The sequence below is a fragment of the Saccostrea echinata genome, unplaced genomic scaffold, assembly GCF_033153115.1.
Source record: "Saccostrea echinata isolate AGI-Se365-2 ecotype Australia unplaced genomic scaffold, CSIRO_AGI_Sech_v1 ptg000043l, whole genome shotgun sequence".
NCBI lineage: Eukaryota > Metazoa > Mollusca > Bivalvia > Ostreida > Ostreidae > Saccostrea > Saccostrea echinata.
Genome location: NW_026889792.1, coordinates 3,781,308 through 3,853,396, shown reverse-complemented (window position 1 = coordinate 3,853,396; position 72,089 = coordinate 3,781,308). Strand labels below are relative to the sequence as shown.

At 33.5% G+C, this 72,089-nt stretch overlaps 4 protein-coding genes and 1 long non-coding RNA gene across 6 annotated transcripts in view; 3 read left to right on the top strand and 2 right to left on the bottom strand.

The window, feature by feature from the left end:
* Positions 1–6,037: 6,037 nt before the first annotated feature.
* LOC133201378 (chondroitin sulfate synthase 1-like) lies at positions 6,038–14,544 on the bottom strand. Its single transcript, XM_061337196.1, has 2 exons — positions 13,553–14,544; positions 6,038–7,651 (listed from the first exon to the last, which is right to left on the bottom strand). Exons 1-2 carry the CDS (start codon positions 14,387–14,389, stop codon positions 6,119–6,121), a joined length of 2,370 nt encoding a protein of 789 aa, XP_061193180.1. The 5' UTR covers positions 14,390–14,544; the 3' UTR covers positions 6,038–6,118.
* Positions 14,545–17,217: 2,673 nt separating this feature from the next.
* On the top strand, positions 17,218–26,327 carry LOC133201377 (regulation of nuclear pre-mRNA domain-containing protein 2-like). The gene is made up of 9 exons (XM_061337195.1): positions 17,218–17,561; positions 18,795–18,924; positions 20,101–20,207; positions 20,611–20,750; positions 20,974–21,100; positions 22,003–22,178; positions 23,159–23,363; positions 24,208–24,306; positions 24,396–26,327. The coding sequence occupies exons 1-9, from the start codon at positions 17,399–17,401 to the stop codon at positions 26,240–26,242; spliced, it is 2,994 nt and encodes a 997-aa protein (XP_061193179.1). The 5' UTR covers positions 17,218–17,398; the 3' UTR covers positions 26,243–26,327.
* Positions 26,328–41,391: 15,064 nt separating this feature from the next.
* Positions 41,392–50,070, top strand: LOC133201296 (organic cation transporter protein-like). The gene is made up of 10 exons (XM_061337093.1): positions 41,392–41,527; positions 43,688–43,884; positions 44,061–44,291; positions 44,669–44,871; positions 45,312–45,620; positions 45,900–46,034; positions 47,861–47,946; positions 48,354–48,474; positions 48,625–48,697; positions 49,805–50,070. The coding sequence occupies exons 1-10, from the start codon at positions 41,392–41,394 to the stop codon at positions 49,991–49,993; spliced, it is 1,680 nt and encodes a 559-aa protein (XP_061193077.1). The 3' UTR covers positions 49,994–50,070.
* A 7,639-nt stretch (positions 50,071–57,709) lies between these two features.
* Positions 57,710–59,928, bottom strand: LOC133201258 (uncharacterized). The gene is made up of 3 exons (XR_009723066.1): positions 59,859–59,928; positions 57,984–58,079; positions 57,710–57,859 (listed from the first exon to the last, which is right to left on the bottom strand). It is a non-coding gene; the product is annotated as an uncharacterized LOC133201258 (long non-coding RNA).
* Positions 59,929–68,626: 8,698 nt separating this feature from the next.
* LOC133201294 (follistatin-A-like) overlaps positions 68,627–72,089 on the top strand; it is a 10,644-nt gene continuing 7,181 nt past the window's right edge. For both annotated transcript variants that reach the window (XM_061337091.1, XM_061337092.1), the window contains exon 1: positions 68,627–68,795. In XM_061337091.1, the coding sequence (XP_061193075.1) occupies positions 68,717–68,795 (79 nt within the window). In that variant the 5' untranslated portion in view covers positions 68,627–68,716. The remainder of the gene's footprint in view (positions 68,796–72,089) is intronic.

The window sequence follows — 72,089 nt, the reverse complement described above, 5'->3', positions numbered from 1 at the left end:
CCTATTCCTCCATGTAATATTATTTTAGACCAAGATAAAGTAATGAGATACATTACTTGCATGTACTTCCCCATGAAAGTAAATAAGTGAGTTATTTTCACTTCAATCATTGTCTAATTTGGACAATCCTGAGGAAATTTAAGTCATGACAATTAAGTACCCTATATGTTGAAAATGAACTAGATAATCACAATATGTATAAAATTTTCCTCATGTCCAAAGAACATTTTTCATTAATAATTTATTTTAGACAAAGAATTTACTACCACGTAAATAAAAGACTACATATACTGTAACTGTTTAGACTGTGAGTTTTAGTGAGGCCTGAAATTGGGTGCAGCAATTTAAGCCAGCAGATAATTCAAATGCTGTGAGTACAATAAAATTATGAATGTCTCTAGCTAACATACATACCCAGTATACATGCACATGTTTATAGTAACTCCCATAGTTTTTTTTTATATGATTTTTATCCAACATCTGTGTTTTCTATCATTTCAACATGCAAGATAATTATGTTGACATATGCAAGTCACCAATATTTTTAGAAAATCTGATGTAAACATGGGTAAATTTACTTTCTAATACCTGAGTATCTGATATCAAACAAGCAAGATAATTATGTTTACATGCAGCTTCTTTATGTCAACATGCAAGATAATTATATGTAGACATGCAACTTAAATATGTATCCATGTGAGATAATTATTGAAACATGCAACATACTTATGTTGACATGCAACTTTTATATGTCAACATGTGACTTATTTGTTAACATGCAAGATAATTATGATGACATGCAAATTAATTATCTAAGTCGCATGTTGACATTTATAAATAAGTTGCATGTTAACATAATTATCCAACACAATGACATAACGAAGTTGCATGTCAATATAATTATCTCACATGGTGACATAAATAAGTTTCACGTCAACATAATTATCTTGGATGTTGACAGAAATAGGTCACTCAAAATATTATCATGCAAACTGACATACCTAATTAACTCGCATGTTGACAAGAATAAGTCCCATGTCAACATAAATATTGTCTCATGTCAACATAAGTATGTTTCATGTTTACATAATTATCTTGCATGTTGACATATATACACTGTACAATCATATTGCTACATAATTATCTTACATGTTGACATTAATAAGTTGCATGTCAACATAATTATTTTGCATCTTGCATGCATGATGTACGTCAGATACTTGTGTTAGAAAGTAAATTTATATACCCATGTTTAAATCTGATTCTCTTAAAATATATCGGACTTGCATGCTCACATGATGATATTGCATCTTGATATAATTATCTTACATGTTGACATACTTTTCTCATATGCAGACATAAAATATCTTGCATTAAGGGGGCAGAAATATGCCATGCACCATTGTATAGAGACAATGCAAACCTATACATACATGCTATTTCACTCTAGCTGTTTTCAATTGTGTCAAAAGAGAGATAACTCTTGTCTGTTAAATTCACCCTTTTCCAATATGTAAATTTAGTGAATGAAAAGGGCAAAAATAAAATTGACAAAATTGAAAAAAATTGCCCTGTATACAATACATAAAAACAATTCTGCTTCTTGGGTATCACTACAAAGTATTGGATTTTTCTCTTCTTACATGTACTGGTCTACACTGTTAATCCTTATATAAATAAATTAACAAAACTCAACGATAAAATATAGCGACATATTTATTGCATCACATTTTGGAAAACACAGTTTTGATGTGATTGAATTGAACACATTAGCTCTTGAACCTGGTGATTTTTTTTTTTACAATATGATAAAGTGATTCCGAACAGAATCTGTAGCTAAACACTTGCAGAAAAAGTCCCCTTACTCTGGAAATTCTCAGGTTAAAAAAAGAGCAAAACACAATATTTTACTGGAAGCACATACATTCCAAAATACATTCATATCAAAATATGTGAAATGTATAAACAATGACAAGATGTAAAACTGGACATAAGGTGGATTTCATAATATACATTATGTATGTACACATACACTTTGTAATACTAGTTTTCAATTGACATTCATGAGAAAAAAATTCTTATTAAACTATAAAGAACAATACACTTATCATATATAATACACTTAGTCTAGTATAAATGCCCTCTAAGGTGGGTAAAGTAAATGCTACACTTGATCGAAACTTATAATAATGCAATATAAAAATAATAATGTACTGTAATGTAATATGATGCTCTGCTTCAAATTTTCCAAAAAAAAAAAAAAAAAAAAAAATCCATAGGTGCTGCCCATCTTATTTGGTAAATGAATTAAGGAATAACTGTTTAATTTTTTGGTTTCATGATGTGATCAAGCAATTGGCTTGCATGATAATTTGCATAAATGCCTATGGCGTTTATGCATAAATTATCACGCAAGCCAATTGCTTCATCACATCATGACACTAAAAAATCTGACAGTTATTCCTTATATTTTTTACATGCACTTGATTCTGTAAATTCACATGCTACAAGCCCCACCTACTTCTGTCTCTTTCTGTCCCGCCCAGCACATAACTATCAATGAACCAGTAGCTTTACGTAGAAATCAAGTATTTTTACCATTTGTAGTTATATCTTGGACAAAAAAAATTTAAAATGTAAATATTAAATGATAAGTCTATATATAAGTTTACCCCTCTTTACTATAAAAATCAATGTTGATTTTTAGTCTAGAGGGGTAGTCCTAAAAAGATATCTTTTTGTCATTTAAAAAAAATTAGATGGGCAGTATCTTTGATTAAAAAAATGTAAAGAATAATTGAGAGAATTTAATAAATAAAGAAACTGTTTTTTGACATTAAGAGAGTAGAGCAAGCCTTGATCCACATTCTTTAAGTATAAAAGTTTTGGGAATATATATCTGGCAACAGATGACCCTGCGAGATAAGTACACTATATGTAAATTTACAATGTTTGTAAATCAAAGTTGCTTTTTAAAATAGGTGGGGGAAGTTTGGCAGTTTTAATACAACATCACACAATCTAACAATGGTTTAATACTATTGTCAGGTACATCAAACGAAAAATGATCAGCGTTATAATGCATTTTACAGAACGTGAGACATTTTTATTTATTGGGCGCCTATATAGTGCAAGAACATGTTGAAACTTTATAATGCGAAAGGTAGAGCCAGATATTTTTAACATGAGGTTTATAACTGAGAAGTTACCTAAAACTTACATTCAAGTAACAAGCCCACAAGCCAGGACATTTGTAATTAAGTTTATCACAGAATTCAAAATTAATTAACCACTCCAAATTGACTTTCTCTACAGACTATATATATGGTCATATTTTTGGAAATTTTAACCACAATTGAAGTACAATGTATGTTATCAACAATTCAAGTTTGTTCATGATATATTTAGACACTGAATACCAGGTAATGTATTTATATACAATTATACATTTATATATCATATTTAAAATATGCAAAAATTTGTTTGTAAAATATACTTTCTGAGACAGAGATTTTGCAGATATAAACATAGAAATTGATCGATTCTTAAATTATCTCCTTCAATCTGGCCCCATTACCGTGACACAAAATTATTACATATATAGTGTATATGCATTAATAATTCTAAAGCCATGATTCAAAACTTTACAAAAATATATAACAATGCATAGATTTGGATATCATACAGTATCAACAATTTAGGCACTTCAAGAATGATATATATCTACAGATCAGGAGAGAAAGAGAAAGAAAAACAAATAAAAATGGATGGTAATTGAAATTCTGTAATCCCTATGAGTAGCAATTATGACTGAAGGAAAACAAAGAAGAAATATTTATCTACAAAAGATGTAAGCTATTACAGTGAAAACTAGCCAAGAAATTTTTGTTAAAATAACTGCAAAAATTGGACATGAGTCAGAGATATTGTAAGCTCTCTTCAGAGTGAAGACACATTGGAATAAACATTGAGCCCTCTACCAAAAACTGTGAAATTCATGGCCCCTGGGGTCAGAGGTTCCAGAGTTAGGGTAAACAAACTAATTGTTAATTATTAACTTACTGCACAAGCATGAGCAGACAATTTCTTTAGAAATAAAGAAGAATCAAACATCATTTTCCAATAAACGGTGATGATTAACTAGGTGTAAATGAGTAAAAACAACAATACTGAAATCAGGAGCTTTGATAAACACTCCAGTGACCAAGATGAGCCTGTGGCTGTTGACATTCATGATCGTTTACACAGGTTTTAAATTGTTGTGCGGGGTGGCATTTCTCAGGTCACCTATTCAGAATGGACAACATTAACTAGGACGCTAAGGAGACCCTTATAAATCACTTGGACAACACAGACACATTACTTGTTAGATATGATCTGAACAGACATTAACAATGAAATATATAGCTGAATTTCCCACGTAAAATTTTTTATATTTTTTGCATAAATGTACTTGTACAGTCATTAGAAAAAATCTCCCAATATCTTTTGGCTTTTATTGAAATAGTGGGTGTTTCATTAGTTTAAAGTAAGCATATTCCTTTTGAATGAAATGCAATCAAGCATTTACTTTGTACGTTAAACCCACTACACACCACATGTAGTTGATGCCAAATAAAAGTTCATTTAACAGAGCTCAGAATAATATCCATGGACATCAAAAGTGCATACTTATATGTTTATGACCCTGCTGCTGTGATTAAAAATTTACAAATGTTTACAGTGTATTCTTTATTTAAGGTCGTACGCAACATACACTACAATGTACCTTACCTATTGATATTTTTTCAAGATATTCTTTAATTAAAATCTTAGCACCATCAGATGTTTGTGGACAAAAAATCAGCATACATTACCACCAATGGTTTTCAATAGATATCAAAGGATGAAAGGCTTTGTGTTATATATTAAAATTACCAAACATATTTTTTTAGCTGATATTTCCTCACATTATGTTTTAGAAGAGGAGTATACAGCATCATTAGGCATTATCAAAGTCCCACAAATGTCCCTCAATTATTGGACATCTTCAAGTATACAGGAAAAATAAGAAAAAGTTCAAAACTATGTTTCATAAGTCCTTAATTTGTACAAAGGTAAATAGTGACTAGACATCTCCCAATCTGTGCCTCACCACTTGACTATGAGCTGAGATTCTGGTGATACTATTTTTTTTCCCTCTGTGTGTGGAGATAAGTTGTAGATTAGTAATAGTGCTCTCTAATCATGCTAATACTATCTGATAATCTACCAGTAAATGCACGACTGAGGCTCTGTCTTTGTGAATGTTTATTTTACATCCGTTATTTTCCTGATTCTTTCAGTGAATTTAGAAATATTCTCCCAGATTTGGCAAAAGAATAAAGATAGTAGACACCCCCAATCCCCTCTTCCCCCCCCCCCCCCCCTCGATATATGGACCTCTAGGGTCCCTTAAATATAAAAGATATGAGCCTAAGTACTAACTAAGTTACAAAATTCACACACAGATATTATTTCTTGATTCTGAATCATATATCTCCTATTAATTAAATCTCAAATGTAGTTCACACGTAACATTTTAAACAAGCAACCATTTCACTCAACTACACCAACAATTCTTGTGTCTTACACCCAAAGCTTAAGTTACAAGTTGAAAAAGTTCATAAATAAATTGACTGATATTTACAGCTCTAAGATTTGACTAGCTAATGTCCACGTTTTTACAATAAAGAAAAAAACACATATAGACTGACATAACCAAAACTAATTAAGCTTATCTTGCAAAACTCCAGATCTACTAGCCTAATCCAATTACACAGCAATCAGACTGTTCTGGGTCAAGTTTTAGGTACAATGTGGCATTTCTATTATCATAAAAAAAACACTATGTTCCCATAAACATAATTTATCAGCAAATCCTAATTCTGAGGAAAGATAAAATGGTTACCCTCTCTTATTTCTAGGTGACACAAATGAGGATGAAAATTGCATAAAAATATTGTTACATGTAACAGGCATTGTGCATGCATAAATTTGTGAAAATGAACTATTTTATATACAGAAACTACCTATCAAACACACAATTACATTGGACAAATGGCTTTAAGCAGGACTTACACACAGACAAAGTCCTGCATCATAATCCCGGATCTCTGTTCAAAATTTCAGGAGTCCGTCGAATTACTTCCGTCAATACATGCATAGAAGCGTAACTAGCAGACTTGGAACCTATACACATGGTCATCTGGGCGTCATTCAACCCTGAATCACAGTGCACTGAATGATAGAGGTGGACCATGTCCGGATCCACCCCACGAAATATTTGGATCTCACTGTCACTGAACTTTGTGTAAAGGTCTACATCCTCCTTCCCCCAGCCCTGAATACTGGTATCAAATCCTCCTACCATTTCTAAATCACTTTTATACATACTGGCTATCCCAAAGCCAAAGTTTCTCCAGTACCCGGTATCAGCTGAAAGGTTGAAGTTGTCTATGTGACATGGCTTTATCTTGTAAAAACTGCACAAAAATGAAGGGTCATATTGACTAAACACAATGGGGTAATACACTTGTGATCCCCGTTTTGTGTTCATGCGTATTCTATTTAATATATTGGAAGTAAATAAAATATCTACATCTATAAAGAATAACAAATCATTTTGATCACATTGAATTGCTCCAAGGTCCAACGCTTTGGCACGAGCAAAAGAGCCCTCTGCAAAAATCACCTCAATGTTTTCACCCCCGTATTTCTTTTGATATCGACCTATCAGATTGATGAGGGTGTCTGTATAACTGTCATTAAACAGGACAACATGAAGCTGTGTTTTGGCACCGGTTTTTAAACAGACTTCTTCATAGTTGGTCATGAAGCGCTTAAAAATATTAAGTCTCCCCATCAGAGGAAGAATAAAGTGTATGACTTCTTCAACTTTGTTGGAAATGAGTGAAAGACTAGACTGGTTTCCTGCCCCAAACTGTTTGAACAGGAATGGGGATTCTATTTCATCTGGAGGTGGGTAGTAATTCGATGTGAAGGGATCTTCAATGAAGTTAATCTCACCAAAAGCCTGCTGTAAATAAGCATGTCTTCTGACTGCTACAGTCACTTTGTTACCAGTGTGTTTTTTGTAGGTCAGTAATATATCTAGCACAAAGTCAGCCCCGTGAAGCGGGTTAACTCTGCGATAACCATACCACAGATCCTTATAATCGATTGTCCTGCCCTTTTGTCGGGCATTTCTATTCACGATCTGAATCACCTGACTAATGACGTCATCCAAAGCGACCTTGAGGGGAAAGGTCAACCCGTGACGTGGATTGAGATTTTTATGTGATACAATAGCTTTAGAAATAAAGTCCCAGGGTAATATGTCTTTTGTAGATTGAGGAATGGTCTTGCTAAGACTTGGAGGCAACCCTTGCTTGCCCATGGCAGTCTGAGCCCCCAGCATGCGGTCGATGTTGGAGATCTCACGCTGCAGAAGAAGGCCTTTTTGTTGGAGATCTTGGATGTGAAGTGACTTGAGGTAGTTGTATATTTTGTACTGTTGTTTGGGTTCTTTGACGGAATGCAATGTAACAGCTTTTTTCACTGCTTTATCTTTCAGGGTTGTTCTGAAGGAACCTTTCTCCTCTTTGTAGTTTTGGAAAAACAAGCGCTGCATCTGAAATGGATAAAACACAAAAATATATCACTTACACCATTAATTACTAAATCTTTAAACTTTTTCTTTTCCTTTGATACTATTTTGTTTAAACCTTATGTATTTGGTCTTAAAAGCCAGACAGAATCAACATTAAGCTGATAATAACTGTCCTAATTGTTCTACATCATATCCTTTGAACCATGACACAGATGCTAAGAATTTGGTACTACATGTACAGTGTATATATAACCACTAGACATGAGCTCTTTGAGACAATTAACATGAAGAAAAAGCCTATCTGTTAGTACAAACCCACGAAACAGTAAATCAAAATATTACATGTCCATGGCATAAGAAGATGTTAATCAAATGGAATTTAAGAGAGCAATACAAAGCATTGTAAGCCTATACATTTGTTTTTCTGGTCTTGACTTTGTTGACTCTAAAATGGAGAGTCTGTTACACAGTCTAACAGCCACCCCCCTTATAAAAATACTCCCGGTCAATACTCTCAATTTCATGTTCTTTATAAGCTATAAATGCCACCAAAGCATTTACAAATGTTTTCATTAAATAATTGTGTAGTGTTTTCAAACAAGTTTTTTTTTTTTTTAATTGTTATGAAGTTGCATGCTCAATTTAACCCCAAAGAATAAGAGATTTAGTTTATGTTTACAAAGCATTGTAAAAAGTCCTTCTAAATTATTTTTTTGAAAAATTCTTTCCATTAAAAATGCACAGTTCAAGAACATTCAATGTTGACAGCTAAAATTGATTAATACGTATACATGTGATTGTAATACATGTGTATTAGGAAGACAAATGAGGGCAACTGCAATTAAAATCAAATTGTTAAATTGACGATTTACTTTTCAGAGTTAAGAAACATTTTTTTAATATTTATTTTCTACATAATGCCATTATAATGGGGAGTCTGAGTATAAAATGCCTCAGTCTACATTTGTACATATAATGTACCAGCTCCAATGCAATAAAAGGAATTTTCCTTTTCAACAAAACACTCACAAGGAAAGTAATGTAATTCTTTATTAAGATTAATAATTACTGGACAGGTCTGCTTGTAACAAACAAAACCTAAATTCTGGGCTTCATTAAAAAAGTGTAACACTGATAGTAATATATCAGAATATTCCTCTTAACTTTTGAAGTTGAAAAGGAAATTACAACTGACATAATCTAAACTCTCTGGTTGCATATGTCTGGAAAATGTGAATATACGACATTGTATGGTTATAAACTGAGTAAATGTGTATGCTTAGAAATCTACTAATAAAAAACGTGATTTTATTCCATTGTGTGTACTTAATTCTTTTGCGCTGCACTCCATAAGCCAAGTACTCTGAAGTGAATAATAGTACATAACTGTGTTAAGTACTTCTGAGTGCAAGTGACTTGTATACCCTCAAAATAACTCTAGTGTAGTACACTCAAATAAATCGGAGTCTCCAAACAATTATTACTACTTAAATTATCTCCCATTTCTTTCAACAATTGCTCAATACCATGCATCTGCAATTTGCAAATTTTGACTTAAGGCAAATGTCAAAACAAATTTCCTCGGCATTCCCCGCTGCCTAATACTTGTGTGTAAGTGTTAACAGACTCCAACTCAGACATGATTCTGGTATTTCAGGTAATTGTTAATGAAGGGAACCTCCCTCCATCTAATGATAAATCCAGCCACTAAGACATTCCAAAATCAGCCTCTGGTCATTATCATGGAACCCCAACCTTTGAAGAAAATTCCACTGTTATAGTAACAATGCTGCTTGTTCTCTAAATCCTCTTATTAACACAAAAACAAGACCTAAATCAAACAGGATTTCCAGGCAGGGGTCTATTACACAACCTCCTCCATCCAGAATGTACCTTTTGTCACCTATACAGGTGTTAGAGACCTGCATAAGTCATGTTCTACTGTAATTTTAGCAACATGAGCCATCAATATAGCCCATGAGCTTACAATAATATAATTCTGACCAGTTTTACAGGTGCAACTGCGCATTTAACTACACTATGATCTTTTTTTTTTAAAAAAACCTCTGAGTAATACTGGAACATTACTCAGCAACTCTAAATACAACCCCCCAAAATTTCCCAAAATAGGAAAATCGAGTCTCTAAATAACGGTAGTGTGAGCTACATGGCCAGCAGACAGCCTTTGACATACAATTGTTTCTGTACTCTAGCATGGAGATCAAACACCTCAGAAGGGTCAATGTCTCACCCCCCAGCAATTGTGTGGAACAGATTGACTGGGGGTAATTAGGCAGCTGTTACCATCACCTGATATTCCCCCACAAAATCTCTCCCCCCCTTAGAGGTCAAATCAGGTTACAGACCTAAATGAACTCGCTACAAATCCATACACTAATCAATGAAAAAAACTTATATTTACTGTGGCCTATTGCACTCAAGCTGTTATACAAATATGAAAATGGTATTGGCTTTTGATTATCATATATTAATATATTTACAGAAAACATGAATACAATGCTAAATATTATTTCCCAACATAAAGCTTGAGTTCTTCAAAGTGGACACCTACTGGTACCAACAGAATGTGTAAAACTACAATAAAATTATTATGGTAAACCAAATCTGAGATCTCTCAGCCTGCACTTGATTTTTGGTACCATTTTCAATTTTCCAAATAAAAATAAATTAAAACTGCTATTTCTTCTTGATCAAAATTTTTGAAATAGCACAAAAATTACTGCTTATGACTTGATCATGGAGAGATATTTATGAACCATTAACAATAAAGTGTATTTTATCTGGATTAATGCAGTTTATCAGCCTTATCAATGACTAGCATCAAAGAATACAGTAACCTAGTGACCCACATCTCAATAACTTGACATTCATTGCCACTTTATAACACCAAAAATCTTCCACATCTCAAGTCGTAAATGTCATTCTCATTTATAATACATGTACCACAATATGGAAATCTCAACTTACGTTCTTTTCAAATTTTGTAAATGCTTTAAAAATTGAATTCATCCAGATTATCATATTGGAATTGAGTGTAAATTGTGATGAATAATAAACATAACCATATGTTTTATTTCCGCAGTACCATGTATGCAGTGGAATCTTCTATATAAACTTTGTATACATAGGTCTCACAGTTTTTAGATGGTGGTTGTCTGTCTATAAGTTTATAGGTACAATGACTGCCAGTTCACACAGATTAATTTTTGTCTGATTGACACCGCAAAGTCAGCAGAAATCCTCAGTGTGTCTGATACCAACTTAATTACGTCTGTCATACTGTCGCCTTCCTAATTCAGATATATAATTAAGTATACAGCTAATTACAGAATTTACAACCCTCTCTCCTTATCTAAAATTGAAGTGACATGTTCTTTTGTCTTGTCCTCTTCCTTAACCTGACTTCTGTTTCCTGTTCAAGTTTTCGAATTGTTTGACAAGAAAAATGAACGAAGAAGTGAAATTTGGGTTATCTCTTGGCCCATGAGTCACCTGAATCAATAAGATTATGTAATTTACAAATCTTCTTCAATGCCACCTAGGTTTATCTCAACTTCCATTCAATATACCCAAAACACCACAACCTCTTTAATCAAACTGTCACTTGGAATGATTAAAGGTACGTACAGCTTGCAAGGTACTTGCAACTGTGCAATGGATAGCAATGTTAGAGAAAACTTTTTTTCAAAACTTTTAAGCAAGGATAGGTTGCTTTATCACTAACACCTGGGCATTTTTAATGATAAGAAATTGAATATCAAAATTTATGAATGGGATCCATTTCTGAGTAAATATACTCATGAAACACTTTCATTGACAATGTTACAGACTGGCAATTGCGTGTTTCTAAAAAGATTTAACATCACATATATATCAAATATCAAAGGTGATGACACACAACATCACACTATGTATGGTGGGATAATTTTGAAAATTGTTTGTTGACCCGTCAAACTATAAGAGGGTTAAGTGGCTTCTAACCTTAATCTTTCTGCCCTATGTAATACAGCACTGCAGTTCACATGCAACAACTATTGCTTTGTGCAGAAGGATTCAGTTCATTTGATTAAGGTATAAACATGCAACAAAATTAATTATTAACAAAATGGTTGATAAATCTAGTATGGGTAATTCAGCAGAAAATATTCGAATCAATATCCATGCCTGTGTCTTTGGAACCCAAATCTCACCAAAAATATACTCGTTCAACAGATGGATTAAATTGTCTATGGTACTCCAGCAAGCACTGGGAATGTACTCTGGAGCCGTTGTCTGTTTACCCCAGATATCAGACAGACTCTAAACCATCCTAAAATTTCACAACTTACAGCATTGAGGTCAACAAAGGCTGACATTTTATGTCTGGGAATTAACTTAATTGGGATAAGTGCCAAGCAATTCCAACACATAATGTGTACAATATTTACAATCTTACCCATACAAGTATGTGTGAACGCAGATGTGTTGGCATGTACAAAAGTACTTGAAAGAATTGACCCCTTGGTTTATGAACTTTTACACAGTATTACATTGTGCGTACATGCAACCAGATCATCAGATGACTATTAACCCCGACATATACCGATTTAGAAATGAAATGACTCTATGATCCCAAAAGCTTTTTTTTTTTTTATCTTTGTGGGTAATGATTTAACGGGGAAGGAAAACCCATTAAAATCATCCAAGGGAGAACCAAGATGAACCCCCCAAGTTCATTCACTTCCTGAACATTTAGCCTGTCTGGGAATGAGGAATCCATGGTATTAATAGTTTTTGTACCACTGCCCTCCGGGAAATCGGGTCTTTTTACAGCAGCTTATATACCTGTCTGAAACCCACTGCTTTATCCCTATACCCTGTTTACCCCCACCGGACAATACACTGTAATCATACCCCACAGCAGACATAAATACTCATAATAATGCCTTCTATTTTGTCCTTTGTCACTTCATAGATGTCATGAACCCCAAACAATGGGTCCTATTCTTACAAAATCTAACCAGGTCTGAAATATGCAAAATACATAGCCATGTGTCTTTCATCATTGATTCTAAAAAAAAAATGCACACCCCCTGAAAGCTGATACACTTGGAATGTTGACTAAAAAGGTGGCCATGCTCTCATAATGACCATTATGATTTTAAGGGTCCTATTTTAATACTGAATAGTGAATGACTTACGAGTTCAATAAACCTATAGTTTAAAAAATTACAAAATCTATCAAGCATTTTCTATAATGAGATACATATATACCGTGTGTATATGCAACACAAAATTTGATTAAAATTTACTGATAATCACCAGTAAATAAAAATATCAAATTGTGCATAATACTGCCTGGCAATGCACTGTCATAGCTTCACAATTATTAAGCCCCAGCTTTTGACAAGCTGACAAGACAAAATGAAATATAAAAAAATTAAATTGCTATAATTAAAAGTAAAATCTGCTTCTGTGTAATACTTGACAGCAAGGACAAACTGTTGCACTGCTGTCATGATTCTGTTCTATTTTTAACATCCATGCATTTTATAGTATGTTTAAATATAATGTTTCATTCATAATAATAATTTTGGTGAAACATACATTACAGGTATAAACTTAGTTTATATATAGTAGATAATTGTACTGTTCTGTCTTATTCTCTTTGAAAAGCGACTGAATAAGAATGGCCTTGTAAATAAAATAAAGGCTATATCAATTTCACAGCCTTGTAAATAAATTACATGAAGGCTTTGCTAATTCAGCAAAATAAAATAGCTTTCAATAATAATATGAGTAAAACCATTCTCTTATTTTCTTATATTGTCATCTCATCTTTGTTAAAAGATCAAGCAGAATTTGTATGTACAATGTTAATACATGTGAACATGAAAAATCTATCTGAAATTCAGACTTTACCTCAAAGGCCCAGGTACAGGACACACCTGTATGGTCCCTGACACAGCGCCCCACTTCTACATCCTCATGGGTGGTCAGGAGATTCTGCAGACACTCCCCCACATGTGGGGCAAACATCCTCAGGGTCATATGGCTGAATACGACCCCAGGACCTCCCATACAAAAGTTCTCATTTTTGTTCAGGTACAGTTTCCCCAACTCTTCTTTCTTCCCAATTCCTGCTTGTCCAATGTACTGAGGTATTGAACTATTGATGGAGCGCAATAATTTTTCAATACGATCTCCTTTGATGAAAACATCATCATCCGCCCTCATAAACCACTCAAAGTTATTAATGTAATTGTCATGCATGTATTTTAACATGAGGAGGGATTTTCTCTGGGGTGGGTAGGAGTCGTCTACGCCATCAATGCTGATGACAGGGATTTTATGTGATGAAGATCCCTCACTGGAGAAAAACAATACCTTACAAACACCTTGACAGGTGCTTGTCCAGGTATCAAATGCAGCAACAGCACGACTGTCTAGGAACTTTTTTGCTGTTATGACACCAATTAATAAGAATCCTCTTTCATCTGGTTTAATGTACCTGTTGAGTTGGAATTCCATGGTTTCAGATACTGGCAGTGTCTTTTGAGGCAGTTGGTCAGTTACATGCAAGTGTTCAACAGCGATATTAACATGATAGTTGATGTGGATACAGCAACGGTCTTTCTGAGATCCGCATGGAAGTAAAGTATGACGACACCAAGAAGATAATAATACACCAAAACAAATTCCCAAAACCAAACCGGCTAACTTCTGAAATTTCCACCTACATCCATATCTTCTCGCCATCGTAAACCTCTGTGAACCATTGAATGTTTAATCCTGTGAGTCTTCAACTCGATGTGGCTTCACTACAGTTAACAAGGGGATTATAATTTCACAAAACATGTTACCCATGGGAGAGCTCGAAAACGTAAGCTTTGCATGCGCAAGTAAACAATGTTAACAACGTGCTCGTCTTGTGTATATTTTTTCTACGACTCTTTTTGCGCCTTTTCATCGCTCTGAGTGGACACTGTAACCTTTGGTCGATCCCGTGTCACCCCTGACCAGGTTACAGCGAGAGTGTACCACTTTTGAAACATTTCCTCGGACGATCAACGCTTCACTGACTTTACACACACTTATGAATGGGGAGCAAAATATTCCGGTCACCAGGTTAAGTAACGTAACTTCCGGTGAGCTATTTGACGTATAAGATACAGTCTTTGGGTACTCTTATGCCTCAAGTGAGGCACTGATTGAATAAAAAGTTTCAAAGGCAATAAGTGAGTCATAATTTCATTTTTCACTATATATTTCATTTCAAAAACCAATTGTTATTAAAAAAAAATTATTCCGAGGTCAATTTAGTCCAGTCAGAGACATATATGTCTCTGGTCCAATATTTCATGATTTTTCAATTTATCAGTTTATAATTTTCATGAGTTTTTCATTTATAATACATGTAATTATGCAGAATTGTTAAGATTTTCTTTTCTTTGGACTCAAAGGAAAATAACAATGATGACAGATATTATTAAATCATCAAGACTAAAATTTTTCTAAACTCAAAATACTATGATTTCTTGACAAATCAAGTTGTAATTTCACATCTGACGTGTGATATCACCGTAACACTTAACACACAGTTAATTCAACATATTTTTTTGTTGTACAGTATATTTCATTGAAAATGTCTCTTTTTTAAATCATTCTTGCAACATAACGGTTATTTATTTCTCATTTTGATGATTATATAACATCATAGCATGCAGATTTTTAATTTTTTTTTTAAAAATAATAATTTTAATATGTATGGACCGGGGTTTTTTTTTTAATAAAAAAAGTGTAACTTCAACGCCTGTAAAGGAGTTTTAAGTGTATTTTTGAAAAGCAAATATAAAAAAATAGGGGGATTTTTCCCAAACACGACTCTTGAAGATCCCATTTTATGGGGTGGGGGAACTTAATTTTTGCACAAGAAAACCTTACTTTAAAATACATGTACATTACTATGAGGGAATTTGACTATGCTGCGACAAAAGGGGATGACCACACAACCTTAATTTCAATGAACATATTTGTACTTAGTTAAAGGTTAAAATTATAGAATTATGCCCCCCTCACCTGTACTCCATTCCCACCAGGCCAAAACCAGTCACCTGTAACAATTTCAGAATTTTCGCTAAGTAGGAAGACATTTTACCTTTTATTTCAAATTATTATTTATAGGTACATGGATCAATTATAACAATCAAACTTTCCAGGTTTCTTTGAGACCCTGACTTCTGTTTCCCTTAAGGGATTAGGTTTGAAATTGAAAATTATTTTGCTGCGAGGAAGGGGGGGGGGGTTGAAAGTTGATGCACATACTCAGTATTTAACAACTTACTATATGAAGGGAATAAAATCAAAGCTGTCGGTTCTTGTAACTTGAAGGTCAGAGAATATAAAGGTGAAGTGCTCAAATCATTGCCATCAATAATATTTCTGTAAGCTTACATAGATATTGACCTTGACCAACTTTCAAGGTCAAAAGTCAAGATCATCTTTCTATTCGTTTAGAAGTTATATAAACTTTAACGAAGAATCCAACACACTTAAGATCCAACTAGCTCTGTTAGCTGCTGCGATTAATTGTCTTTTTCTTTTTATAGTCGGATAACTTAAAACATTTGGACCCCTCCATTTCCCTTTAATATACAAATATAGCCCTTTTACGAGGTCGATCCATAGACTTCACAGAAAAGCATATCGACTGAGCAGGAAATATATGCTTTTCTGTGAAGTCGATATACCTATGAATTGGCCGAATCAAAGGGTTACATTTGTAATATTATTTTCTTTGGAAAAGAAAGAGACAAACAAATTCATTATATATAGGAATTTGTACGTTTTAAAGACCTTTCATCATTTATAAACACATCTGTTTGATTTAAGTTATTTTTAGTAACTCAAGTCAATATCGTAAAATATAATTTTGCACGTGATAGCAAGCAGACCAAGATTTTTTGAATTACACAGTAAAAATAATATTATGTTTTATCTTATATGTTTATCGTTAAGCATGTTGCTGTCAAAAAACTTTAATTTTTTTAAATTTGTTAACCCCTCCTCCACTTTATCAATTAGCTATCAATGTCATTCTGTTTACTTTTATACATTAAGGTACATGTTTCGATAAATTCTTTCACATATGTTTTTTGGGAGGAAAAATATGAGCACCTGTCTCGAAATTCTTTTGAGGCATACTCTCAATCGAAAAAATAAGTTACATTCAAAAAGTAATATAAATAAAAGGATTTTGTTACCTTATGTTGATTCTGCCCGCAGCACTTTTTGGTGCTCTATGTATAGACAGCTCTTCGTCATCTTGATATGTTTCCACTAATCTTTTTCCGGTAAACCGTCCATAATCCTGTGTAAAATCGTATTTGAGTGGGAGAAATAAATCCCCTCAAATAGATTTGTATGATTTTCTTATTTATGGGTACTATATTTAAATGTATAATTATTTATTTTAAAACACAAATCATCAGTTTTTCATAATGATCGGGATCGAGATTTGATATAAACAATTTCATTTCGTCAATTAGTTAAATCCTAATTTCCAATATGGTTGAATACCACAGGTCCAGGAGCAAGTTACACTTTTGCTGCGTTTCTTGTGCCAGGAATCATTTTTGTTTAAAGCAATGTTGACAACTTAAATTTAGGATATTAATTTCAATAAGCTGCGATGCATTTTAATGGACATTGATGAATGACTTTTAAACTTCGCTTCTAGAGTTAGGTTTATTTATCAATCTGTAAAACATGGCGTCGCCGTCTCATAAAATGAGTGAAGAAAATTTAGAAAAGAAGATGCTAAACGTATCTAATACACAAGACAGTATTCAAAGCTTGTCGCTTTGGTTGATACACCACAAATCCCATCACAAACGTGTAGTGGATGTCTGGCTGAACACCTTTAAGAAAGGTAAGAAGTGAAACTGAAAGTATATGCACTCTGTTTCTTTAAAGAATGATAAAAAGGTTTTTAAGTCACAAGAATCAGTGTTCTGTGCAACATAGAAGTTTCTTGCTAAAATATTGCCATAGGGGTATGAATTTTAGTTAGAATAAGCTAAATGTGTCTTGGGACAAGCCCTCACCGCAGTTAGAATACGTCCCATATACTTGCAATGTAGCAAATCAGAGCGGATCCACTTGGAAATTATTTTGAAGAATACAAAAGGAGTTGCACTGGAAATACTACCAAATTAATCATAACAAACCTTTTTGAGATTATATAGGTTTTTCAATCTTAAAAAACAATCCATATAAATGCTAAAATTCAACTCATTTTCTCAACGTTTTCTCATTGCTTCAAATTTACAAACCATGTTGACAATTGGAACTCTCTGGATTATTCATAGAAAATGCACAGAGTTTGAGTTATCACCCACGTTAATTTTGCTACACTGCCAATACATGGAAGGAGTTCTATCGTTAAACTGGGTCTGTAGGACAATATCATTTTAACGATAGAACGTTCTATCAATATGAATTTCAAAGTCATTAAGTCATTTCAAGGAATTGAAATAATATTGTACAATGTATTTAAAATTTGATTAAACTTAAACATAAAATTTGATGCCTGTCAGACCACCTGCAACGTAACAAAAGTAAACAGGAGTAGATACGTCTTATTAATCTGTGTGCTAATATGTTTGATGGTGTAAAGAAGCAGAGTTGTATTAATTACTTAATACCATCAAATAAACATTTTCTCTTCAAACGGTAATGGAAAGTATTGACAATTTGCTCTGAGAACATTCACCCCAAAAGAAGTGTCAGTCTCAGTCTCACATGGAGAAATCTGCTGTTGAGTAGTATATATAGGAAACATAGTAAAAAAATCATAAATCATAAATTGTAGGTTATAATAAAAATCTCAAAAAATGAAATAATAAGAAATGTTGTTTACCATTATTTACAAACTTTTTAAAGTTAATGAGTATTGTCATGTGTCATTAAATTTCTGTACAGGAGTGTAAGAAAAGGCCCTCATATAAATTTTGTGGGACCATGTTCCCTTGAACTTTCTTCAAAACTTGCCTTGATGTTTTGACCACCATTATGGTTCATCAATGAACAGAATTCTGTCCAAAGTCCTCTATTCTTAAGTTTTACTTGGCTTTTTATAAATTCAAAATGTCATCTTTTCTAGTTCCATCCAAGCAGAAGCTGGTATTGTTCAACCTGTGTAATGATGTTTGTCAGAATGGGAAAAGAAAGAGGGCTGGTATCTACATAGAGAGCTTTAAGACAGTACTGACAGAAGCTATCGCATTCTCTCGGTAATTCAATTGTCAGAATCATTTCTATGATGTGTAGTGATACATGTACCAGTATATGTTTTAGTCATTCACATTTTCATGTTCCTGTAATCGAAGATATGGGGGCATATAGTTTGTCTGTCTGTCTGTTTGTCCGTTTATCTGTTTGTCTGCAAAAACTTGAACTTAGAACCAGAGTCAGAGCTAGGGCTTTCATATTTCAAGCATTAATTCCTTATCACTAGACCTTTCAATGGGTACCAACATGTTTTACCTCTTGACCTTGGAGTTTGACTTGCATTTGATAATTTTTAACCTTGGCCAGGTCATACGATTTTAACCTTGGCCAGGTCATACAGGGGCATCAGTGTTTTACAAACACACATTGGTGACTTCTATAGAACCACTAGACCAGTTTCAACCAAACTTACCATAAAACATCCTAGGGTGAAGGGAATTCAGATTTGTTAATATTGGACATTGAATACTTAAAATAGATGTACTATATACAGGGAAATTTTCGCCCCATTTTATTTTCACCCCTTTTGCCCTACACACGAGTGGGAAGATTTGAAATGGGGCAAATTTAAAAATTATGATTTGTTAAACAGAATTGTGACTGGGAGAATTAAATGGGGCAAAATTGTTTGCAAGTGTGAAAGGGTGAAAATAACACAGGTCGAAAATAACCCTGCATGTACACAGTATTTCAGTTATGAAATCTTTGTATTTAATTTATTAAGGCTGAATCTAAACCATTTTAAATATGATATTTTGCTTAAGGTCTGTCAACATGTTCCTCGAATATCTGTTTTTCATCTCTCTATAATATATTTAAGCATTGAATTATTTTTGTTTGAAAGATCTGATAGGTCTCATAACTTAAACAATGTCTGCTAACAAACTGAGTAACACATGTTTAATAACCTTTTCTTTCCTGGTCTGCCTGTCTTTTCTCCATCAGTCAGTGCATTTGTTTCTCATAAAATGTAACTTTGTCAATTTAATTCCATCTAGTTTCACATACAGTCTATGATACCTTCTCAATGTAATTCCATTTAGATTTAATTAGTACAAAAGTACATAATAGTCCACCATCATGTGTAAAGATGTGTATGAGTGAAGAAAATTGTTTAATATTTAGATACAAGTATATCAATATATAAACATATCTAATTGAATTTTTTATTGTTTTAGTGACAAGTCAATCCAGCCAAATATAGGCAGGATATTGAAAATATGGGGAGAAAGAAGTATCTTTCCAAAGGGTTACTTAGACGAGCTGACAGAAATGTTAATGAAAGGTACAAGTATTTCATGATAAATTTTTTTATCCAGTTACAATTTTTAAAAAGATTTAATCATTCTGTGGTACTGTAGATCACCAAATTTTAGCAACACTTAAATTTCACAAGAATTTATAAGCGAGACATAATTTTCAGGATCTCTGGTTATTGTTCTATATAATCTTTCGTACTACAAATATATGCAAGAATTAATTTTTTGTGAGCAGACGGTCTTGTGTAATAACACAAAAATAAAGTTCTTGCGAATAAAAAGTAATCTACAGTATTTATTTTATTTGATTCAGAAAATATGTATTTATAACATGGATAACATGGATAAGTAACATACAGTTTGGAAAATTTTTGAAGTCAGGAAATCTGTCTGTGCCTTGGGTTGTTTAATACTGATGATTTTTGACAGATTCTCCGGCCCCTACTCCAGTTGGAAATAATGCTGTCAGCCCAGCCACTCCAGCAGGATCCACCCCAGCTACTCCCACACAAGCATACAAACCAACAACAAAAATAAAAGATGAGGAAAAGATACTGGCAGAATTCAAGGTTTGAACCCCCCTCCCCCTCACTTTTCCCCATATATTGCAAAATAGATTAGTATACTTCCCTTTATATGGAATAAAATAGGAATATAGTATTCAATTTAGAATGCAATTTCTATTCAGATTGACATTGTTTTCTTGCAAATTTTGATACATTTTTAAGTCAAGAAGTATGTAAGTTGTATTATGTCATCAGAGAATGTTAATTATTGTTCCCTGTATTATAGCCCCAGATGCTGATTGATAAAATTAATAGCTATAAAAGGCTGGAGGGAGAAGTGGAACTCAAATTCAAACAGATCTCAAGTCTCAAGCTGGACGCCTCCAGTGTAGAAGCAGTGTCACAGCTCAAAGGTAGGCGGAGACATTTACCATGTGAAATATCAAAGGAAAACCAAATTTATTACCTCAAGTGTAGAAATATATTGAAAATTGAGTGTAAATGAAATTGATGTTCATTTGTTTTTTTATTGATAAGGGGATTTTGAAACGGTCTGTCTTAACAACTTCTAGAATGATAAAGGTTTGATAGTTATCATGTTTCCACTCTGGGATGTCCATGTTTTGCAAAAATATATTTACAAAGCTTATGAGAATTCCAAAATTATTGACAGTAATACGAATTAAAAGATAATAATAGTTCATCTTCAAAGGGTATTTTGTAGGATGTGCTAAAGGGGTGAAATGATTCATCACAATATTTTTCTCTTGGTTTGATACATGGTGCAACTTCATTTTCAGTTTGATTTATTTTACAGTTGGGATCATTTCAATCAGGTTTTGCATGGGTAAAAACACAATACTCAGCATAATCAATTTTTAAAAACAAATTTTTGAAGACTGATCTGATAGCTTGCAAAATAATCTTTAACAGTCAGTTCATTCAAATTAATTTCTTCTAGCCAAGTTGCACATAGATTAAGTGACTGGATTTAGTGGAACAAAACATAAAACAATGTTGAATGTTTCCTTCTATCAAAATGTATCGAAAATAACTGTACCGAGATGAAATTATATGTATTGTGAAGGAGGCGTATCATTTCACCTCTAATATGCTATCGCTGTTCAATGTAGAAGATTAGCATATAAAACTGAATTAAAAAAATCTTGCTCAACCCTAAATTATGGACTGGAGTGGTACATTATTTAAGACATGTTTATATGTATAAAGACATGTTGTTTACCTATAGAGTGTTGGAAGGATGTATATAATACACTCTTTGCATACATTGTACATTTCTTTTCTCTGTAAACAGATCGAGCCCACGGGAAACAGTTCAGTCAGCAGTTTGAGGACTCTTGTTCTAAGCTGGAGAATTACGTCTCGAGTGCTGAGCAGCAGATCCAGGAACAGAAGGTGATGATTGAGCTTCTAGAACAGAGTCAAGTGTTCTACGACGAGCAGTATCGGGAGGCTAGGATCGTGGCTAATGTGAGTCTCAGAATTATTTTGTCCTGCATCACCGAGTATTTTGCAGATATCATTTTGATAATTTTGCAAATGAAATCATTGCAAATGAAATCTTTTAAGCATAGTGTAACCCTAAAATTACTGCTGGAAGCATTCATAGATCCAAGGGGACACAAATCCTGTAAAATCCACAAACTGACAGGACAAGTTTTTTAAATTAATATAAATGTTAGAAAAGATTGGTGTGCCTGTTTTCCGTTTAAATATTGCATATGTAATGGTTTGGGCCGTGGATATCAGCCTGGGTAGCTCAGTCGGTAGAGCACCTGACTAGTGATGCAGGGGTCCTGGGTTTGATTCCCAGTTCAGCCATGCATTTTCTCCTTTCCTGTTACAGATTTGGTGCCATGACCAGGATTTGAACCTGTTACACATACAATTACTATGGAATCATTAGATTTCCTGGTGGCTCAATGTTTGTGGAATTTGGGTATCCTTACATCCTCCACAAATTAATATACTAGGGTTGCAAAATCATATTTCCTTTTGTGGATATGAGTGAATGCACAAAATTAAGTCCCAACAAAAATTAAAGAAATTTACGAAAATTGGTTCCCATGAAATTTGATGATTCCATGGTAATACAAGGGATAAAATCCTAGAACTTATGATCTACAGAAATGATCCTATCATACTTTCTTATTCAACTTTACTAGAAATTCAAATTAAAAATACTGTAAACCAACTTTTATTTGCGTGCGAGAAATATTCGCAGGTCTCGCTACCTACTTTAACTTGGGAATATTAATCGCTGCAAACGATTTATTTTGCTTTGTATTTATAGAGAATGTTTCCTCAGTTGCAAAAATTAATCGTCGTGGATTGATTTCAAACTGACGAATTGCGAATAAAAGATGACGCGAATAATAATTGGTTTACAGTACATATTTTCAATGCTGAGTCTCTTTTCATTCTACTGTAATTTATAAATTCTATTTTAGGCTTACAAGAACTTTGGAACCAGAATCAATAATCTTCGTAAAAAGTTGGAGGATTTGATGAAGTCTCTACCTAGCCCTGTCCCCTCCCCCTCATATGATGCCCCATCTCCAGGCAACACCCCTCCTCTGGAGGAGATTGACAACACAGAGGCTGTGGACATGGATCTAGATGATGATGATAACCCAGCAGCTAGCACTATTCTAGGTAAGTATGGTCACATATCAGATTATTTACAGATTTTAAAGACTTTTTTGAAATTGACAACATCTTCATGTCTAGAGAATTTCCTATCATCACGTAAGAGTTTTGAAAACACCGAGAGAAATTCTGGAGGAGAGTACGGTAAATGTATTTTATTTGGCATGTACGATATTTGGCAGAAATTGATTTTTTAACAAGTTAGCGTAGATTTGAGTTGGGCAGAAATTGATTTTTTAACAAGTTAGCGTAGATTTGAGTTAGCGCTTTCTGAATGTGCTTTATATGAATATATGTAAACAAGACATTTAGCGATGTACTTGATTTAGTGGAAGATGCTTTTCGCGAAAGGCACTAAATAGAATACACAGCCAAATGTAATACGTTTACAGTATCTGATGAAACTTATTAAAGAAGGCTTGAAGAGAAATGTATGATTTTTGAGTGATTTATAATATACTGGCATCTGGAGGTGGCTCTAAGATGTCTCAAGAACTGTAGTCTTTATCTATGGTAACCTCTGACTGTAGCCTGTTTTATCTTCCTGTTTTATTTTTAATTTTTTTCTATAAAAGTACTTATACTTTTAACATAAATATTGCATTGCATTTGACAAAAATAGAGACTTGAAAGAAGACCATTATAAAGGTTGCACAGTGTATTAAATTTACTGACATTATTTTCATTCTTCAGATATTGATATGTAAAGGTTGTTATACATTGATGATACCCTGCTTCAATTGAAATTTATTTCAGCATGTATCTGCATTGTATATGATGTTAGCTCTAAAGGGAAGTAACCACTGTAGGATGCACTATCAAGTTTTATACAGAACTTTTCTTTTTCCAGCTGCACAGCAGTCTGCCAGCATCAGTAACAATATGGGTTCATCTGAAACTGAGGTGTATGATCCTGAGGAACAGATGTCCTCCAAACCAAAATATGTTGGTAAGTTTATGTGAACACAGAATCTGGGTATTATTGTTGAGCTATAGTGATCGGGAAAAAATTTTAAATATTAATTTCTATCCTTCCAGCTGGACCGAATGCGCTAGAGTCACGAATAGCCACAATGATACCATCGCTCCCAACAGGCAGTGTCCAGCACACTCCAGCAGTCCAAACAGGCAGTATTCACCACAATGTGGATCCTCGATCTCAACTGCCACCATCTGCAGATAACCCTCCTGTCTACATCCCCCCAAAACCAACAGTCATCAAGGTGCTACAACAAGAGGGAGGTACCCCCACAAAAGATGAAGGCAGTTCAACCCCGGTCATGGATGAAAAGGAGGACTCACCCCCTAGATCACATCAGAATCCTATTGATTTTCTCACTCAGATTCTGTCAAAAACTCCTAAAGCCTCCACTCCAAGTTCTAATTTTCTTCAAAATCTTTCTCTGCTCACGAACACAGTGAAATCCCAGTTTCAACACAACAGAGATGTCGTTAAACAACCTCAGGCACCTCTTCAACCCCCTGCTTCTGAGACACCCAACTCTTGGGCAGAATGGAAGGCTCAAATGAAACCAGAGGAGGTGCCACAGGCAGCAGCTCCTGCTCTAGGAGTGCCACAGGCTAATCCACCACCTCATCTGGCACCACCAATGTTTTCACAAATGAATTCTATGTCATCAGCACCACAACCAATTTCTGCACCTGCCCCCACCATTGTTTCCCCTCCAATAATTTCTCCTCCTTTGGGTGTGGTTAGACCACCCCCTCTTCAGGTCCCTAGGCCTAATTTCATTCCTCAGCAAGCATCCAGCCCAGAGGCTTGGAACCCTCGACCCCCTATTCCCCCTCAGCCATTTCCTACACAGCCCAACTTTTCTGGGGGAGGATTTCAAGTGGGTCAGGGGGACAGGGTTTCTCCAACATGGAATCCACCAAGTGCTCCAAGTTCAGGCAGTACATCACCAGGATGGAACCCTCCATCTGGACCCCAGAATCATTCCGGCCAAGTTTGGAATCAGCCAGGAGCGGGACCTCCACCTGGAAGCAATTGGAACCCCCCAGTAAACAAGCCTGAGCAGAAATGGGGCAACCAGGATGAGGGGTCCTGGAATCAGCCTTGGGACCAGAAGAAGGAGGCTACTCCCACAGAAGATGAATCATCTGCAAATGTGTCCTCACTTCCTCCACCACCAAAGGGAATTTTACGGAACAGGAAGTCTAGTCTTAAAGAGGTGCCGATAACTCCTAGTGAATCCTTGGAGGATAATTCCCTCCCAGTACCCCCTGGGGAACCCCCTTCACCCACAGAAGGTAAACCCAAACCAGCAGCTAAGGAAAAAAGTGCCAACAGTGCACCTGATGATCACAGAGAGTTTTTGGAAAAACTTAAGAAGAAGACTACAGGGGGTGCAGGCAGTAATCTTGTGTCTCCCCCAGTCATGGAGGAGAATGTTGATAAAGCCCAAGCCAAGTCTAACGTCTCCAATGTCCCAGTGATGGATTATTCAGAAAATAATAACTCTTTCCCTAGATCCAACACAGGTGACCAAATGGAAGAGGAACAAAGTATATCGAAAATAGAAACTGTGAGAGTGGAACGTCGTTACCAGGTAAAACATGATGACATTCGCTTGCCAGAGAAGCCATCAGTGCACAAAGACTATAGATATGAAGACAATTATGAGAGGCATGATAATTATGAGAGACCTGAAAGGCAAGATAATGGTGGCTTTAGAGATGACTATGGACCACCATTTAGGGGTGGTAGGGGGCCTCCTGGACCACAATACAGACACCCTGGTCCTTACAGAGGGGGGCGGGACTCAGCTTGGAGGGAGCCCCCTTATAGGGAAAGGCCAGGACTCCCTCCCCCTAGACACTATTATGATCAATATAATGATCACAGAAGACCATACTATTACTGATTTTTAGAGTTTTCAGATTCTGTTTTGTATATTGGTCAGCTGGAAATATTAAGGGAGAAAAATCTGAATTTGTTGTAATTTGGAATTATGTCTATGCATGAAAATATGACATATAATGAGCAGCTCTGAAAAATTTTTAAAAGCAAGAGTACAAGAATTGTATGATGCTTATATATTTGAGTTAGGTGTTTTTTTCATTGGTTCATAAATTCATCTTATCATAATTTTCTTCATTTTACTTAGAAATTTTCAACTATGTTGAAAGCTGTTAATTAAAATAGCTTTTATTTTATATGAAGTTTGTTGATTTTATTTCACATTCATAAGACAAAAATTACATGATTTATGTGTACATTTGGGCATTCTCAGATATTGAAGTGTACAAATATAGTGTGTTATGTAGATCTGCATTTGAACATACAAGTTTTCTGTTGAATTCTTCTGAGGGAAGACTTGTTCAAATGTGTGATTGAATTTTAAAGAATTGTAAGCTCAATATTGTATGGAACATTTTAACTAAAAATTGAAAGCTTGAAACGTGTACCTCAATATAAACAAACATACGAAGCACAATTTTAAAAAAATGGACATCTGGTACATGTGTTCTACAATTTAAACAAGAGGCCCACAGACCACAATGCTCACAATAGTTGCCTTGGACCTACTGTTCTGATGAAATTTTGAAAGATTATTTTCCTCTATTTTTCCATAAATAAAATTTGACCCAATATTGTGGTCTTATCCTAGCCCCAAAGGGTCATAACAATAGAAATTTGAATCCCCACTACATGGGGAATTATGAATATCAGTTTGAATAACACAGCCTTGCTGTTCTGGAGGAGATGTTTAAAGACTTTTCCTAATTACACATTTAATGTAAAATTTGATTCTTAATTTTAGCCCACCCTATGTCCAGCATCTTTAATTGGCACAAATTTGAAACCACATTAATTGGGAATGTTTGCATAGTGGTTACAATTGAGTGTGGAGTAAGATTTGGAACGTAGTGGTGTTACATGGTGTGAAACAATTTGAGTCGAGAGCAATGTTTTGTTGCTGATAATATGGATAGAAGGCAATAAAAACAATTGTGTCATATGATTTTGAAGATTAATTAGTCCTGAAGAGAATTTTAATGGTAGTAAACATTTTCCTCATTATACAGTCACTGGAAACGAAATTGTACAAAATGCTGAGTAGGTTTTGTATTTCTTGTTAGCTCTTCTGAGCCGAGGCTCAAAGAGCTAATGCTATGGCCATTTGTGTGGTGTGCGTAAACTTTTTAGAATGTGGGCCATAACTCAAGAACCCCTTGGCCAATTATTGTCAAATTTATCACAGGGTATCCTTGGCCCAAGGGCTCCCTTTTATACTAAAACTAGGGTTGTGACCCTTTAACAAGGGGAGATAATAAGGAAAATAGAAACAAAAGTACTGGTTGCTAAAAAATCTTCTTCTCAAGAACCACTGGGCAGATTATCACCAAACTTACATAAAAGGATGAGGATATGTTGTTGATTTAAATTTGCACGGGGATTTACCCTGGGGCAAAGGGCGTGGTCTCAAGGTCACTTCAAAGTTGACCAAAAAGTACATTTTATTAAAATGTTGATATTTTGCTTACTATAAGGACTAGGATCATTAAGTCTTGTCAGTTGATGCATCTAAGGACCTCATATCATGTTGACTCAAAAGTAGGTCACGGTGACCTTTTTAAATTTTGCGGCCATTCTTTTTCAAAATGATTTAGAGGCATATTTTGAACAATTTAAGGCCTATGATCATCAAACTTTGTCAGTTGATGCATCTTGGGTCCTCGAAGTACGTCAACTAAAAAGTAGGTCACCTTGACCTACTTTTTGAATTTTACGGCTAATCTTTTTCAAAACAATTAAGGTCATTAATTCGAATACCAAGAGGTTTAGAATCATTAAATCTTGTAGGATGATGCATCTTGGGGCCATAAAACATATTTATTAAAAAGTAGGTCACAGTGACCTACTTTTTGAACTTTGCAGGCATTCGATTTCAAAGCGTTTTAGAGGCATAATATGGACATTTTAAAGCCTATGATCATAAAACTTTGTAAGTTGATGCATATTGGGTCCTTAAAAAACGTCAACTGAAAAGTAGGTCACTGTGACCTACTTTTGAAAATTTATGGCTTTAATTAAATATTTCAGGTACTAATTGGCTTAGAATCATCAAACTTTGTCAGTTGATGCATCTTGGGTCTTCGGAGTAGGTCGACTGAAAAGTAGGTCAACGTGACCTACTTTTGAAAGTTTATGGCTTTAATGAAATATTTCGGGTACTAATTGGCTTAGAATCATCAAACTTTGTCAGTTGATGCATCTTGGGTCTTCGGAGTAGGTCGACTAAAAAATAGGTCTGACCTACTTTTGAAAATTTATGGCTTTAATGAAATATTTCGGGTACTAATTGGCTTAGAATCATCAAACTTTGTCAGTTGATGCATCTTGGGACCTTGGAGTACGTCAACTAAAAAGCAGGTCACCTTGACTTACTTTTTGAATTTTACCGCAAATTTTTCTCAAAACAATTAAAGTCATTTATTCGAATATGGAGTGGTTTAGAATCATAAAATCTTGTAAGATGATGCATCTTGGGGCCATAAAACATATTTATTAAAAAGTAGGTCACAGTGACCTACTTTTTGAACTTTGCAGGCATTGGATTTCAAAGCGTTTTAGAGGCATAATTTGGATATTTTAAAGCCTATGATCATAAAACTTTGTCAGTTGATGCATCTTGGGTCTTTGGAGTAGGTCTACTGAAAAGTAGGTCACTGTGACCTACTTTTGAAAATTTATGGCTTTAATGAAATATTTCGGGTACTAATTGGCTTAGAATCATCAAACTTTGTCAGTTGATGCATCTTGGGTCTTCGGAGAAGGTCGACTGAAAAGTAGGTCAATGTGACCTACTTTTGAAAGTTTATGGCTTTAATGAAATATTTCGGGTACTAATTGGCTTAGAATCATCAAACTTTGTCAGTTGATGCATCTTGGGTCCTTGGAGTAGGTCGACTGAAAAATAGGTCACCATGACCCACTTTTTGAAAATTTATGGCTTTAATGAAATATTTCTGGTACTGATTGGCTTAGAATCATCAAACTTTGTCAGTTGATGCATCTTGGGTCCTTGGAGTACAACAACTGAAAAGTAGGTCACCGTGACCTACCTTTGAAAAATTATGGCTTTAATAAAATATTTCAAGTACTTTTTGGCTTAGAATCATCAAACTTTGTCAGTTGATGCATCTTGGGTCCTTGGAGTACGACAACTGAAAGTAGGTCATGGTGACCTATTCTTAAAATTTTATGGCTGTATTTAATATTTTTGGGGTACTATTTGGCTTAGAATCATCAAAATTTGTCAGTTGATGCATCTTGGTTCCTGGGAATAGGTTGACTGAAAAGTAGGTCGCCGTGACCTACTTTTGAAAATTTGTGGCTTTAATTAAATATTTTGGGTACTAATTGGCTTAGAATCATCAAATTTTGTCAGTTGATGCATCTTGGGTTCTTGGAGTACAACAACTGAAAAGTAGGTCACTTTGACCTACTTATAAAATTTTATGATTATAATTTTAAAAAATATTTTAGGTATTAATTGGCTTAGAGTCATCAAACTTAGTTGATGGGTCCTCAGAGAATGACAAGTGATAAGTAGGTCACCTGACCAACTCTCAGGTACTAGTTGGCTTAGAATCATCTTGGGTTCTCAGAATGTGAATTGGAATTTCAAGGGTTTATCTAAATATACAGGATACTTAGAGGCTTCAAATAGAAGTGATAGGTTGTACAGTTTATCAGAAGAGCGATTCAAGGCCCTTGGGCCTCTTGTTTATTTGGCATCAGATACCTCATGTTATAGTATAGGGTGTAAACTTTAGTTATAGTGACATGCCTGTGCTCCATGGCCATGAAAATGAATCTGCACATTGGGAATGCTTGCATAATCATGATTTAAATAGTGCCCCAACTGTTCTTGTGAATCTTGAAAGGGAGTTTTGTTCCCTGCTTTCACTGAAAGTGAGTCTGTCCATTCATCCATCCATCTGTCTGTGTGTAACACTTGTATCTCAAGTGAAATGAAATTTTATACTACAACTCCCTATGGCCTAAAGAAGACCCCTATTGATTTTAAGGTCAAGGTCAGAAATTCATATATTATGTGTATAAAACTGTTTCCAGATTAATTCCCAAGAAATCTATGAGCTTTAGCAGTGAATTTTTAGACCACAACTCCCTATGGCCTATAGAAGATCCCTTTTGAATTTGAGGTCCAAAGGTCAAGATCAGAAATTAATACAGTCTGCGTGTAACACTTGTTTCTGGATGATAACTTACAAAGTCTTTGAGTTTTTGCATTGAAATTATACATCACAACTCCCTATGGCTTAAAAACTCTTTTGATTTTGTGGTCAGAAGGTCAAGGTTATATATTCATACATTGCAAATAACCTTTTCCAGATGATATCTTAATTTTTCTTCGAGCTCTCTTCAATAAAATTTAATATCACTACTTCCTTGGCATAAAGAAGAACCCTGTTGATTTCGAGGTCAAAGGGTCAGAGGTCAAGGTAATAAATTCATACATTCTGTGAGTAAACACTTTCGTTTCCAGACTATATCTCGGGAAATCTTTGAGCTTTTGCAATGAAATGTTAGAGCACAACTCCCTGTGGCCTAAACAAGATCCCTATTGATTTTAAGGTTAAAGGTCAAGGTCAGAAATATATATTGCATATATATAGTTTTCATATTATTATTTTAGTTTTTCTGTGAGCTTTTTGTTCATGAATTTCTTTGAGTTTAAAAAGACTTCTATTGACTTTTAGACCAAAAGCTGAAAGGTCAAGGTGAACTTTTTTCTTTTCCCGTATGATTATTTTTTTTTTTTTTAGGTTTTCCACCCTCTTCTTTTTTTCCTTAAGCTTGGACACAAATTTTTGAATTAGCTTGTTTTCCTAAATGTTCCTTGGTTAAATTCTGATCCCTTATAGCCTCACGTACCATAAAATATGCACTGCATGGAGATGATTACCTGAAATGGTCATTGTGCTGCTGCTCCTGAAAGGAAGATTTTTTCCTTTATATTCCCAATTAAAATTCTAATCTCCTACTGTGGATCCAACTTATGTCAAGGGGCCATGGTTTCCACAGACTTTACTATGCACTACCTGAGGATGAAGTATGGCTATTAATGGCTCTGATGTTATTGAGAAGATTTTTAGGTCACCCGAATCAATCGGGTGACCTACTGCTATCTTTTTTTGTCTGTCATGTGTTGATTATGAAGTTTTGAATATTTTCTGCTAGTTCTGGAAATTAAAACGAATTCCAGCCAATTTTAGCATATAGCATCTATGGTACAAGGAAAGAAAAACTCTGAATTCCATGGCCCGTGCCTTCCTGGGTCTGAGGGATGTGGCCAAAAACAAGCAAGGCAATTTTCAAAATCTAGACCTCTATAAAAATGACCTTGATATGACATGATATTGACAACCATAAATTAAAGTCCAGGCTTTTTGACACCATTGACAGCTGCTTTTCAATAAAAAAGAATATAACTAGTAAATTTACTTCCCTTAATTGTCATTGGTCACCAATTTTTTTTTTTTTTTAATTTTGTTAAAAACATTTTGATTGCACACACAGATACTCTGACATTAAAAATATGCTCGAGTTTCTGATTGACAATATATATGTAGTTCTTGAAGATCTGGGGCCCGTTTTACAAAAGAACTTACGACTAAGACCAAAAACTTGAGTTTATTGTAAAATATTGCAAAATAAATGAGTCAGGTAAATTTTGCATGTATAAATAAATCTATCTGAATTGTTTTTAAAAAGAATAAACCCATTTTCAGTTTAAATGTAGAATAGAAAGATATTCCCGAAATTACATTTTGGTCTTAGTCGTAAGTTCTTTTGTAAAACGGGGCCCAGGTCTTACAACAATCTGTCGGAATTCCCATGGATACCAATTGCGGCCCGTAATTAGCAGATCTATTTTTGTATTCGTATGAAGCAGAATTTATTCATAATCTTATACATGAGAAGAAGAAAATACCTGCTGTGGCCTTCAACTTGACATTAAGATATATCGATGACGTATTATCAATTAACAATAGTTACTTCTTTTCATATATCGACTCGAAATATTCCAGTGAGCTTGAAATAAAAAAATACCACAGAGTCTGACATACCGTATAAGTTGAATTTTTTTTAGCAAGACGGAATTTTAGCGATATCGCCGTAAAAATCGGTATATAATTTTAGCGAGAAGTAATTTTAGCGATTTGACAATATCTTGCAAGATAGCCTTACCTCCTGAGTACTGAATGAATTGTTACCGATCTGCAATTTTAGCGATCTCTACACCCTCGCTAATAATGCCAAAATTGAATCCTCGCTAAAAATTCTGTTTATACGGTATCTGTTTCATTTTTGGATATTTTGCTAGAAAAGGACGTTCATTGTATTCTACCAATCTTTATGATAAACGTGTCGACTTAAACTTATCAATCTTCAACTTTCCTTACTTATGTAGCAACATACATTTATCACCTGCAAATTGGGTTTATGTCTCTCAGTTGATTTGACACGCAAGAGCATGTTTTACATACGAACAATTCCTAAAACAAGCCAAGCTATTTGCAAACAAGTTGATGTAACAAGAATACCAACAGTCTCGTTTAAAGTCATCATTTCGTAAGTACTATGTCGATACAATGGCCTTGTCAGCAAATAGAATTTATCATTAAGTCAAATGCTTACTGACGTTTTTCATATTGATTATTAAGCCATTTTTACACACTGAATTGTCTACGGATTATTCCGTATTTCCCAATCATGACAAGGAGACAGGGAGGTTGTAACCGGTCGGCAGGGGATGCTCATTCCTCCATGGCATCTGATCCCACCCCTCATGTTTTAGAGGTCCCTGATGTTTACTCTGCTCCTGATTTGTATTGTTTAATGGACTTTTGAGCTTTAATACTGTTCGTTATCTTCATATTTCATCTAGCTATATCGATGACGTTTTATCAATTAACAATATTTATTTTTAGGGATGTCAATTTTGTCAATAATCCATATTCAAATATTCAATGAAAGTATTCGAATATATTCGAATATTCGATAGAATAAATAAAATCTAATTTATTTTAAATCTACATCATACTCTCATGGCAGGTTTTGCGTCAGTATTTGGAAGTAAAATCGGATGTAGACTTTGGTAGGTATACAATAAGGAATTCTACATTTGATATTTGTCAATGTTTAAAATAGATAGTTGATTTCAGTGTATACAACCGAAATATAATTTTAACAAATGATATCCATACAAGCTCAACCTGACGAACCAGTCGTCTAACCAGCGGCAAGATTGTCGTTTACTCTTCAGATTTAAATACACGTAATTAATCACAATTATCTGCTTAATAAGAGATACATGTAAATTATAATCTTTGATACAATGTTTTGAAAATATAAACAAACACTTCCATAGACAATTTTCCTGGGTCATTAATTTCCCGATAATGATTTTAAAATTCAGGAATATATTCAACCTGAGATAATCAAGTAATTGATGCATTATTCTGAAATTGAGCCCTTTACAATATTATATAGGCTGATTCTATCAAAGATGTAATTCAATGATCGATAAAAAATATTTTCATGGTTTCATTTGGTTGTCCTCGATTCTATATCCGATCATATTAAACAATTGAAAGTACTTTTTGTATTATACATTAATAATTCTTGTTTATTTCTTTTATACCTTACTCAAAATGAAATAACCCTGGTAATTTAGAAGATCTAGAAGATAAGAAATTAGCGAAAGATATCAGAGGATCGCTAGTAAATAAAACGGGGATAATTCCAGCACTGTTCTAATTTAAATCTATTACCTTTTTGTGAAATCTGAAAAACTCCGAATATTCGGATCTTAAATTCATATTCGAATATTAACTCATCGAATGAATATTCGAATATTCGTTGACATCCCTATTTATTTTCATTCATATGTTGCTTCGATATATCCCATTGATCTCGAATTAAAAGACACCACAGAGTCTGACACATCTGTTTTATATTTAGATTTTTACTAGAGAAAGACATTGATGGCAAACTAACAAATACCGAAAATCTTTATGATAAACGTGATGACTGCAGTTTTTATTTGTGTCGTCAACGGCCCTAATTTACGTAGCAATATACCATTATCACTTGCATATGGGGTTGATGTCTCCCAGTTGATTCAATACAGACATGTTCTTCATACAGACAATTTCTTAAACGAGGCAGACTACTGACAAAAAAGATGATGACACAAGGTTATATGTTTTAAAGTCAATATTTTGCATATTCTGTGGCAGATACAATGACCTTATTTGCAAATACAAAATTTGTCTTGGGCTGAAAGTTGACTGTCGTCTTTCATACAAATTGTTAGACCATAACTTCATACTGAATTGATTTTGGATTACTCATTTTACCGGATCCTGACAAAGAGCACACGACGAGTGTGAGCGGCCAACATGGACGCTTACTCCTCTATTAATTGCACCCAGGCTTGGGGCGAATTACATTGTAAAGTAATGCATTACATTACCATTACTTCAAGAATTTGGACATTATATTACCATTACCATTAGATTAATTTCTTAAAGTAATGCATTACATTACCATTACTTTAGCATAGTAATGCATTACCATTACCATTACTTTTGGAGGTTTTCAGAAATAAAAATACAAAACTTTGCAACTATTTTCATAAACATGCATCCCATCCCTTTAAAATTGAACATGAAGAATGATAATTCAAATTTAATTTCAAGTACTTGTATTTATTACACTGTAAATAATTTACATATCTGTTTATTATTCAAAGAAAGTTTAAAATTTTCAATTGCCAATAAGATAAAAACAGTATGTACATTTTGCTCTTCTAAAAGTAGAATGTCTGTCTTCTATTCCTTTTGGTGTCAAAAGTCAAAAGAAAGGGCTGGTTTTTGGAGTACTTCCTCAAAACAATACATTGTTTTAATTGTTATATAACTTTAGAGGCATTTTGTGTTTTGATGACACTCTATTCAAAAGGTGGTAATTATCTGTTTACATTGTACATTAATTAGTGCGCCTCATACCGGAATTATTTTTAAAGGATATTTAAAAAAAAAAACTCTTAAAAAATATTCTTTGATATTAAATCTGATCTAAAATAAGTATAAACATTTAAATGTATGGTATTTATACTTTCAACAGAATAAAAATATATTTAAATACTAAGATATAGAGAGTTTATTTAATTAAATAGGTTAACTTTTTTTCATTCATTTCTATTATTTCAGAAAAAAATTTAATCTTAACAATTATTTCCATGTCCTTTTCATTTTTTTTTTTAAAAAATAGATATATACAAAATAATGCCTTGTAATGCTATATAATGCCAGCATTACTCTGGATTTGAGAAAGTAATGCATTACATTACCATTACATGTAATGCAATTTTTTTTGCATTACACATTACTAGCGTTACTTCGAGTTCAAGTAATGCATTGCAATTAAAGCATTACCATTACATTTAGCATTACCCCAAGCCTGATTGCACATTACCCAAATTCGGATGTTTTTAGAGGTCCGTGTTTGCACTGCTCACAATCTGTATTATTTCATTACATTTTGAACTCGATTCTTGTTTGTTTTTTAACATGATCCCACATTGTTATATTCACATTTCACAGAAGGACAACGAACAGAATATGATCAGAAAAGCTAAATTTAGTCCTAGGCACAGGTGATTAAGTCCAGTACATGAACCACTGCGACTGTATCAGCATAAATAAACGAAAAAAGTTTCCAAATTCTATTGCACTTCATCATTTAGTTGGTGAATAATCAAATATAAACACTATCAGATTTAAGTGCTTGAAGAACTGGGTTGATTTAACAAAAAATAATTCATAGTCATGCTCGCAGAAGAAGTTCAAATGGATTTATGAATACCTATTATGTAAATTATCTTTATGAAGTTCCTGTAAACACTAAGCGATGAGCAAAAGAATTTTCTATTAAGTGTAATAAATTTTGAAACCTACTCAGGCTACTGACAAAAAAGTTTATATTACAGTACTTTCAACTAGCAAAGAAGTTAATGTTACAGGACTTTCAAAAAATAGATTTGAAGTCAGTATTTCGCAAATTCCATGATCGTTATAATGCTCTTGTTTTCAACTTGTCAGAGGATCGTATTTTGAGTGACATTTTTTACCAAAAATTGTTGATATTTTTTTTATAGTAAATTTGACAGCGGATTATTCCGCTTTCCTGGTCAATGAAGATGGCCCTAGGCTCTTGTGACCAATCGCCAGGGGATGCTTACTTCACATGAGCACCTGATCCCATCTGGTGTGTCCATGGGTCGGTGTTTTGTCCTTTCACGATTGTGTTTTTGTGTTATTGTTTACAGGATTTCTGATCCTTTTTGTGGACAATATACAAAGTTCATACAATACAATAGAAAATATACAAAGTTTATACAATAGAAATGGTGTAAATACACAATAAAAGGGGCAATTATAAATCACAAATGGAAAAGATCGAGCATTGCAACATTTGGCATGCACAGTTACCTGCTGAGAGAAAATTAATTTGGTTTATTCACTGAATCGGAATATTTTATTGCTTCACGATGTTTAAAAAAAAAAAATTTCAAGCGTCAAAATGATGGCCAGGAAGAGAAATAGGAAAGGGGATATCTTTTTCTCAGTACCCCCCCCCCCCCTTCCAATGAAATTTAAATTGGTTAATTATCAAAATGATCGTCAATAAAGAAGACATAATATCTTTGTGGAAAAGCAACACGATTCACTGATATACAATGCAGTAGAAATAAATTAATTACAATTTAAAAAATTCTTACCCTTTTTGGGAACAGTACAGTGCTGTAGACCGTTCTGAGTGCTTTGATTGTCCTAGAATTCTATTCTGAAGCTTTTGATAATGTTTACAGCTTTTTGAATGAAAATTGATAAAGTGTTTTTTCAGATTTTTTTGTTTAAATTTTCCCTAGAAAATTTAAAATACTTTGTTTCTTACCTAGTAGGGATATCAGTACATAATTTTATCTGACATGAAAAACTCTAACAACAAGTAATACTGTACCTACTCCAATAACTAATGCTTGTCTTATTTAGATAAGAAATTTAAGTAATCCTTATTGATGTTGTTGCTCCCAATGTTAATTTTCGGTAAGCGGTTTCATGAAAGTTCTTGATTACCGTTTCTTAATGGCACACTTTCATTCTAACTGCCATATTCCCGTCTTTCTTATTCTATTGCTACATGTAGGCATGCAGCAATAACTTTTATAATAGACTCGGAATAAAATGTACATCCTGCTTTTTGAGTTTTTATATGCTTTTTATGAATGAAAATAATTCCCTCCTTTTAAATTCATTTCTTAAAATCTACTATTTTGTAAAGATGTTGGATTTAACATCATGCAAATTAATGCTTCTCTGATATTAAAAGAATTTAACACAGTACTTTGAAGATACAGATGTTTTTAGCTTTCATTTTTTCCTTGAGAATCTGTTATTCTGGGAAGAAAATCAATAGATAAAGGTATAACGTTAACACTCGTCAGCTTTTCAAAAAAAAAAGTTCGGCCAAAGCCTTTAACCTCAAAACTATTCATAACAATTCCAATTTTTAGCATATTTGAATAAAACAATACAGATTATGTAATATTCAATTTAAAAACTGCGCACAAAATAAAAAAAAAAGAAAAGAAAAGATTCATGGGGGACTATTTCTTGTGGTGGAAGAAAATCCTTCAAATCTACACATACGTTAGATTTATTTTCTTGGAAATTTATCCATAAATATTTTTACTCAGAGAATATTTCCCGTTATTATGTGCTAAGAATATTAAATATAGGTTTCGATTAATATTTTTAGGACTACACATTCATCGAACAGATTTTGCCAAGACATGAAGTTCTATTGAAGAAGTCAAGATAAAATTCACATTGCTTTTTCCCTGAAAATCACATATTTTGAGTAATATCTCAAAATTTACATCACTGGCCCTAACTTTTTCTTTCATTATTTTAAACTACACGATACTTCCAACCGATCAGCACTAAGGTAATAAAAAGTGTGATATAAAAAATATTTTATTGTCCATTTAAATTTTAAATACTCCAAATATGATACTTCTAAGTGCAAAAAAGTCACACAATAATTTATGCGCATTAATTTGCAGGATTTGTTCAATAATAAATATTATTCAAACTATTTTTCTGAAAAAAAAAAACCCGATTAAATTTATTGCCATGATTACATTTGGGGGGGGGGGGGGGAGACTAAGGGTAAAGTGATTAACCTAAGAGTTACAATTCAAGTGCAAAAAGGTCACGTTAATGGTACCATTTCTCAGTAAGATGCATACTGACCCCCAATTTTCTTTGCGATTTTGAGTCATGTTATATGTATATGAGTACTTACCTAAAATATACTTGATATAACTCATGTCACGAGTGACATACCTTAAAATACATAGGAATGATTATTTCTGTTAATTCTATGATATGCAAAGTTACTAGTTTTATTTGATTTCAATTTTCTTTGTGTTGTTATCAAGACAAAATATTAGGGTTGTCTGATGTTTATTAGTCCCCACCGGGTTTTTTTTTGGTTTTGTTTTGTTTGTTTTTTTACTTAAAAAAAATCTTGTATGTAGCATGATATACATTTCTCAATAGCTTACTCTAGTGTGAAATCAAATGATAGTGTTATGTATTAAATCATTTCAATAATTTTCTTACCAGTGGAAATCCCCCCTCCTACAAATTTTCAAAAAGTATGTAAAACAGAACAAAAATGCTTTTGGAAAATATGAATTCCTGATTGAAGAGGAAATTATTGAAAGTTTGGGTTGAAACTGTCACTGAAATATTTTCATATTTCCAATCAAAGTCTTCGACTAAAAGTCTTTAATTTTTCTTTGTGTCCATACTACCTGGCTTTAACCGCACCTTGACCCTTAAGAAAGGTAATTATTTATATTTATATGTAACAAAATCCAGTGCTGTCATCTTGTCATGGGGAGAGACAAAAGAGGTGTACAGTTGCACTCTGAAACATTACAGGCTACTGAATATATAGGTAAGAGTGGCCACATGACCATGCATGAAATGGGGACAAAGTAGATACTTAGTATAATTGTATTTATAATTGAGACGCTGGTCAAGTATAAGAGGTAGGTGAAATGTCTACGTCATCTTTGAGTGTTTTTTTCTTACATTTCGAATTTCATTCAATTAATTTAAATTTCATCAACTTTTTCTATCAGTTAAATTTATTTGTCATTATTATGACGTGCTTGAAATATCAAGCAATCAAATGATTGTTACTATAGTATTGTTATAAATTTCATATAAGGTGTAACCATAGGATAGCATATTTGTTAATATTTTATAAAAATAAAGATTCGTATGTTTTCCATAAAAACCCCACCTGTTTGTAGAACACAGGCTCATGGGTAAATAAGTTTTTACGCAAGTTTACTTCATAAAAAAAAAATGTTTTCTTTTTTTTTATAAGGACTGGCAGATTAATAAATTATCAAATTCGTCTCTATTATTGTAACTTAAATTTTTAGAAAGTTTCATATGTTCTTGAAATAACTTTCTGTTCTGCCTTTTTGACACAAAAATTGCAGTTTTATTTAGTAAAAGTACAAGAGATTTATGTAAAACAAACTTACTTGTTCAGGAATTGGAATTTTTACATCCCCCAATCAAGTATCTATGGTATTTGAAATATGTATCTTTTTTAAATCTTGAATTCATATTTTGATATTATAAATATTGTACGTTTAAGAAAAGGAATGCCAATACTAGTTGAAAGTAAAATCTACTACGATTAGATGTTACTGCTAGCCTTTAACGTTCATGTTTTAGAATACAGATGAGACTGTAAAAAAGTGAATCAGCACGTGGACAAGATATAAGAGAGAAAATGTAGTTCACTATGTTGCATATTTTTCGAATATTTGACTGAGGCAACGATCTGTTTAATGTGCGTTAAGAACAGATGACACAAACAAGCTTTCTTAAAAAAAAATCTTAAAAATAACAACTTAAGCCATGTTTATATAAGTAAAATGAATGTTTTGCAGCATAAAATTTATTTTTTCATTCAATGTTTCGCAATAGTACTCAATAAAGTAATAAAAAGTATATACTCATAAGCGTAACAAGAATTTAATTTAAAACATTATAGAAAGTTTACAATGGCTTGATATTTTAAAGATTTAATGTTTGCATCATTTACAACCAAAATAAATTCCCGAATAGTTATCAATCCCGGCATTCATTTTTTCGTTTCTATCATTAAATATGGAGATAACGAAGAGTGTTCAAGCTCAAAGTCCATTAAAACAATACAAATCTGAAGCAGAGCAAACACTGACCTCCAAAAACATCAGAGGTGGATCAGGTGCCATGGAGGAATGAGCATCCCCTTACGACCGGTCACACCCGCCCTGTGCTCCTTGCCATGATCGGGAAATAACAAAAATCAATGTGTAAATAATGACCCAACAATTAGTATGAAAAACGTCAGTCAGCATATGACTTAACGATAGATTGTATTTGCTGACAAGGTCATTGTATCGACCATAGAACTTACGAAATGATGACTTTAAACGAGACTGTTGATATTCTTGTTTCATCAACTTGTTTGTCAATAACTTACTTCATTATAGAAAATTTTCATACGTAGGGCATTCTCTTGCGTATCGAATAAACTGAGAGATATACACCCATATGCAAGTGAAAATGGTATATTGCTGCATAAGTAAGGGAAATTGACGATTGAAATGTTAAAGTCATCACGTTTATCATAAAGCTTTGTTGATAGATTACCATTAACGTCTTTTTCTAGTAAAATATCCAAATATGAAACAGATGTGTCAGACTCTTTGGTACCTTTTATTTCAAGCTAACTGGGATATATCCCAGTATTTAAAGTAAAGATGAATGACTTCTTTTGTTTAGTTGTGTGCCTTTGCATAAATTCTATCAAAATACAACTTGCACTGTCATGGAACAAGGCGTGGATGTGGACGAGATCTGGCGAGCCTTGAGGCCCTGGGGTCGCTACCAGGTTAAACAGCTGTGTTTTATGTGGGCTGCTATGATTCCCTGCTCCTTCCATCTCTTGGCTATTGTTTTTATAGGTGAGCAATTGGAGAAAATATAAAAGATAATGAAAAATACATTTTTCCTTGCTTCTTTGATTTTGGAGCATGTTTCGGAAGAACATATTATATATAACATTCACTAAATATACAGGTAAAATTGTAAGATGTCTTCACCATATAAAATAAACAACGGTTTGAGGCACAGACCCTGTACGGATTTTCGAAAAGCCATCCAGGTTCTACATACTATACTATAGGTATGCATACAGAATCTGAATCTCAATGTGAGGTATCCTTACACACAAAAGCCTTGTGCAGGAATGGAATCCTTGTCCTAATAACTGAAAATTGGACTTAAAAGCCCCACATCATTTGATATGTTATGGCTGTGATAAAGTTGCTCTAAATTCTATCTCAGATTGAGCAAACTTTGGTAAATTTACAAATGAATTGTGCTCAAACATTTGATACTCAAATACAACATGTAGAAAGTAATACGAATTGTAAATGATTTATATACTTTCCAAAATTACAAACTGGAAATTCTAGAATTAATCATATGTTAAGTATTAAATATTGGTCTTAGTCGGCAGTTACGTCGGGAAATACACTGATCCTATGACTCCATGTATGGTATTTTAGTACTCGACTTTTTTGACATGGGTTTTCAATAATCGGTGTCTCAATATATGGAAAAAGGATCGGATTTCTCGCATGGGTTTTCAGAATGCGTTAGAAAGGAAACTAACATGAATTTCTGGCACGGGTTTTGTAAATAATTTGGCCAATATTTCAACATGATTGCTATAGTCACGTGTTACTGAAAGAGGATTTCATGCAATTACCATGTCGAAGCCAACCAGACTGTCAAAATTTATTATAGATCTAAATACACTGGCATTTCAAATGATTGAATCCAACAAAATGTTTTTCCATACAATGTCATTTAATATCTATAGAGTTTGCAAAGTGCTGACTGAAAACGAGACTACTGAACGCCTTGTGACATCAAATAGCCTTTGATTAAAAATTGATAGTATTCAGAACATGCTCTTGCATTCCGAATCATTTGGGAGACATAAACATCAACATCTTCAATATGTACTAGTAAGTACGTATGAAGTTAGTCCTTCACAGCATTTAATATTTTGTGAGGAATACAAATAGCCCATTTACTGGAACTCTGATATATGTATTTGTTCAAGGATTTATATGAAGCTTTGGAATTCAGTGGAAATACGGTAACTCAAATTCACATCCGTTGATTGGGAAGTTCAACTTATTTGAAATGAAATATATGGAGATAACGAGCAGTATTCAAACTCAAAGGTCCATTAAACAATACAAAGAGCAAACACGGATCTCTAAAACATCAGAGGTGGGATCAGGTGCCATGATGGAGGAGTGAGCATCCCCTGCCGACCGGTCACAGCCGCCGTGTGCTCCTTGTCATGATCGGGAAATAACGGGAAAATCTGTCGTCCATTCAGTGAGTAAATAATGGCCTAACAATTAGAATGAAAAACGTCAGTCAGCATTTGACTTAATGATAAATTGAATTTGCTGACAATGTCATTGTATCGACCATAGAATTTACAAAATGATGACTTTAAACGAGACTGCTGATATTCTTGTTTCATCAACTTGTTTGTCAATAAATTGCCTCGTTTTAGAAATTCTTCGTGCTTAGAGCATGCTCTTGCGTATCGAATCAAATGAGAGATATGAACCCCGTATGCAGGTGATGGAGGTATATTGCTGCATAAGTAAGGGAATTTGACAATTGAAAAGTTAAAGTCATCACGATGTTAGATTACCATTAACGTCTTTTTCTAGTAAAATATCCAAATATGAAACAGATGACATGTGTAATGTAAAACAGATGTGTCAAACTCTGTGGTATCATTATTTCAAGCTCACCGGGATATATCGTATTGTTTTCATGATTATATGAATTATTCACATGAACAACTCATGTGTATGTTCAACACATGTTCTTCGATTTTTATGGTAAACATACCTTTTCAAATCACATAAAAAACATACGTTGCAATTGTACATAAATAAACCATTCATTTTCGATGTTTTTTCATGTTCAAAAGGATCAGGATAAGAAAAGATTGTCCGAGTTATACAAATTAAATTTAATTATTTAGATTTATATGAAGTTTAATCTTTGTGATATTTTTTATTCAGGATATCGACCCGACTTCCAATGTGCCACTATATCACCTCCCGATAATAAAACTTGGAATGCCTCAGCATTTTACGCAACATATGAAAAATGTTCAGTGACGATATCTTCTAACCGATCAAATTCTTCTAGCACAACTTCTTCATGTTCCAGTGGTTACAGCTATAATGAATACGATGACATATCTTTTGTAACTGAGGTAAACTTCCTAAATAGAAGTTCTCAGAAGCTTAAAATTATAATTGAAAGTATTTTATGAAAAAAAGTAGGACAAAATTAAAAAAAAAAAATTTTCATCCAAATGTTGAAAAATTACAATTTTCTTTTCCACCCTCCTATAAAATGACCATTTTATCACATTTTTTTCATACCTAGTGGAATCTCGTTTGCGATGAGTCCACAAAGCTGGATATCTCTCAGTCCCTTTTGCTCCTGGGACAAGGTTTTGGCGGGTTTCTGTGCACTGGCTTCTCTGATAAATTTGGTAGAAAACGAGTCCACATTGTGTCACACATCTCCATCCTCGTTCTATCCGTTGCTACAGCTGTTATTCCATCGTATGTAGGACTTGCCATCCTTAGATTCCTTACAGGGGTCGCCATTGAGGTATGTTAAACAAGAGTGGGATTTCTCACATGAGGATATTTAAAAGATGTCTATAAACGTTCCTTGATAAAATTTTGCTCCATATAAAGTCCTTTGAGAGAAAATTGGTATTGTTTATTCCTTGAAATATTGTTTATTCCTTAGAATATACTATTTGCTGTCCATTAATTATTTTTACGTTTTACATTTAATAAAATAAATTCACATATTCGAAAAACAGTGTTTCAATCCTGATATAAGAAGGGATAATAATGCCAAAACCTAATATTTTGCTTTCCATGTCTTTCTTTTTCTTAATCAAAGTTTTTAGTTTTACATCTTGTTCCATATAAAAAAATATATCCTATATATTTATAATTTCATCTTTGTATATTTAGGGATTGTTATTGTCAAGCGTGACGCAATACGTGGAGACACTTCCAGAGGAGTGGCGATTCTGCGCAGAAGTGATGGGTTTGGTCTGGTGGACCACAGGGATTGTTCTCTTAACGCCAATGGCCTATCTTTTGTATGGATTTTCCTGGAGATACCTACAACTTCTGTTGTCCTTACTATCTCTGTACAGCCTCGTAGAATACTGGTAAAAATTAATATGCATGTATTGTACAGTAGCTTAAATTGGCAAAAGTATGATTTCACTTATTTTTGCTTTGGAAAATAATTGAAGTGCAGAAATTCTCTTAGATTAAAAACAAAATATAAGTTTACAACTATACGTACATTTGTATTGGACACTGAATTCGTGATTTCACTGAGAGTGCGAATAAATAGAATATTATACGGTATCACTGATCTATGGAATCAAAGCCTAGGGTCTAGTCTTCAGAGCCTCTACCTTCAAAAGCCTTTTCATTTAACAGCTGTCATCGAGTGATATTACTTAAAAAATTTGTGAAGCCAATTAAATGAATGTAAAGATTATTTTTACCTATCTTAACAACTTTATTGCAAAATTCACTTTAAAACTATATCATCAAAATAAGTGTATCTGTACATAGTGACTAAGGAAATGTTTTGCAGGCTTTTTGATGAGTCTCTAAGATGGCTAATGGCGAATGGTCATTTGGAAGAAGCAGAAAAAGTGGTACGAAAGGCTGCTAAAATGAACAAAAAAGATTTTGACAAAGTTATAAGTGAAGCCAAAGCAAAAACGATAGAATTAGAAAATCTGAATGGTGGCAAAAAGGAAATTGAAAAGGTATCAACGGACCCAGAAGTACTCATTGAAACCTACAATCCAAGGAATACGGAAGTGAAGAAATATGGCATGTTTGCTATTCTTAAGGACCGAGTGGTTCTCATCAACTCTGGCATTATTTGGCTTACTTGGTAATCTATAAGTTTTTGAAACATAAACATTAAAATAGAAACATGAATATTTACATCTAATACTATTCAGGCGAACATTGTGGCATATTTCATTGAATTAAAAGAATGACAAGGATTGCAAAAACTTTATTATAATGAATAGAACAGAAAAATGCACTGTGAAGTATTCAACTATTTGTACGTAATAATTTACAATAATACATTAAATTCGGCGCAAAACTTTTGTATGGAATGATTTTTATTTGTTGCCGAGGGTAAAATGAAGTTTTATTTTACCAGGCTGACGAATATCTTGACCTACTATGGGTTGAATCTTATATCCACTACTTTGTACGGAAACCGCTTCGTCAACTTCTTCTTTCTAGGGGCCATAGAATATTTGTCGGCATTTGCCGAATTTATTCTGTTAAACAGGTAAGAACACGTTAGGTATGGACTGAATAATCATTAAATGAATAATAATTATAATAAAAAAAATGTTTGCTCACACCTTTGTAGCTTCGGGACTACATCTTTCAAAAAAAAAAAAAAAAAAAAAAAAAAAAAAAAAAAATTATTGTATTTGCATTTTTTATAACCTCTGCCTATTTTTTGGAAATATGAAATCTATAACTTTAATTTATTAACAAATGAGACAAAATGACTCGTAACAGACGTTTTGTTTGGAAATACTAAGTGTATTTATATATAAGTGTAGTTCTTGTATTCACTTCTGTGATTGGGTCGTGTATTATGTGTAGGTCAACTGAAACCTCATTTTAATTTGTCCAGAAAACAACATGAACAAGCATTAATTCTTGTTATTACCAATAATACTATACTTGTTTCAATATTGATAAAAACACAAGAATCACGTAAATGAACATGTTCTTATTCATGTTCGAGTGTACATGTATACACATCGTATGAGTTGGAATGTAAGGGTTCATGTTGTATTGAACTCTTCAACAGTTCAACATTCGCATAGACTACATCTACGATGTAAATATCCAATTTGTTCTCTTTAAATAGTCATTATTACTATAAATTGGTTCAATGATTTTTTAAATAAACAAAATATGGAAAATTGTTTTATTTTCAGAGCAAAAAATAGAAAACAGTAATATCATCATAAAACTCATGTATGACGTAATTTTCTCTAGGTTTTAATGATTACATAGCCTTTTCATTGGATAAATGGATTCTAAAGTTTTTCCAGTTTTTTTAAGTTACTTTTTATCATCTTAGTGCACTTATATATCTTATATATCACTTTATCTTCTTTGGTGTACATATTTTACTGAGGTTCGAGAGAGTTTTACTGTATTAAAGAAAACATAAGGAACTTTCGTTTCTTGGTGGCCAGTGTTTCCATGTACAGTGTCGTATCTGCTGTGTTCCTTAATTCTCATTGAATAGGGTTGTTTAGAGCTTTCCCTTTGAAATTATGGTGTTCTGTCATAAATAGTTGTGTACATACTGTTTATTCTTTGTTTGCTTGTTGTTTAACGTCCCTCTCGAGAATTTTTCACTCATATGGAAACGCCACCACTTGCTGGTGGGGAGCTGCAAAATTTCACCTATACTCGGCACTAAGGACCATTGAGAAGTGAGATATCTTTTTCGTGCCAGCAACTACTGCGACACGGGACCTCGGTTTATACAGTCTCATCCAAAGGACCTGTTTCCACGTCCCATAGTGGGATTCGAACCCGCGACGTAAGGATCAACTCCTTACTCTGCGACTCTAGAGCAAACGCTCTAACCACTGCGCCACGCGGGCGACTACATACTATTTAAATTCTGAGTCTATTAGGAAAAGATATGACTTGTACTCAATTATAAATTCGGAAAACAAAAAATATTTATTTCTTGAAAAGGGAAAGTATTTCTTTAGGAGGTTTTTCTACTCCTTTCAAATTACCATTAAAACATTGACATGTGTTGTAGAGTTGAATCTTGTGTGGTTGTAGATGTAAGAACGGTATAGGTAATCGTAATGTCTGAATCTATGAGTTCATGAGGAATTTTTTCTGTAAAATTAAACAGCAACTTTACCAAATTGATGACTTACAATGTAGTATTCTTATATAAATTCAAGTCGATACGAATACGGACTTACAACACTCATTTCTCAAAGGACAATTGGTTTGCATGATATAATTCTAATAATAATAATTATAAATTCAGAATAAACACGTGCGCTATGCATGCACTGCACATTTTTTCCCCACTGATTTCATATATTTTTTCAACTACAGAATTGGTCGTAGAAGAACTCTCTTTCTTCTTCTAGCGACCTCAGGAGTTTCTCTATTGGTAGCCACTGTGTTGTCCATGTACAGAGGTAAGTATGAAGTCCACGTCATGTTGTGTATCTTTGGCATCACGTCTTACCATATTCTGTAAACGTACACTTTACATTAATCTATGCATTCAGTATGATTATTTAATCATAAATTAAATTAGCGCATTTGGAGCAAAGCACTTTGTTTTAATTCATATATATGGGTATACAAGACAAGACGTAGTGAAAACTGACTACCGCTAAATTGAGAACGTTTCTAGTTATTATTTTAAAAGTATTATTTTAATCTTGAAGACTCTGTACATTCTTGCATTGCTTCCTCGATGATACATGATGTACTTATTGATATGTCTTTGTTTTTATTTCTTGGTACATTTTTTCCTCAATCAAATCTTTAATATGGTAACCATTGTTTTTCTTTTTTTTTTTGATTGCTTTATTTCCAGGTGACAGTGAAGCATTGGGTCACCTGTCTACATTTTTGGTTTTGGTAGGAAAGTTTGGAATTACAGGCTCGTTCAGTTCAACTTTCTTGTACACATCGGAAATATACCCCACTAATCTAAGGTAGCTTGCATTTGAATTCATTGTCAAAAGTATCTAAATTTGAAAAAAAAAATCTTAATCCGGATAATATATTTTGTTTTCGGTTCGTGAAACGGCGCGAAAAATGAAATGTAAATGGTTATACTGAACTGCATTAATTCATCTTTGCAGGAATGCTGGTTATGGCTACGCTTCTATTTTTGCAAGAATTGGTGGAATATTAGCGCCATTTTCTATGTCGTTGGTAAGTGTTAGCATTAAACACCACTTGAGGCAGTGTGACAGACAATGTATTATTCATACTGTAAAACCTATCTTTAAGAAACTTGAAGACTTCATGAGTGAAAATACAATATTGGCAAAGATAGATAACTCTATTGTCTTTATTTAGAAAAGTGCAGGTAGACCTGTCATACAACCGACTGTGAACGATAATATGGATGAAATATATTCTGGGAGGTTATTGAAGGTCTGACTTTGGAATTATTTAGTATATTAAAAAAATAGTATGCTCATAATTCCCGAATTTCCTTTGTGTGAATTAGGAATAAGAATCGTATAAAGGTCACATGGCTAAATGTTATGTTCACAACATGTACATAACGGAGATCCTTTCCTACTGCAAAATTGCTTTTAATTTAAAGCAACCTGTAATTGTAGTTACTCTTTATATGATAAAATATGAATGCATTATCTAAAATATATACAAATGGTTATATGTCATTGGGTAGGATATGTGATATAATAATATTCAATACTTAATGTATACACTGATGGGCATTATCTAACATATATACAAATGGTTATATGTCATTGGGTAGGATATGTGATATAATAATATTCAATACTTAATGTATATACTGATGGGCAATCGGAACTTTTTTCATAATCGATTATCGGATTCATTATCATAATCAAGTAACAGTCGATTGATTCCAAGTATTAATTTTTGAATGAAGATAAATTGGTAAAAAAAATCTGTAACGATTTCTAAAATGCACTTCTGAGGTATTTTGTATCATTGGACTCATTTATTAAATCATTACTTAGGATTTAGTCACATTCAAAGAAGAATGAAGAAAAAAAATCATAGGAATATTTACTTTTAACTAATATTCTGTATAATCGATTACCATTTCGATTAGATAATCGATTTAATAGATCAATCGGTACATTACTACTTATTTTGTATCGATATATTGAAAAAAGAAATCAAATATGACGGAAGCAATTTGCAGCTAATTATAGCATAATATCTTATAAACCCATGTAGGTATTACGGGGTATTCATACAATTCAAACTTTTATCTCCATTTAATTTAAGTAAACATTTGAATTTACTATTTTGTAGCACTCCTATGTTGCATGGGGTCCCGGTGTGGTGTTCAGTGTTATGTGCTTCCTTTCCGCCATTTTGATTCTCCTGCTACCGGAAACACGTGGACGAGAACTTCCCACGACAATAGAGGAACTAAAAACATGGTACAAAGCTAATAGCGGAATACGTAGATGTGGTACAACGTCCAACGAAAGCCTGTGAGAAATCGAATGGAAATCAGTAGTTTAATTTACACATTGAATAAAAGAAAGAAATTTCTTGGACTAGTAGGTTTTTGAGGATAGCAAATAAAAATTCTATGCTTCGCGAAAACACACCAAGCACTCCCTTGTTGATTGTGTCTCAAGTCCGCTGTGACAAGCCATGATTCTATTTCAACAGTTCAACAATGGAGGATATGTATATCCCTGGGCATGAAATAAAATGTCTTTTACTGATATTAAGTCAATAAAAATAATATTAATAAAAATAACATGCAGGGGTTTTAATTCAATATTTTGATTTAAAATAGAAACGTCCACTTTTGTACTATTTTCCATCCTTGATATTTCCAAGAAAAATGTTTCAGTTCAAAAGATAGTGAAAATTATTTATGACATGTTTGCTTTGTGAGTAAATTGGTATTAACGTTAGAGTAAGTAAGTAAGTAAATATTTTATTATAGTGACCTGTATATATATTCCAATACAACACTGTAGATTCCTTATTTTACTCTAGTACTTAATATCGCGATATGACTCTTAGACGTCAGATTGCGAGAATATATTAAATCGCGAGTGAGCAGTTGATCACTAGATTTTATATGGATTTCAGCACCATAAAAATAAAAGCGAGAAATTTTATTTCGCGAATGGAGCTTCTCGCGAATTTACGCGATAATTAGGTAGTACAAAACACCCATTAAATCTATTTTAACTCATTTCTTAAAATGTAAATGAGAAAAAAGAATAATATTACTATATTGCCAATAATCAATGATCTTTGTAAGAAAATTAATAAGCTGTGATATGTTTTCGCCGTATTTCGTTAAAAAATTAGAGACATCTTACATATTGGTCACTTGGGAGCCTACATTTAGAATGTGTTTATGCTGTCTAAATGTGATATAACAGTCTGTTATTAAATGCAAAGTAACTTAAAAATAGAGGGCTGATATTTAAAAATGTACATGAGGAGTCCCCATTCTTTACGTACAATAAAGGTCAAAGTCATATTAAGAGGTTAAAGGTCAAATATTGTATTGTCTCCAACTGAATCTTTCATTTTTTGCCATTGAATATTTTCTTTTAATTGCCCAAATATATGAAACCACTGGTTCAATTTTCCATAGTTTGATACATTTTATTTTGGGATCCATTTCAATCATTCTGGGTTTTTTTTCCCGGAAAAATTGAATTATACATTTTTTCTTAAGAGGACTTGTGTAAAAGTGTAAATTTTCAATTCCGGGGTTATGTACGTTCTATTATTACATCACATTTTACTCAAATTTACCGGTATCAACATATTTTACTGACTTGTGGTTTACAAAAAGGTTGCCTTTACAAACAGCATCACACACGTTTTCAATTGATCAATTGATAGTTTTTGAGTAAGGCACATTCTCAAGTCGAATGTCTCTATTCACAATCTTCTTACAGGGGTCTGATAGGCCATATTTCGAACAATGTGGGCAAAGAGTGTGCGGTTAGATTTCTTTCGTATTATATATAAAGAAAGATTTTGCATCCTAGAACAAAATATCAATGTTTCATAAAAAAAGAATTTGAGGAAAATTTTGGCTTATCTATTGTGTACTACAATAAATACTCGCGTATATTAAGGAATCTACAGTAATAGATACAATAGAAATATATATACATTATACCCAGCCAATTGGACCTATATGTCACTTTAGTATATATACAATCTTTTCATTTTCAAAAGAAAGGGTGCATGACATTAATTTGATTTGTACAAATATTTTATCTTACTGAAAAGCATAAATTTAAAAATTTGATAGTTTGTCTTTGATACTTTTTCATTAAAGTGTTTAAATTATCAACTGGATCTACATTTCTACTTGAATTAACAATATGGAAAAAAAAATCTCTTACTAGTATATTCTCAAAAACTTAACAATGAAATTAAAAGGTTTTCATCTTCTACCGATCCGCCTTTACATAAAACACAATAACGTTCTTGTGGCAGTTCATTTCAAAATCGGCCTGTTTCTATTCGAAGAAATATGAGTGAATAGTTCTTTTTAAACATGTATTTGATTCATTTGACTGATATCAAACCAGGACATAAGCTAATAAAATTCCTGGACAATTCTATTCGCTACAGTTGGTGTTTGCGGATGGTTAAAATTTAATGCTACACGAAAACACACCAAGCACTCCATTGATTGATTGTATGTTGTTTTACGTCCCATTCGAGAATTTTTCACTCATATAGAGACGTCACCATATACCGGTGAAGGGCTTCAAATTTTGACCTTTACTCGGCACTCAGGGCCATTGAGCAGTGAGGGATCTTTATCGTGTCAACGCCTGCCGTGACACGGGGCCTCCGTTTTTAAGGTCTCATCCGAAGGAGCCGCAACTTTCACTTCAAAGTGCCGAGCGCATGGCGAAGGAACAGTTGCTACCCATTTTATCGACTTAGGTCTGTCGCGGCCGAGATTCGAACTCAAGACCTCCCGATCACGGAGCGAGCGCTCTACCGACTGAGCTACCGTGAACGGTTAGCACGCCATTGAAGATGTCAGGTTGCATATTAAGTTTAACGTGTCTTAAGCCCACTGTGATAACCCATTCTATTAATTGAGTAAAAGTGGACAAATTATAATGTAACTAACTTATGTAAGGTCAAAAATAATAATGATAATAATAAAAACACACACACTTCACATGCAGGGGTTTTAATTCCATGTTTTGACGTCAAAAAGAATTCCACTGTCATCTTTTATATTATTTTTTTTTATCCTTGATATTTCCAGAAGAAATTTTTAAGTCAGTTCAAAAGATAGTGAAAATTATTTATGACATGTCTGCCATTCAATGCAGCGTACGCTGTTCTTTAAATGATACACTTTCTAAACTTGTTACTATGATATGTAAACATTTTACTGACTGGGCTTATACAATAGAATGTATAGAGAAAAAAAATCCCTAAATTGAATACATTAGCCTTTACTTGATTTACAAAGGACAGACACAAAGCAAATTGTGTTTGAAGAAAATATATTTATATGTACAAAGATATAAATCAAAATGAAAATATCTTGAAATGTACATAAAAATGACGAGAATAATAAGAAAAAGTCTTTCAAAAGCAGAAGTAAATTGTTATTAACATTAGAAAAATGCTAGATTGCAATAGTCTCATTTACGTACAAAGATATAAATTTAAATGAAAATTGAAATGTTTTACTAGAAAAAGACATTAATGGTAATCTAACAACAAAGAAGCTTTATGATAAACGTGATGACTTTAACTTTTCAATCGTCAACTTCCCTTACTTATGCAGCAATATATCCTTATCACTTGCATATGGGGTGTGTATCTCTCAGTTGATTCGATACGCAAGAGCATGCTCTACGTAAGAAAAATTTTTAAAACGAGGTAAGTTATTAACAAACGGGTTGATGAAACAAGAATATCAACAGTCTCGTTTAAAGTCATCATTTCGTAAGTTCTTTGGTCGATACAATGACCTTGTAAGGAAATACAATCTATCATTAAGTTACATGCTGACTGACGTTTTTCATATTAATTGTTATGCCATTATTTACACAATGAATTGTCGACGGATTTTTCCGTTATTTCCCGATCATGACAAGGGGCACACGGCGGGTGTGACCGGTCGGCAGGGGATGCTCACTCCTCCATGGCACCTGATACCACCTCTAATTTTTTTGGAGGTCCGTGTTTGCTCTGCTCCCGATTTGTATTGTTTGAAAGGACTTTGAGCTTGAACACTGCACGTTATCTCCATATTTCATGTACATAAAAATCAAAATAGATTTAGTTTTCAGAATATGACAAGAATTAAAAAAATCTTTCAAAAGCATAAGTCAATTAATTAGTATTAACGTTAGAAATACGAGTATATTATGTTAGCAGTTAGGTGGGTTTAAAACCCTTATCATCTTTATATTTGGTTGTGGAGTGTGTCTCTGTTAACCACTCCACGGTTTGTCATTCCTTAATTCTCTACCTCTCCCTGAATACTTCACCTCTAGAGATGGTCTCTAAACCCCTAATCTTTTAAAATCAACATTTATCTAACACAGTAAATGTGTTTAATATTGCAAGTATACATTGTATTTCTCCACAAAAATGACATCGATGACTCAAAGCGAAAACACTGTACATTCATAATCATAGCACTGACTAAATTTACATTGAACATGTTCCATTATTATATCAATGATGTTTTTTATCATCTAAGTGAATTAGGGAACCTATAGGGCTCACGGTGGGTGTGACTGGTCGACAGAGGATGCAAAGGGAGATACTGTAAACGTATTACATTTCCCGATTCTATTCTATTTAGCTCCTTTGGCGGAAAGCATCTTCCGCTAAATCAAGTACATTTAATTGTCTCGTTTCCAGTACATTCAGAAATGCGCTGAATGAAATCGAAAAAGCATCCCTGCGTGGAGTAGTGATTAGAACGTTTTCTCTAGAGTTGCAGATTAAGGAGGTGATCCTTACGTCGCGGGTTCGAATCCAGTGTGTGACGTGGAGACCTGGAACCAAGATAGGGACACAAAAGTGTCCAAATATTTTAGAATACAAACAAACATGATTTTTTCCCATTTCTTTTTTCATCAACACAGACCTCAAAGCTTCACGACCGTTAAGACTACGTCAAGTTTCAATCAAATATGCAAGCATCCTCAGACCTAGTAGGAAACAAAAAGCTGTCATGTGATTCGCATGTGATCGTGTAAAAGACTCGATCGCAGTCAAAATTAAAAAAAAGGAATTATAATTATATCAATATAATGTCTTTTTACACTTTATAGTATTGTGATTACCTAACAGTTATCTAGTAACTTATGCCGCTCTTTTGCGGCGAAGTAGAGGATACTCTAAATCTCACGAGATTTCCGGGGCATATTAACAGATCTGATTATGCTTACGCTAGTGACAACTGAATGATTCGAACAATTAGTATACCGAAAGCACAATATATTGCAAAGGGTTGAACTTCAAATAGTATGTTGCCTAATTTGGAATGTTTTGAGTTTTTTTTTATCAGCTTCCAAAAGTAACAATTATCAAAAAGAAATGGTTGAATTTAATTAGAAGAGTCGGCTTAGTCAAATGTAACACATTAGGACTAGCTTTTCTCAAGTTTTAATTCATGAAATATGGAGATAACGAAGAGTATTCAAGCTCAAAGTCCATTAAAACAATACAATTCGGGAGCAGAGCAAACACGGACCTCCAAAACATCAGAGGTGGGATCAGGTGCCATGGAGGAGGGAGCCACACCCGCCGTGTGCTCCTTATCATAATCGGGAAATAAAAAATCCGTCGACATTTCAGTGTGTAAATAATGGCCTAACAATTAGTATGAAAAACGTCAGTCAGCACACGACTTAATCAGGTCCGTAGGAAGCAATTTCACTTTGAGGGGGCACAACCATACATTTTCAGTTGGGGAGGCACTATCAACTACCAAAATTCCTTGACAAGCAAAAAAAAAAAAAAAAAAGTCATCAGAAGTTATTATTGAGGGGGCACAAACATATAGTAGCTATGTTTTCTATAGTATTCTATATATCGGCAAAATTATTGGGGGGGGGGGCACGCCCCCCCCCCCCCCGGTTCCTACGGCCATGTTAATGATAGATTGTATTTGCTGACAAGATCATTGTATCGACCATAGTACTTGCAAAATGATGACTTTAAACGAGACTGTTGATATTCTTGTTTTATCAACTTGTCAATAACGTACCTCGTTTTAGAAATTGTTCATAAGTAGAGCATGCTCTTGCTTAACTTAGAGGTATACACCCCATATGCAAGTGATAAGGGTATACTGCTGCATAAGTAAGATGAGTTGACGATTGAAAAGTTAAAGTCATCACGTTTATCATAAAGCTTTATTGTTAGATTACCATTAATGTCTTTTCCTAGTAAAATATCCAAATATGAAACAGATGTGTCAGACTCTGTGGTATCTTTTATTTCAAGCTCACCGGGATATATCTGGAAATAACAATTGTTAATTGACAATACGTCGTCGATATATCTAAATGTTGAGTTGAAGGCCATAGCAAGAGATTTCTTTTTCTCATGTATGAGATGTTGAATAAATTCTGCTTCATATGAATATAGAAATAGGTCTGCTAATATCGGGGCGCAATTAATACCCATGGGAATTCCAACAGATCGTTGGAAGACTTGGTCTCCAAAAACCATTTCATAAAAAATGTTTTTTGCTATCGTTCTAGGGCGTTAGCAACTACGTTAGTCTTTTTTACCGGAATACACAAGCTCGACTTCATGATAGGACACACAGGCTTTTGGATCGCTTAAATCTGACTTTAAAAAATTTGGGGTGTATAAAAAAGATAAAGGTATGGAACTCCTTACATGGTGTACCCACTTTCGCTAATAAATTAAATCGAATGCTCTAAAATTTTACAGTAACTTTCTATTTATATCTATTTATATCTAATCAATCTACATTACTACTAAAGTTCATTCCAAATTCCTTATACTTCCCGAAATATGCTGATATCAATTCCAAAATTTACCTACTTTTTTTTTACTCATCATAAGCTTGGGCCCCTGGTTATTTACATATATACAGACGGTGTTTGAACTGCAGCGAACAGCTGCATAGTATTTGCACAATCTTTCAGCATTTTAAAGTTGATTTTTTTGACTCCAGATCGTAAGATTAAGTCAGTAATAATTTCTTTCGCGAAAAAAAAAAATTAGAACACGTCTGCTTCAACAACTGCACAGCCATGTTGTTTATTAATGTAAAAAGAGCTTTGATTGAATGAAATTTTCCCGGAATGTAAAATATACCTTTTGATTTTTTATTTTTAAAAATTAGAACGCTAAAATGGTGGTGGTAATTTAGTAAGACCATATGATCAAATCAGATAAAATTTTGTGGAGACTGAGAGCTAATAAACAAATATTCAGAGAGTGTAGAATAAATTCCGGGGGAAATTCATCCCGTCGTTCCCGCTTTACAATTAGTGTAACTATTCAGAGGCCCAAACTAATGTCGAGTAAAAAAAAAAGATAAGGTCAATTTTGGAATTGATTTCAGCACATCTCGGGAAGTATACGGAATTTCGGAATGAACTTTGGTAGTACGGTAGATTATTTATATGTGAATAGTTACGAATAGAAAGTTTTATATCATTTGATTAAAATGTATTTTATTGGCAAAAGTGGGTATCCTATGTAAGGAGTTTCATACCTTTATTTTTTCTAACACCCAATTTTTTTTTTTTTTTTTTTTTTTTTTTTTTTTTTGGTATGTCGGATTAAAGCGATCTAATTTAAAGGCCTGCGATAAGGCATTCTCGGAATAATACAGTAAATAAAGATAAACTGTACCACATGTCATTTTCGTTTTATCATCTGAAAATACATATGATCTGAAGTTTCATGTTTTGTTGACTAACCTGTACATAAATGTACAAAAGCAACTGTATAACTTAAGATCTTTTGATGCCAAGACTGTAGAGATAACTTATTTCTAAAATTATAATGAAAACATAGCAGTTTTCTTAACTATACCTTCCTGGATCTTTCCTGCAAGCAACTTTGGATAAGTTTTCCGAGCTTGCCGGAAAGGCCCGAAATAAATGCGATTGCTACAAAACAGAACCACGCTGGAATATTTTAAACATGGTGCTCATTGGATCTACTGATCTTTTATTTGTCACCTCAAAATTGAAATTACAGTTCTAAATTACAGAATGCTTAAAGCACAGTAAATGACTTAAGTCATTGCCAATGTGAAGCCCACTCTAGACTCACTATTCTGAACTGAGATCCATCCCGCAAACATCATCCCAGGTGCACCACTGTGCTTTCCTATTCATAATAATTAATCGATTCAGCAAATTAAACCAATGGTTCAGATATCTACTTCTGTGTTTTATCATGGCCATTACGCTAGCTCACCTATCTTTTTTAAAAGATAAACTTGTACACCTACGTGGAGTGTTGTCCCGGTGTGGTATTCAGGGTTATGTTTCTTTTTCGCCATTTTGATTCTCAGTATGCCGGAAACACGTCATTGAATGAAGCAAATCTAACAGCAAGAACCGTACATGTAGCAGTATCTGAACAAACCTAATAACATTATACATAACAAAAATAAACAATGCAACTCATAAAAAAAAAGACAATTACTGGAAAATTTAATTTGCTTTGTAGTCTTTTATATATTATAAAGAAAAAAAATCCTTTATGCACAACGAGCAAACCCCATGAAGAAAAAAAGTGATTGCGTGTATAAAAAATATTTGTGGTACTCCATAATCATTATCCAGGTACAAAACAGAATTTTATTTAAGACCCATAAAATCAACCTACACGTGCACATTATCTGAAAATTCATTTCCACCTCTGTGTGAAAACAAACTAAAGAACTGTTATCCCCTTTTCCGTTTTAGTTCTTTGCACAAAGCTTTTTCTAATTAAATTACTTGTTGAGGCTTCCAGAATCAAAAATACTAATATCAGATTTGTATTTTATAACGTTATTTGTCCTTCAGAAAAGCACCCTTTAAACCTTTCACGATGACTTTTAGATTTCATACATGACTGGTCTTCTACAATGGAATTTATAGCAAGACAAATAGATAGAATACATTGGCTTTCATTTGTTCTTCTATAAACAACAACAAAATTAAATGGAAATCTGCTGCACACTGTTACGTGGTAATTGGACAAAAAAAAAGGGAGGGGGGGGGGAAGGTTGAGAACTTGTGGTTTGTTTTTACATCTTAAGGAACTTTACACAAGTGTTTCAACATGTTGTCTCTGTTTTTGTATTAATTTAATTGAAACAATATTTATTCATAAAAGTGAATGGGATTGGGCAGCAGGCACAGCCTATTTTAGCCATTTCCCTAATGAATTAATGCATTGAAGTGAGGTGTCCCCTGCCTTCCCAAAGATGTCACAAGGGCGGCTTTCCAATCATTGCTTTGTGCAATTCAATATTCCCTCTACCAAAGAAACGTTTTGCATGATCCGGGACTTCAGAAAATCCCAGATACATTTATATTAATAAAAGATCAAAAATATTTTAACACATAATATAATAGATCAGTTTAACAAATGTCTTCTAGTGCGCAGCTGTTCTTTTCCAAAAAGAATCTTCATTGAAAGTTTAATGATTGTAAAATAAGACGCTCATGGACGACAACGCTCACCTGAGTCACATATAAGTTGTGGTTAAATGGACACCCTTCTTGTAGCCATCAACTTAAAATCAATGACTTCTACATGATTAATTGTGAAGCTGCTGGGTTTTTTTTTTGAGATTTTCAAAAGATTTCACTATAATATGTTAAACTTTAACTCTAGAGTTTGTTCCCATGCACCTTTGCTCCGGGAGTAATATTTTAAACAAATATAAATCTACACTACATGTACATGAAATGCTTTCTGCTCTTTATAATGAAATTTTAAAAAAATCCTTATTCGTATATAAATCATTCATTTTCGTTGATTGCGAAAAAAAAATTCTTGGTTGAGGAAGTGTAATGTTGTTATATTTCTTTAAAATTTCACATTTCGTGGAGGACATGAATTCGTGGATCTCTTCATACCTTGAAAATTTAAGCCCCTCGAAAGTAAGTGATTATATAATTATATATATTTTAACTCTATGATGGCCTTGCCCTATAGCTTGGGAAATATGGTTCAAATAAACTTGAATCTAGTATACACTAAATAGGGACGATTGCTTTTGAAAACATTTCAGAAATATTTTTACTATACAATGTGTATTCCTACTCGATTTGACCACTCTCATTATGACCACACCCCATTGACCATGTTTTGAACAAAGTTAACTTACAGCTTCCCATCATTTATCTTTTCTGTCGCAGTGGTTCATGAGAAGATTTTTTAAAAGACCAAAACGTCCACCATCCATCATGAACCTTTGGTTCAGGTGAGTTAAAATCCAGAAGCTTTGTATTTCATAATTCACCGCCGTCTGCCCTTGAAACAAAACAAATTTAAACATTTAACCATGACCTTAAAAGTTCTACGTGTATAACATACTGATTGATTACAATACATGACCTAAAACCATATACCTTATTTATCTAAATTACTCACATTTACAGTCGGTCGGTATTTAATTTGTAAAAATTCCAAGTCACACGTTCACAATGCAAATTCCAACGGCTGAAAAGTGCCCACGCATCCAAACATGGAGTCATTTGTACAAATCGTGTTGGAGGATCATGTTCATGCCTCTTTGTTTTGTCCTAATTTTTATATTAATTTTGTTGTTTGTACCTTTGGTTAGTTTGACACCTAAACACTGGGCTTATATGAAAATCCATTCATGTCACAATCTGTTTATAGAATTCTTTTGCAATATTGGATGAATTATTACGCTGGAGTACTCAGAAATACCTGAATATTATCTTAATATAATGAAAAAAATCTATTTATGAGCACCACATTTTTGAATAACTGCAGATTTACATCTAAAACGGTAAGATCCGCTTTTAACTCCAGTTCTATGTGGATATTGCGGAATAAGTCATGTCTGGAAACTATTTGATTTGTTGCACGGTAATCCTGTGTGGAGTTAGCAAGGCTTTTTCCATTTGGGTATTACATGTAAAAGTATAGACATTTCACGCTTTATATTCTATAAGGCTAATTTAATATTGCACGATTAGCCATACTTGCTTATTTCACATGTATATATATATATATGTATCTTCCAAAGACTTATAATCCTACAACGTGTGGATCCGGAGTGCAATATAAGCCTATATCTACCCTTCATTTTAAACAATTAAGAACTGAAGAAAACAATGCTGGAGCTCCAATACTAACCAACAGGTATACAATTGTACCCATTCTCTCAACAAGTAAACGATGATTTAATTAATAAATCAATTATTATTTCATTAGATTTCAGAAATGGAGTTCATTCAAAATATACATTTGTGTAGGCACTTCCAATCTTCTTTAGATTAGGAGTTGTCGCACTTTAAAGGGTTAATAACATTCAAGTTCTTGATTCATCTGAAAACATTCCCCGTCAATGAAAACATTCCCCCCTCGATGAAAACACTTCTCATCAATGAGATTTTATCTTGTTTTGATATACGTGGAAGACACACAATTCAAGACATAAAACGGATTGAGAACATTGTTTTCGTTTTTGCAGTGCCATGCAATTTGTAAACATGGTTTATTGTCCTCTGAACAGCATACGCAGTTTCTTGCACATAAAATGAAGACCAAAACTAATAGTACATAATTAGAGCTGCTTAAAATGTCTCTACAATTTTTTGTATACTTTAAGGGAAATCTTGAACTGTTTTAATCTTTCAAGAATCTCTAATTTATCCCGAGCAAAGTTATTTGCAAAAATGAGCACATTCTAACCCCCTCCCCCCCCCCCCCTCTTCTTAACTCTGTTAGTCGTATTTCATTTCTTTGGAGTGGTGAAGGTCGGGTCTGGGTTACAATAAACTCCCATCTTCAATGCTGCTGATTAAATTTCTTTAATACTGTTAAAATTTACAATACCTTTAATTTAAAAGGCTATTTTAACAAATGAAAACAAGAGCGTGAACATGCATTAATACAACTAATCGATTTTTGGAAATTCATGTACATGAATATCAAATAACTCTTTAAAAATTTTGAGAGAGAATTTCTTGATAATTTTTGAAAATATGGAATTCGAACACTTTGGACAAAAAAAAATATAATAGTTCATAGCTGCCTTTATTTGATATGCCAATACAACAGAAATTATCTAATGGTTTATAAAAATGGGGGAGGGGGGTAATCGTCCCTTTAGGATAAAACTTTGAAAAAAAATGACCCTGCTCCCCTCTTAGAATATATTAACTTTTTTTTACTTCTTTGAAGGAAAAAAAACATGCTTGACTGCTGTGGTTTTCAAAAAAGTAAATTAAGCATCTGAAAAGTTCTTTTACGCGTGTTCGGCTGCACGTGTGCATCGGTCGAAGACGCAGACAAGGTAACACGCTATCTGAACTTGAACAAACGAATTCTTAAAGTGCAAAAATGAAACCACAGTTTGTCGTTATATAAATAAACAGACGCAAGATCATGAAATCTTCTGCACCCGGTAATCTTAGAGCCACCAAAAAACAGGAAACCATTCGTCATCTCACGGAGATATGAAAACAACATATTTTTGGTCCACCCCTTCTGAAATTTCTGGCTTCTGTTTGCACTAGCGGATTATAATAGATAGATCTAAAGATTTATTAATATCATTTCATTTCCGGTTCGTGATATACATGTATTTGTTTTTGTCTTGTAAATTTATTATTTCTTATGTTCAGACATGAATTTTGAAATGGTAAGGTTTCTTTTCCAGTACACAGCAACGAACAATGCGTGGTTCACAGAAAAGGTCTTACTGCTGAGAAATGAAACTACAAAAGAGTTCTGCCACCTCTGTAAAATTATTACAACGTCATGATAGTTCAAACTTTAATTACATGATGTGTTAACCAGGGAGGCGGATCAAAAGAAGGAAGAGAGATTAACATAACGCAAAGAAAAAAAATCTTTCATTTCAAAATACATCACAAGTTGTATGCTTCATTTATCCTTTCTCATATATAGATGAAGATGCATGTACATGTATTCATAATTTTAGTAACCGATAATAACAATAATAAAAAAAACTTAAAACCGTTTGTTGCACATTATTCGGAAATACTTAACACTGTTTAGAAAATAAATAAAAATGAATAAATAAATAAAGAAAGAAAAAACCTTCCTGCTAAAATATACGTATAGAATTTAATGCAATGCACACATTATGCATTTAATAAAAGTACATTTGTGTTAGGTAAAACTTCTTAACATAAATAAATTATAAACAGACTTCTTCATAACTTCTAAACGGTCTGGGAACAACTCAGTAGTAGAAAAACAAGTAGCTACAATTTAGATTAACAACAATGTACAAAATACATAAATTAGTACCAGATTATCTAAGTGGCATTCTTCCCAATATGAGCTGTAATATATCTAGGTATTTTACAAGAAATGTGAAAATTATGACATTCCGAAATGTATAGATAATATACTTATATATGTCAAACTTTGTTTCTACGTACTTTTAGTAATTAATGAATCGAACTTATTTCCAATTAAAATTAGAAATTCACTAATCAATGACTAATTTTAAAACTTAAATTAGTATTTAAAAATCTATTTTGATTTTGAAAAGTCTGCACACCAGGCTTTGGCATAATTGTATACTTTGTATGATCTATATACGAAGAAATTAGGCCTTATGTGCTCAAAGCACGAAGGGGACTAAGTAAGTAAAGTAAGTATATACGATGCAATATAATTTCAAGCCTGTGGCATGATAGAAGATACTGATACATGTAGTTATTTCACTTTATTTGTTTTAAGTATAATCGTGAAGCCAGAATTTTTTTTTTTTAACAAGATTTTACAATTTGATTAGATTTCCTGGGGGTGGTGGTGGGGTTGATAATACAAACAACTGTGACTTAATGTAGACTTTTCATGCAATTGTAGTGAAAGGGTGATATAAGTTTTTAAACTTGTACCAATAAAGTATGTTAATACCAGGTACATGTAAAACTTAAAGTTCTGGAGAATTTTGTGCATCATCATTATAGATTTTGAATTGACTGGATAGAGGTTAACACATTTACAGAATAACTGTTAAATCTTTTTTACCTCTTCCGAGCAAATTCAAATTTTATAACATGATACATTTGCCTTTGTATGAAACAAGTATATTACATCAATAACTCTTTGTATCATTATTTTAATAATTTTGCAAAAGGGACCTGTGAATTGAAGCCTTAGAGCTTATATGTTCTAGTACCTCTAAAGTTATGTGCCGTGTGATCCATCATTCCTATAGCGGATAAGGAAATGCTATGTTGTGTAAGACAGTAACTATATACTAAGTATCCCGAATGAAGTGTTATCTGTATCGACTACATGGGGCGAATCGAGCAATTTTTGAGAGGAGCTTCCAGAGTGGTGCCCCTCCCTCCACCCCCCCCCCCCCACACACACACACTTAGATTCAAAATATCATCTTAGGCCGAGGTAAATAATATCTTTTGTTTTACGTCCCTTGATCCTTTGAAAAGGTACCATCCAGTCCGAATAAAAACAAACACATTCCAAATACTACTGTAGCCTTAAAATTGAATGGATTTGAAATATTTCAAAAAGAATTCAGAGAAAAATTGTTGAGAATTTGACAAACTTGTGTTTGTTTTTTTTTAACTGAGTTTTCCTGAAAACCTACCCGCCAGGGAACGTAAAAAAATGAATTTACTGTGACCTTATGCATACTTCCTTTAATGTCTTATTTCTAATAAATTAGTTCCTTCAAAATATCATCCGAAAATGGTACAGTGTGTTTCAACAAACATGTCCCAGATTTTGTCTATACATCTGCACAATAATAATTTTTTTACAAACCAAGAACTGTAATAAATAATATGTTTTCCAGCAATATATATTATAATATAGGCACAATAGTTAACAAAAGAAATTAATGTAACTTATTATGAATTATTTCATCATGATTGTAAATCATTGTCAATTCTAAACATTTGTAACCCTGACCTTCTTGGAGAGGACTTACATGTATATAGGCCATGCCTGATGTCCAATCCAATTATGTAAACTGACTTTACATAATAAAATACTGATTAAATTAAAAAAATATATAGGCACAATATACTACAGATGTATAACGCAATAATTGTCTTTTCAATGTTTTGATTATATCATCAGAAGTCAAGTGATCGGTATTTTTTCAACGAATAATAAATGATATCTCTGAACCGATATTGTTAAACTGTACTATGGAAGCCGAAAGTCGCCAATACTAATGAAAAGGATTTTGACAAAAGGTAAACAGATGAGAAGCATCTTTCAATAAAACTGGTATTTCGAATTTGTCAAAATTTGACCAATGTGAGACTTCGGAGTCAAAACTAGTCTTTGACTGAGAAACGCCGCAGCCGTTTGGAACATATTATCAAATGATGTTACATGTATATCGAAAACTGCTCCTCAGGTCCATATTTTGAAAATGCCTGTTTTAAGAATAAATAATCCAGTTTTATTTAGACTGTCATATTGATAAAATTATATGGATATGTGTTTTTTCTCTTTTTTTCACTGAACCTCGCATGTTTTTTTTAAAATCAAATATTGAAATGAGCAGAATAAATAAAAACGCTGAAAGGGAGGGATAGTGAAGTTAAATGGAGGAAAGGAAATATGTCAGATCCTATTTAAAATAAGTGGAATATGAGCAGAGATTGCGGCTGATCCAACTGCTCTGTCGCCGGCGACAATATGTACCGATGGACAACAATATGTGCAGTGAAGGTATACATATTGTCGCCGACGACAATCCACTGTAGGACGTACTAGATGCCGACACGAAAAAGATTCCACTGCCCAATGGTCATGACTTACCGAATGCCGAGTATAGTCTAAATTTGCAGCCTTCCACCAATAATTTGGTGAAAAATTCTCAAAGCAAACAAACAAAAATTATGCTTACAATGATATAACGATATCATTTGTCGGCTATGCCAGAAACCAGCTGAAATTGCCCAAGGTTATCATTCAGACTTGCATTGTGAAAGTGATCAAACACCTGAAACATACGATACTCTCAGAAGACCTTGGCGTGAAACGATAGTCTATGACGCACTTTGTATAGTAATTGAGGGTTAAAAAATATAGTATCTTTGGCAATGTTTTACATCAAGCGAACGCTGTCACGAAAGTTAAGGCTGTCTTGGATCGATCGAGACGTGGCGACTGAAATAATACAGAAGTGGTTCATGTAGACAATTCCGTCGGCTTTGTCCCACCCCCTCTTCCGTTGTTTGTTACCCGAGAATGACTCAGAACACCTTCAAGCTAGCACTTATCCATAAAATGATCAAGAATTTGTGGAGTTGAGTGCACTTTCTTAAAATTTTTCTGTTTTATTTGAATTAAAAAAAAAAAAAGTTCTTTTTTTTAAACAGACTAAATCAGCTTGTATTTTCTATTGGCCATGGATAAAAATACATTGTAACAGTTTAAAATTCTTAAGAAGCACATTCGATTTTTAGAAATACCATATAAATTGTGATGTTGCTAAAATTTGGTACCCCAAGTAAGTTAAATCTAACATTTAATGTAAAGCACATTAAATAAGTACATATATAAGGATTGTTTAAAATATATAATCCCAGGAACGAATTAATATCCCATTATAAAGCTAATTTTACTCGAAATACTAATGAGCAAACTTACTATGTATTCCCCAAATAGGAAAAGGTGTACTTTCTTTGCAGAAGCGCACATATAGTAAATGCATCTTTATACACTCCTGTAATTGTATAAATCTTCGTTTCTCAAAGTAACTGTATGGGGGAAAATGTTCATAATACATGTCATGTATACATAAACTATAAACTATACTCGTCGATGTCGGTCCATATTGAACAAAGTAGTCTTTCGTGTAATGTGCACGAAAACGGTTACACCTTCCGAATGTATCATTTGCATCCTATGTGTCTCTTGTTCAGTATTTTCTCCTTTTCGACGAAGGGAATACATAATTATTGTTCTGTCCAAAATTCTTCTTGTTCTTCTCGTAACACTTTTTTTCTTTTGCCTATTCTTATTAATGTATTAAAGATGTGTCGTCTACCATCATAACCCTATTTGACCTTGACTTTTGACCTAAAAATGTTTTATCTAAGACTATCTAAATTTATTTTCATCTTTAATCTAGGCAAATGATGTTTGATACATAATTTTGTAGGTAAATCATCATAATACAAGCCATTTTTCATAGCCGTCCCCACATGACCTTGAGCACTGTCCTCAGAATCAAATTTCCATCTTTTTTTGGACAATACCTTTTATATTTAGCATAAATATCATAAGAAACAACGAAGCAGACCCTGTGTCTGTTAAACAAATTGTTTTTTCTTTAAATCATAATTCAGTATATTAATTCTTCTTTCAACAAATAAAAAAAAAATATATATTTAGGCAAGCAACTTTTACGAAATTATTAAAATTATTAAGTATACCATCTTCAAGAACAAGCTTAAAGTTTGGTATTAGTTACAAGTTCTTTTGTAATATTAAGTCCGGGACTCTCATATGCTCTTGATATTTGACCTCATATATATTATATATATCAAGAATTTTAATAATTTTTTAACTTTTAACAAAGGCTTCGATTTATAGCATATTTAAAATGATATAATGATGCTTGAAGGGGTGACACACCTCTTAAAATTGTGAAAATATACATGTATTTTACAAAGTTTGAGCTGAGAAAGCTTTGGAATTCTGTACAAAATTACACATACCTGTGGATAACATTACATATACTTGTGGAAAATTCCATTTTCATCAAAACACGAGACTCTAAAACATTTTTTCCCTGCTGCAATTTGCTTTTACATTTTTTGCAATATGTAATTGTCTGCAACTCTTATATAATTAGAGTCACTTTGCATATTTTTTTTTTTTCGCTTCGCATTACAAATAACCCTTAGACTGTGAAAATTGATGTATTAAAAGACGGGTCTCCAAAGATCAAACATGGCAACAAATTTCTGCAACAGAAATAAGCAACAAAATCATGTGAGAACGCGGAAATGATATCAGTCTAGCCACAGAAATTGGGTGGTCATATACCCCATTGTATGCTACCTTTAATATAAACCACATCCCAGACGAAGGGTGTCGATTTCGTTGATATGAAAATGATATATCTTTCTTAAACTATTTACCATACAATATTAAATTATATAATGGGGCTGTGGACAATTTTTAACGTATCAGCGTATGAAAAAACCCTGTTGTTTGGAGGAGCTATATTTTATCTGTTTGTGCATTGTTACATAATTATTTTCTACAGTAAGAGATCTTCAGATGAGTTGTACTCCTTGTACACTTTTTTGCCTTTGGAAGATCACATCGAAAAAAGGGTATCAATTGTTTTCAATACACGGTATCTCTTGTAAACACGCCTATATCAAAATACATGACCATTGTCAACCAGGAAATTCACGTAATCGTCCTTACAACTGCAATTCATGACCTACAAATTGTGGCCAATACACGCTGCTATATTAACACACCTGTCTAAGGTAAATATCGGTTGTCGGGAAGAAGACATTTAGAAGTAGTCCCGTATCTATTTATATAGTTCTGTTTTCTTTTGATAAAGCACAACCTCAAAAATAACCATTCAAAACATATCAATCGTAAATAATGCAATTACCTGCTAATGCAAGAGCAGCGACCGTGCACCTGAATGCGGAATTATTACGTGTTATATAATTGATTGTAAAATCCTGAAGTTGTCTACGCCACCTTCCTGCAGATCGCGCCAATACGCTCGCCTTCCGCGCCGTATGCCCCTCCCCCAACTCGAGACTGTACCGACTACCAGTCATGCCTAATAAAATGCAGTGACATCGTTCAGTAAGTTACTATCAAAACTACTAGCAGACAAACACGTGCTTCAGTCAGACAGTAACAATTCACGACACTGTCTCGACATAAACCCCAGGATAGATTATCTGTCTATCATGATCATTCAACTTCGTGTGTGAGCTTTGTTTTTTTTTTCTTTTATTCCCCCCAAATGATAATGGTTTGATGTGCGATAGTGTTAAGATGGATGCTAACTCTTTAATTATACTCTTCCTCCTCCTGGCTTGGGTCGGTCGGACACAGGGTGAGTACTATACACAAGACTTTTACAACTTTTATCTTTCTGTTTCTAATTACCTACTTCTCTCAATGATACATGTAACTTTATAGAAGTATTGTATACGTAAGAAAATATATACACCACTAATTTACATTAGTATTGTAGTCTTTCCCTTCTAACATGTTTTGATTTCCATTGTATTTTTGATTAAGTTCTGACAGCATTAATGTTTTTTTTTTTTTGCAATATCAACATATTCTGAAAGCCATTCTTGCAAGCTGGGTTCTTAAGATTTCGCACTTGTCACCTAAAATTTTTCATGATTAAATTATCAAATTTGTATTTATCATACGTACGGACATTTTTAACAATTATAAATATTTTCCATGTTAGTAAGCGTGAAAAAATATCTGGATTTTACAAAGAATGCCATGTGCAAGGTAGAGACAAGTAGGAAGTTCTCTAGCTTTTTCTAAATTAAAAAAATATTAATACAATCTGACTATTAAAAAAGGATTATTTATTCTAAATTGTTCCATTTCATAAAGCTTTTGAAACTACGAAAAAAAAGATTATTTATTCTAATTTTTTTCCTTCATATCAAACTTTTAAAACCTTTTCTCGTAAAATCTACCTTTAATTCGGTAAATTTTCTTGCGTAGGTCTTATTTAAAAAATCTGCATAGTAAAGTTGGCAAAAGAACCTATATGAATGGCGAAAAGTAATTAACTTAACAAAAGATGCGTGGGACCCTATTTTCACGTAACGGAGAGCTTACGCACTTTTAGCGCCAAAATTTTCTCTCGCACCTGTAGCAGACGTTACCAGTCTGCTGCACATTGCATCATTCACAAAAAGCGGTGTTTATGTAATAGCTGAAGATTATGATAAATTTGCTATGATGATAAATATAGTGTAATTATTAAAAAGCAAAATAGCCTCCCCGGCTGCCCGACATGATCAAAGTATTCTAACACAACAAGAATGATTGAAGTAATTAATAATATATGCGTCAAAAACTTGCAGAAGATATCAATCTGTTTCCGGTGGGCGATAGATTATAGTATAAGTGATGTTCGTGTTGCGTTCTCATGCCTTTGTGAAGATATAAACGAACGCAGTTACCCGGGCCGAGGGTCAGGGCCGAGGCCTAATGTTGAAAACAGCGTTAAACTGTGCATCTACCCGAAGCACTGCCGTGATATGCTACATCAAAGTCACACACTGTCCTTGGAAATCTAAACTCCGACAGTGTATCGTTTGACTGTCAGCCAAATTATACTTATATGTCTTGCATTTACACGATTCCGGGTTCCATTGTGTAGTGTCTCCCTCATCCTTCGGCCGAAGATGACTGACAACCCAGACGTGACAAGGAGTCTGTCCTGTTGTCTGGTCCGCAGAAAAAAAGTAGGTGCGGGCATAGTCTCGACGTTCTGTTTTGTTTTCGAGCAATATTTCCTTAAGCAAACATCCTGAAATCCTCATTCCAGCCGTACCTGTGTGACGGGGTAAGATGGTAAATAGCCTGCTTATCTGCTGGGATGACTGACTTGGGATCAATATGAGTTGATTGATTCTTGTAGAATGTCTAGACGCAGTAAATAAAGTTACATAATTTATAATACAGCATATACATAGATATGTCGCTAGCTGAAAAGTGACATGTAGTAGCTGCCGCGCGCCGCACTTCGTCTAAGTCAATAACAGGCCTCAAAGAAGGGGGGAAAAATAAGAAAATAACTCTGCGAATCTCTTTGAAGTCCCTGCACCAGATCAGAAGTCTCAATCGAATTTTAAACTTCACATTTTTCTTTTTTTTGTTCGACATTTGGAGTATGTGATATAGAATGCCGCGGCTAATTGCGTAAACATTATTTACACTTGTTCGTTGTTGACTCAGTTGTAATACAAGTCAACGTGAAATAGTTATTTCCGATCACCTAGAACATTGTTTTCTGTTACAATACAACACTTCAAAGGGAATAGTTTGGCTACCTGGCAAGACAAGACCCTATACCTATTCAAAACATGCGTCCGGAATCGATCAGAGATTACACTGATATCGTATTGCCCCAGACTTAATGCACCCGTTTTTTGTTGTATTTATTATGTCTTTTCCTCCTGTCTTTATTAACTTAAGATACTTCTAATAAAGGATTTAATAAAGAATGCCAGGGGGAGTCCCCCCTATAGGGTCGTATTTTCAGTAGGTAAGTTATTGGCCCCAGTCGACCTACTTTGATCAATAGGAATCGATACACAAATCAAAAAGTTGAGCCACCAGACGAAAGTTAAAAGTACAGAGTGTAAATATTCCTATTTACCACCAGGATTCCATCGATTTCAAGACAAAAATAAAGAACATTTTATTATAAGGTTAAATTATAGTCCATGGACGATCAGAGCTCGCACGCCATCAAATTCTATGTTCTTATATTCTCTATTTTTTGCACTTGACACTTAAGAGGGTGGCTCCGAGTTCTCTTTTAACTGCCATATAATTGTTGTACTACGGTCAGACATTGTTCGAACGGAATTTTCATGAAGAGGTATAATTGGTTCTAAAATTAAAAGATACCGAAAATTTTTAAGAACTTCGATGTTCAATGGAACCTACAAATCGCCGATACTGCGAATTTTTAATCTGTTTTACTGCACCATTCATAAGCTGGAGAATTTTCAGGATTTTGTAATTAAATTTTGTTAATTATAAAAGATATTATACTTCTCTTTTAAGGAAAAGTATTAAAGGCTTTAGTAATGAGTCAGAAGGAAAAAGAACTTCGCACGTTAATATGCCGGTGTCTGAAAAATGCGACTGTCCTAATGAATTATATACAGACAAACGATATTTAAAATGGAAATGATCAAAACACTTAATAAAGAACAAACATGCATTTATTGATGCATATTTTAAAAGTAATGTATGAAAGCGCATCAGAAGAAGCAATGTGCCTTTCATACTAAATTTTCCATAAAAATTTGCCACCTTCGTGACCCAAAAGATAGAGATAAGCAATTTGTATATTTATGTTAATAAGAGACATTGACGCATCTAATTTTAATTGCGTTCATGCAAGTGCTAACGTTATATCTACTCAAGACCTCACGCAAAACTCATAAATTATGTTTGAAGACCATTTCGTTGGATTATTTGTTTCTGATCTCCATCTAATGAGGGGTTAATAACTCAACGTAGATCGCGCCTTCTCAGTTTTACACTGAATACACTCGTATACCAAATAGTCGATCAGAAACAGGGAATTAGGAATCGTAACTTTTGGTGCTGAGAATTTAAAATTCTAATAAACCGT

Coding starts and splice junctions, on each gene's coding strand:
- LOC133201378 (XM_061337196.1), bottom strand. CDS start 14,389: ATGGCGAGAAGATATGGATGTAGGTGGAAATTTCAGAAGTTAGCCGGT. Junction 7,652..13,552: donor CCTGTACCTGGGCCTTTGAG/GTAAAGTCTGAA, acceptor TATCCATTTCAG/ATGCAGCGCTTGTTTTTCCA.
- LOC133201377 (XM_061337195.1), top strand. CDS start 17,399: ATGGCGTCGCCGTCTCATAAAATGAGTGAAGAAAATTTAGAAAAGAAG. Junction 20,208..20,610: donor GACAGAAATGTTAATGAAAG/GTACAAGTATTT, acceptor GATTTTTGACAG/ATTCTCCGGCCCCTACTCCA. Junction 20,751..20,973: donor AGATACTGGCAGAATTCAAG/GTTTGAACCCCC, acceptor CCTGTATTATAG/CCCCAGATGCTGATTGATAA.
- LOC133201296 (XM_061337093.1), top strand. CDS start 41,392: ATGGAACAAGGCGTGGATGTGGACGAGATCTGGCGAGCCTTGAGGCCC. Junction 44,292..44,668: donor TTACAGGGGTCGCCATTGAG/GTATGTTAAACA, acceptor TTGTATATTTAG/GGATTGTTATTGTCAAGCGT. Junction 48,698..49,804: donor CGCCATTTTCTATGTCGTTG/GTAAGTGTTAGC, acceptor ACTATTTTGTAG/CACTCCTATGTTGCATGGGG.